This window comes from Balaenoptera physalus (assembly GCF_965194825.1).
Source record: "Balaenoptera physalus genome assembly, chromosome: X".
Lineage (NCBI taxonomy): Eukaryota > Metazoa > Chordata > Mammalia > Artiodactyla > Balaenopteridae > Balaenoptera > Balaenoptera physalus.
In genome coordinates this window covers 45,362,257-45,434,345 of record NC_138903.1, presented here as the reverse complement: position 1 = coordinate 45,434,345, position 72,089 = coordinate 45,362,257, and positions in this window count along the sequence as shown.

Below are 72,089 nucleotides of genomic sequence, written 5' to 3'. Positions count from 1 at the left end.
ACATCATAGTCAATCTTTTATAACTGAAGGCAAAAAAAATGCAAGCTGTGATACCAATATGGGACATTGATTACAAGGGAACACCAATTTTAGTGACAGCAAATTTCTCATCTGATTAATAGGGGCAAGTAGGAAGTGTCATGACATTTTTTACGTGTTCAAGAAAAGTACTGTCAACTATTAATTTTGTATCCAGTAACACTACACTTGAATTTAGGAGAAATCAAGACATTCTCAGGCAAAGAAAACTAAAGAGATTTTATCACTAGCAGATCTATGCTGAAAGAATAGTTAAAGTAGGTGCTTAAAACAAAAGAAAATGACAAAGGGAGGGCTTGCAGAGAATGAGAAAGGAATAAAGTGTGTAGAAAGAGCATATATATGGGACATAAAATAGTCTATCCTTTTCCTAATGAGTTGTAGAAATCATATTATATGATTAAAACAAAAATCATAAAAACATCAGATAATCTAGATGATTTTGTTTAAAAGTGGGAAAAGAGGGCTTCTCTGGTGGCACAGTGGTTAAGAATCCACTTGCCAATGCAGGGGACACGGGTTTGAGCACTCATCTGGAAGATCCCACATGCCACAGAGCAACTAAGCCCATGCACCACAGCTACTGAGCCCGTGTGCCACAACTACGGAAGCCCACGTGCCTAGAGCCCATGCTCCACAACAAAAGAAGCCACTGCAATGAGAAGCCTGCACACCACAATGAAGAGTAGTCCCGGCTCGCAACAACTAGAGAAAGCCCATGTGCAGCAACAAAGACCTAACACAGCCAAAAATATACAAAATAAAATAAATAAATTTTAAAAAATAAATAAATAAAAATGGGAAAGGAAAAGGGACCTAAATGGGAGTGAGGTTTCATTACTCAAAGTGGTGAAACTTGATACCAGTGAACTCTGGTAAGTCAGATATGTATACTGTAAATCCCAGAGAAATCAATGAGAAAATTTTACAAATTGAAACACTCAAAAACACTATAAAGAGAGGGCAGACAGCAGAAGCGAGAACTAGAATCCTGCAGCCTGTGGAACGAAAACCACATTCACAGAAAGATAGACAAGATGAAAAGGAAGAGGGCTAAGTACCAGGTGAAGGAACAAGATAAAACCCCAGAAAAACAACTAAATGAAGTGGAGATAAGCAACCTTCCAGAAAACCAATTCAGAATAATGATAGTGAAGATGATCCAGGACCTAGGAAAAAGAATGGAGGCAAAGATTGAGAAGATGCAGGAAATATTTAACAAAGACCTAGAAGAATTAAAGAACAAACAAACAGAGATGACCAATACAATAACTGAAATGAAAAATACACTAGAAGGAATCAATAGCAGAATAACTGAGGCAGAAGAACGGGTAAGTGACCTGGAAGACAGAATGGTGGAATTCACTGCTGCAGAACAGAATAAAGAAGAAAGAATGAAAAGAAATGAAGAGAGCCTAAGAGACCTCTGGGGCAACGTTAAACGTACCAACATTCACATTATAGGAGTCCCAGAAGGAGAAGAGAGAGAGAAAGAACCGGAGAAAATATTTGAAGAGATTATAGTCGAAAACTTCCCTAACATGGGAAAGGAAATACCCACCCAAGTACAGGAAGTGCACAGAGTCCCATACAGGATAAACCCAAGGAGAAACATGCCAAGACACATAGTAATCAAGTTGGCAAAAATTAAAGACAAAGAGAAATTATTGAAAGCAGCAAGGGAAAAATGACAAATAATATACAAGGAAACTCCCATAAGGTTAACAGCTGATTTCTCAGCAGAAACTGCACAAGCCAGAAGGGAGTGGCATGATATACTTAAAGTGATGAAAGGGAAGAACATACAACCAAGATTACTCTACCTGGCAAGGATGTCATTCAGATATTTTTTTTAAACATCTTTATTGAAGTATAATTGCTTTACAATGGTGTGTTAGTTTCTGCTTTATAACAAAGTGAATCAGTTATACATATACATATGTTCCCATATCTCTTCCCTCTTGCATCTCCCTCCCTCCCACCCTCCCTATCCCACCCCTCTAGGTGGTCACAAAGCACCGAGTTGATCTCCCTGTGCTATGCAGCTGCTTCCCACGAGCTATCTATTTTACATTTGGTAGTGTATATATGTCCATGACACTCTCTCACCCTGTCACATCTCACCCCTCCCCCTCCCCATATCCTCAAGTCCATTCTCTAGTAGGTCTGTGTCTTTATTCCCATCTTGCCATTAGGTCCTTCATGGCCTTTTTTTTTACTCCTTAGATTCCATATATATGTGTTAGCATACTGTATTTGTTTTTCTCTTTCTGACTTACTTCACTCTGTATGACACACTCTAACTCCATCCACCTCATTACAAATACCTCCATTTCATTTCTTTTTATGGCTGAGTAATATTCCATTGTATATATGTGCCACATCTTCTTTATCCATTCATCCGATGATGGACACGTAGGTTGCTTCCATGTCCTGGCTATTGTAAATAGAGCTGCAATGAACATTTTGGTACATGACTCTTTTTTTTTTAATTTATTTATTTATCTATTCATGGCTGTGTTGAGTCTTCGTTTCTGTGTGAGGGCCTTCTCTAGTTGTGGCAAGCAGGAGCCACTCCTCATCGCGGTGCGTGGGCCTCTCACTATCATGGCCTCTCTTGTTGCAGAGCGTAGGCTCCAGACACGCAGGCTCAGTAATTGTGGCTCACGGGCCTAGTCGCTCCACAGCATGTGGGATCCTCCCAGACCAGGGCTCGAACCCGTGTCCCCCGCATTGACAGGCGGACTCCCAACCACTACGCCACCAGGGAAGCCCCATGACTCTTTTTGAACTATGGTTTTCTCAGGGTATATGCCCAGTAGTCGGATTGCTGGGTCGTATGGTAGTTCTATTTGTAGTTTTTTAAGGAACCTCCATACTGTTCTCCATAGTGGCTGTATCAATTTACATTCCCACCAACAGTGCAAGAGTATTCCCTTTCCTCCACACCCTCTCCAGCATTTATTGTTTCTAGATTTTTTGATGATGGCCAATCTGACCAGTGTGAGATGATATCTCACTGTAGTTTTGATTTGCATTTCTCTAATGATTAATGATGTTGAGCATTCTTTCATGTGTCTGTTGGCAATCTGTATATCTTCTTTGGAGAAATGTCTATTTAGGTCTTCTGCCCATTTTTGGATTGGGTTGTTCGTTTTTTTGTTATTGAGCTGCATGAGCTGCTTGTAAATCTTGGAGATTAATCCTTTGTCAGTTGCTTCATTTGCAAATATTTTCTCCCATTCTGAGGGTTGTCTTTTGGTCTTGTTTATGGTTTCCTTTGCTGTGCAAAAGCTTTTAACTTTCATTAGGTCCCATTTGTTTATTTGTGTTTTTATTTCCATTTCTCTAGGAGCTGGGTCAAAAAGAATCTTGCTGTGATTTATGTCATACAGTGTTCTGCTTATGTTTTCCTCTAAGAGTTTGGTAGTATCTGGCCTTACACTTAGGTCTTTAATCCATTTTGAGTTTATTTTTGTGTATGGTGTCAGGGAGTGTTCTAATTTCATACTTTTACATGTATCTGTGCAATTTTCCCAGCAGCACTTATTGAAGAGGCTGTCTTTTCTCCACTGTATACGCTTGCCTCCTTTATCAAAGTTAAGGTGACCATATGTGCGTGGGTTTATCTCTGGGCTTTCTATCCTGTTCCATTGATCTATATTTCTGATTTTGTGCCAGTACCAAACTGTCTTGATTACTGTAGCTTTGTAGTATAGTCTGAAGTCAGGGAGCCTGATTCCTCCAGCTCCATTTTTTGTTCTCAAGATTGCTTTGGCTATTCGGGGTCTTTTGTGTCTCCATACAAATTGTGAAATTTTTTGTTCTAGTTCTGTAAAAAATGCCAGCGGTAGTTTGATAGGGATTGCATTGAATCTGTAGATTGCTTTGGGTAGTAGAGTCATTTTCACAATGTTGATTCTTCCAATCCAAGACCATGGTATATCTCTCCATCTATTTGTATCATCTTTAATATCTTTCATCAGTGTCTTATAATTTTCTGCATACAAGTCTTTTGTCTCCTTAGGTAGGTTTATTCCTAGATATTTTATTCTTTTTGTTGCAGTGGTAAATGGGACTGTTTTCTTAATTTCACTTTCAGATTATTCATCATTAGTGTATAGAAATGCAAGCGATTTCTGTGCATTAATTTTGTATCCTGCTACTTTACCAAATTCATTGATTAGCTCTAGTAGTTTTCTGGTAGCATCTTTAGGATTCTCTATGTATAGTATCATGTCATCTGCAAACAGTGACAGCTTTACTTCTTCTTTTCCAATTTGGATTCCTTTTATTTCTATTTCTTCTCTGGTTGCTGTGGCTAACACTTCCAAAACTATATTGAATAATAGTGGTGAGAGTGGGCAACCTTGTCTTGTTCCTGATCTTAGTGGAAATGGTTTCAGTTTTTCACCATTGAGGATGATGTTGGCTGTGGGTTTGTCATATATGGCCTTTATTATGTTGAGGAAAGTTCCCTCTATGCCTACTTTCTGCAGGGCTTTTATCATAAATGGGTGTTGAATTTTATCAAAAGTTTTCTCTGCATCTATTGAGATGATCATATGGTTTTTCTCCTTCAATTTGTTAATATGGTGTATCACGTTGATTGATTTGTGTATATTGAAGAATCCTTGCATTCCTGGAATAAACACCCTTGATCATGGTGTATGATCCTTTTAATGTGCTGTTGGATTCTGTTTGCTAGTATTTTGTTGAGGATTTTTGCATCTATGTTCATCAGTGATATTGGCCTGTAGTTTTCTTTCTTTGTGATATCTTTGTCTGGTTTTGGTATCAGGGTGATGATGACCTCGTAGAATAAGTTGGGGAGTATTCCTCCCTCTGCAATATTTTGGAAGAGTTTGAGAAGGATAGGTGTTAGCTCTTCTCTAAATGTTTGATAGAATTCACCTGTGAAGCCATCTGGTCCTGGGCTTTTGTTTGTTGGAAGATTTTTAATCACAGTTTCAATTTCAGTGCTTGTGACTGGTCTATTCATATTTTCTATTTCTTCCTGCTTCAGTCTCGGCACGTTGTGCATTTCTAAGAATCTGTCCATTTCATCCAGGTTGTCCATTTTATTGGCATAGAGTTGCTTGTAGTAATCTCTCATGATCGTTTGTATTTCTGCAGTGTCAGAGGTTACTTCTCCTTTTTCATTTCTAATTCTATTGATTTGAGTCTTCTCCCTTTTTCTCTTGATGAGTCTGGCTAATGGTTTATCAATTTTGTTTATCTTCTCGAAGAACCGGCTTTTGGTTTCATTGATTTTTGCTATTGTTTCCTTCATTTCTTTTTCATTTATTTCTGATCTGATCTTTATGATTTCTTTCCTTCTGCTAGCTTTGGGGTTTTTTTGTTCTTCTTTCTCTAATTGCTTTAGGTGCAAGGTTAGGTTGTTTATTTGAGATGTTTCCTGTTTCTTGAGGTAGGCTTGTATTGCTATAAACTTCCCTCTTAGAACTGCTTTTGCTGCATCCCATAGGTTTTGGGTCATCGTGTCTCCATTGTGATTTGTTTCTAGGTAGTTTTTGATTTCCCCTTTGATTTCTTCAGTGATCACTTCGTTATTAAGTAGTGTATTGTGTAGCCTCCATGTGTTTGTATTTTTTACAGATCTTTTCCTGTAATTGGTATCTAATCTCATAGTGTTGTGGTCAGAAAAGATAATTGATATGATTTCAATTTTCTTAAATTTACCAAGGCTTGATTTGTGACCCAAGATATGATCTATCCTGGAGAATGTTCCATGAGCACTTGAGAAAAGTGTGTATTCTGTTGATTTAGGGTGGAATGTCCTATAGATATCAATTAAGTCCATCTTGTTTAATGTATCATTTAAAGCTTGTGTTTCCTTATTTATTTTCATATTGGATGATCTGTCCATTGGTGAAAGTGGGGTGTTAACATCCCCTACTATGATTGTGTTACTGTCTATTTCCCCTTTTATGGCTGTTCGTATTCGCCTTATGTATTGAGGTGTTCCTATGTTGGGTGCATAAATATTTACAATTGTTATACCTTCCTCTTGGATCGATCCCTTGATCATTATATAGTGTCCTTCTTTGTCTCTTCTAATAGTCTTCATTTTAAAGTCTATTTTGTCTGATATGAGAATTGCTACTCCAGCTTTCTTTTGATTTCCATTTGCATGGAATATCTTTTTCCATCCCCTCACTTTCAGTCTGTATGTGTCTCTAGGTCTGAACTGGGTTTCTTGTAGACAGCATATATATGGGTCGTGTTTTTGTATCCATTCAGCCAGTCTGTGTCTTTTGGTGGGAGCATTTAATCCATTTACATTTAAGGTAATTATCGATATGTATGTTCCTATTCCCATTTTCTTAAATGTTTTGGGTTTGTTATTGTAGGTGTTTTCCTTCTCTTGTGTTTCTTGCCTAGAGAAGTTCCTTTAACATTTGTTGTAAAGGTGGTTTGGTGGTGCTGAAGTCTCTCAGCTTTTGCTTGTCTGTAAAGCTTTTAATTTCTCCATCACATCTGAATGAGATCCTTGCTGGGTAGATTAATCTTGGTTGTAGGTTTTTCTCCTTCATCACTTTAAGTATATCCTGTCACTCCCTTCTGGCTTGCAGAGTTTCTGCTGAAAGATCAGCTGTTAACCTTATGGGGATTCCCCTGTGTGTTATTTGTTGTTTTTCCCTTGCTGCTTTTAATATTTTTTTTTATATTTAATTTTTGACAGTTTGATTAATATGTGTCTTGGCATGTTTCTCCTTGGATTTATCCTGTATGGGACTCTCTGTGCTTCCAGGACTTGTTTAACTATTTCCTTTCCCATATTAGGGAAGTTTTCCACTATAATCTCTTCAAATATTTTCTCAGTCCCTTTCTTTTTCTCTTCTTCTTCTGGGACCCCTATAATTCGAATGTTGGTGCATTTAATGTTGTCCTAGAGGTCTCTGAGACTGTCCTCAGTTCTTTTCATTCTTTTTTCTTTATCCTGCTCTGCAGTAGTTATTTCCACCATTTTATCTTCCAGGTCACTTATCCGTTCTTCTGCCTCAGTTATTCTGCTATTGATCCCATCTAGAGTATTTTTAATTTCATTTATTGTGTTTTTCATCATTGCTTGGTTCCTCTTTAGTTATTCTATGTCCTTGTTAAATGTTTCTTGCATTTTGTCTATTCTATTTCCAAGATTTTGTATCATCCTTACTATCATTATTCTGAATTCTTTTTCAGGTAGACTACCTATTTCCTCTTCATTTGTTAGGTCTGGTGTGTTTTGACCCTGCTCCTTCATCTGCTGTGTGTTTTTCTGTCATCTCATTTTGCTTATCTTCCTGTGTTTGGGGTCTCCTTTTCACTGGCTGCAGGTTCGTAGTTCCCATTGTTTTTGGTATCTGTCCCCAGTGGCTATGGTTGGTTCAGTGGGTTGTGTAGGCTTCCTGGTGGAGGGGACTAGTGCCTGTGTTCTGGTGGATGAGGCTGGTTCTTGTCTTTCTGGTGGGCATGTCCACCTTTGGTGGTGTATTTTGGGGTGTCCGTGGCCTTATTATGATTTTAGGCAGCCTCTCTGCTAATGGATGGGGCTGTGTTCCTGTCTTGCTAGTTGTTTGGCATAGGGTGTACGGCACTGTAGCTTGCTGGTCGTTGAGTGAAGCTGGGTCTTGATGTTGAGATGGAGATCTCTGAGAGATTTTTGCCGTTTGGTATTACATGGAGCTGGTAGGTCTCTCGTGGACCAGTGTCCTGAAGTTGGCTCTCCCACCTCAGAGGCACAGCCCTGATGCCTGGCTGGAGCACCAAGAGCCTTTCATCCACACGGCTGGGCTTTGTTGCAAAAACTCCTTGTACCCTGCCTCCTCCCTGACCTCTTCAGAGCAGTCTCTCAGAGCTCTCTGAGATGCTGTGTCCTGGGCTTAAGTCCTCAGTTTTGTCTGCCGAATGAAACATAACTCTCAACTCTTAGGCAGTGCTTTTTTTTTTTTCAATCGACATGTTTAGACGTCAGCATGATGGCCATTCTTAAAGCAATTTTTTTATGGTCAAATGTACCCAGATTGCTGGGGCAGCTGGTGTCCTGTGCTGATCCCAGCGGAGAGCCCGTGGAATCTTGGCTGATGAAGAATCACCCAAGGTTTGCCTCACAAGCAGAGGGGGAGGAGAGGTGGGGCGGTGGGTGTTTCCTGTTCTCGCCAGCAGCTCATGGTCTCGCGAGTGTCTCACAGGGCCCCTAGCCCGCTTCAGGAACTCAGAGATGCATCGTAATCCATTTTGTAGGCGGTCCTCACTACCTGGATCTTTCCGGGTCTCGCCTCCTGGCTCATGGGCTGCCCAGTTCCTTTACCAAACTCCCAAAGCCTCCGCCATCCTTTCGCTGAAGCCAGGGTGAGCCGAAATTGTCAGGCCCCCAAAAGTGTCCTCCTGGTGTCACCCATGTCAATAAAACAAAATTGAGTTCAATTCTGAAGAGGTCCGACCTCACGTTCTAAAGTTCATACTCTTCCCAACGGATCCTGAATGGCGCAGCTGGGTGGCGTTCTCGTCAGCCAGGTGAGAAGAGGGCAGAGTCTCTGTCATTCAGATTTGATGGAGAAATCAAAAGCTTTACAGATAAGCAAAAGCTAAGAGAATTCAGCACCACCAAACCAGCTCTACAACAAACGTTAAAAGAACTTCTCTAAGTGGGAAACACAAGAGAAGAAAAGGACCTACAAAAACAAACCCAAAACAATTAAGAAAATGGTAATAGGAACACACATATTAATAACTACCTTAAATGTAAATGGATAAAATGCTCCAACCAACAAACATAGACTGGCTGAATGGATACAAAAACAAGACCCATATATATGCTGTCTACAAGAGACCCACTTCAGACCTAGGGACACATACAGACTGAAAGTGAGTGGATGGAAAAAGATATTCCATGCAAATGCAGATCAAAAGAAAGCTGGAGTAGCAATACTCATATCAGATAAAATAGACTTTAAAATAAAGAATGTTACAAGAGACAAGGAAGGACACTACATAATGATCAAGTGATCAACCCAAGAAGAAGATATAACAATTAAAAATATATATGCACCCAACATAGGAGCACCTCAATACATAAGGCAACTGCTAACAGCTATAAAAGAGGAAATCAACAGTAACACAATAATAGTGGGGGACTTTAACACCTCACTTACACCAATGGACAGATCATCCAAACAGAAAATTAATAAGGAAACACAAGCTTTAAATGACACAATAGACCAGGTAGATTTAATTGATATTTATAGGACGTTCCACCCTAAATCAACAGAATACACATTTTTCTCAAGTGCTCATGGAAAATTCTCCAGGATAGATCACATCATGGGTCACAAATCAAGCCTCAGTAAATTTAAGAAAATTGAAATCATATCAAGCACCTTTGGAAGGTAAACAATACGTTATTAAATAAACAAGAGATCACTGAAGATATCAAAGAGGAAATCAAAAAATACCTAGAGATGAATGAAAAGGAAAACACGACGATCCAAAACCTATGGGATGCAGCAAAAGCAGTTCTAAGAGGGAAGTTTATAGCAATACAATCCTACGTCAAGTAACAAGAAAAGTCTCAAATAAACAATCTAACCTTACACCTAAAGAAACTAGAGAAAGAAGAACAAACAAAACCCAAAGTTAGTAGAAGGAAAGAAATCATAAAGATCAGAGCAAAAATAAATGAAATAGAAACAAAGAAAACAATAGCAAAGATCAGTAAAACTAAAAGTTGGTTCTTTGAGAAGATAAATAAAATTGATAAACCATTAGCCAGACTAATCAAGAAAAAGAGGGAGAAGACTCAAATCAATAAAATTAGAAATGAAAAAGGAGAAGTTACAACAGACACAGCAGAAATACAAAGCATCCTAAGAGACTACTACAAGCAACCCTATGCCAATAAAATGGACAACCTGGAAGAAATGGACAAATTCTTAGAAAGGTATAGGCTTCCAAGACTGAACCAGAAAGAAATCGAAAATATGAACAGGCCAAACACAAGTAATAAAATTGAAACAGTGATTAAAAATATTCCAACAAACAGAAGTCCAGGACTAGATGGCTTCACAGGTGAATTCCATCAAACATTTAGAGAAGGGCTAACACCCACCCTTCTCAAACTCTTCCAAAAAATCGCACAGGAAGGAACACTCCCAAACTAATTTTACGAGGTCACCATCACCCTGATACCAAAACCAGACAAAGATACTACAAAAGAAAAACTTACAGACCTATATCACTGATGAATATAGATGCAAAAATCATCTACGAAATACTTGCAAACAGAATCCAACAACATATTACAAGGATCATACAGCATGATCAAGTGGGATTTATCCCAGGGATGCCAGGATTCTTCAATATATGCAAATCAATCAATGGGACACACCATGTTAACAAATTGAAGAAGAAAAACCATAAGATCATCTCAATAAATGCAGAAAAAGCTTTTGACAAAATTCACACCCATTTATGATAAAAACTCTCCAGAAGGTGGGCATAGAGGGAACCTACCTCAACATAATAAAGGCCATATATGACAAACCCAATGCAAACATCATTTTCAATGGTGAAAAACTGAAAGCTTTTACTCTAAGATCAGGAACAAGACAAGGATGTCCACTCTCACCACTGTTATTCAACATAGTTTTGGAAGTCCTAGATACGGCATTCAGAGAAGAAAAAGGAATCCAAATTGGAAAAGAAGAAGTAAAACTGTCACTGTTTGCAGATGACATGCTACTATACATAGAGAATCCTAAAGATGCCACCAGAAAACTACTAGAGCTAATCAATGAATTTGGTAAAGTAGCAGGATACAAAATTAATGCACAGAAATCTCTTGCATTCCTACTAATGATGAAAAATCTGAAAGAGAAATTAAGGAAACACTCCCATTTACCATTGCAACAAAAAGAATAAAAAACCTAGGAATAAACCTACCTAGGGAGACAAAAGATCTGTATGCAGAAAACTATAAGACACTAATGAAAGGAATTATAGATGATACAAACAGACGGAGAGGTATACCATATTCTTGGATTGGAAGAATCAATATTGTGAAAATGACTCTACTACCCAAAGTAATCTACAGATTCAATGGAATCCCTATCAAATTACCAACGGCATTTTTTACAGAACTAGAACAAAAAATCTTAAAATTTGTATGGAAACACAAAAGACCCCGAATAGCCAAAGTGGTCTTGAGGGGAGAAAACGGAGCTGGAGGAATCAGACTCCCTGACTTCAGACTATACTAAGAAGCTACCAAGAAGTAACCAAGACAATATTATACTGGCACAAAGACCGAAATATAGATCAATGGAACAGGATAGAAAGCCCAGAGATAAACCTACGCACCTATGGTCAACTAATCCATAACAAAGGAGGCAAGGATATACACTGGAGAAAAGATAGTCTCTTCAATAAGCGGTGCTGGGAAAACTGGACAGCTACATGTAAAAGAATGAAATTAGAACACTCCCTAACACCATACACAGAAATAAACTCAAAATGGATTCGAGACCTAAATGTAAGACTGGACACTATAAAACTCTTAGAGGAAAACATAGGAAGAACACTCTTTGACATAAATCACAGCAAGGACTTTTTTGATCCACCTCATAGAGTATTGGAAATAAAAACAAAAATAAACAAATGGGATCTAATGAAACTTAAAAGCTTTTGCACAGCAAAGGAAAGTACAAACAAGACGAAAAGACAACCCTCAGAATGGGAGAAAATATGTGCAAACGAATCAATGGACAAAGTATTAATCTCCAAAATATATAAACAGCTCATGCAGCTCAATATTAAAAAAACAAACAACCCAATCCAAAAATGGGCAGAAGACCTAACTAGACATTTCTCCAAAGAAGACATACAGATTGCCAAGAAGCACATGAAAAGATGCTCAACATCACTAATTATTAGAGAAATGCAAATCAAAACTCCAATGAGATATCACCTCACACCAGTTAGAATGGGCATCATCAGAAAATCTACAAACAACAAATGCTGGAGAGGGTCTGGAGAAAAGGGGACCCTCTTGCACCATTGGTGGGAATGTAAATTGATACAGCCACTATGGAGAACAGTATGGAATTTCCTTAAAGAACTAAAAATAGAATTACCATATGACCCAGCAATCCAACTACTGGGCATGTACCCAGAGAAAACCATAATTCAAAAAGACACATGCACCCCAATGTTCATTGCAGCACTATTTACAATAGCCAGCACATGGAAGCAACCTAAATGCCCATCTACAGACGAATGGATAAAGAAGATGTGGTATATATACACAATGGAATATTCCTCAGCATAAAAAGGAACGAAATTGGGTCATTTGTAGAGACGTGGAATGATCTAGAGACTGTCATACAGAGTGAAGTAAGTCAGAAAGAGAAAAACAAATATCGTATATTAACGCATATACGTGGAACCTAGAAAAATGTACAGATGAACCGGTTTGCAGAGCAGAAATTGAGACACAGATGTAGAGAACATACGTATGGCCACCAAGGGGGGAAAGTGGTGGTGGTGGGGGTGGAGTGATGAATTGGGAGATTGGATTGACATATATACACTAATATGTATAAAATGGATAACTTATCAGAACCTGCTGTGTAAAAAAATAAATAAAATAAAATTCATAAATTCAAAAGAAAAAAAATGATCAGGAGAGATATTGTGTCATTATGTGGATTTTGAATATTTGATAAAACTCTATAGGACTACTTACTTCAGTGAGGTGACTTTTGCAAAAGAACATTTATCACTGTTTTGATTTTTCATGATCTACTCATGTTTTCCACTTATGTCAATTTTGAATGTTCATTTTTTAATCAAGAATATTATCCATTTTATGTATATTTTCAAATTTACTGGCAGATGAAAAAGAAGTGCTCTTTTATTTCCCAGAACACATGGGATTTTTAAGCTATGTATTATCATTGATTTCAAATTTCATTGCAGTCTGATCCAATAACATAGCTTTTATATATAAGTTCTGTAAAATTGTTGAGAATTCTTTTGTGATCTCTACATGGTCATTTTTTTAATTTGTGTTTGATACAAGTACATTTTCTATTGAGGTATAAAATTCCACTTTTAAAATCATATTGTCCAAATGTTATTGTTGCTTATTTTTATATGCATGTCTAAAAAGTTCTGAAAGGACTGTATGATATCTCAAAAGTATAGGGTTTTTTTCTGTATCCTTTCAATTTTTACTTTACCTCAAGGATATAACATTGCTTTTATGTACCTGACACTTAAAATGACATCTCTTGTTGCATAATATGGGAGAGGGAGAAACCTAGTATCTGGCCATAAAAAGTGTTGGGTGGGAGGAAAAAAATGACAGCATCATCCCTGGTTCAGTATACGAGTGTTTATCATGTATTATTGAGTTTATAAAAGATGTAATAGAATTAGCCTACCTTCTGCAATAGTTAACATTCTGGGCTTAGAGGACAACAATAATCCTGAAATCAATTTCAAAATAAATATAAAGGCATTAAAAAAAGGTCAAGATGGAATAGTTTTCAAAGTAAGGCACAGAAAGGCAAGAAACGTGGAACAGTTGAATGAGATACAAGGGAAACAAAAAATAAAATAAAACAAAATAAATTGCCAGACATAAACACTAGCATACCAATAGTTACAATAAGGTAAATTGACTAAATGAATAAATTAAAAGGTAGATATTGGCAGTATCAGTAAGACACGCAACCTAACATTACAATGTTTATATGAAAATCATTTCAATTTCAATGATATAGGTAAATTAAACATAAAAAGGATAGAAAATGTCATCATGTAAACATTCATTATAAAACAAGTGTGTTTGTCAGGTCTGCCCACTGTAATGTTACCTTCCCCCCCTTTCCATACTGTACCCTTTGGGAAGAATGACTATGGGCAGTCCACACTTAAGGAGTGAAGAATTATGCTCTACCACCTTGAGGGCAGAGTATTTACATAAAATATTTGGAATTCTAATGCACAAGAGATTTGTCTCTCTCCATTTATTAATTTATTCAGGCATTACTTCTATCAGTATGGACTCATGGATTTTTTATACTATGAATTACAATAATCCAACACTATTTTTTTAAACATCTTTATTGGAGTATAATTGCTTTAAAATGGTATGTTAGTTTCTGCTTTATAACAAAGTGAATCAGCTATACATATACATATATCCCCATATCCCCTCCCTCTTGCATCTCCCTCCCACCCTCTTTCTCCCACCCCTCTAGGTGGTCACAAAGCACCGAAATGATCTCTCTGTGCTATGTGGCTGCTTCCCACTAACTATCTATTTTACATTTGGTAGTGTGTATATGTACATGCCACTCTCTCACTTTGTCCCAGCTTACCCTTCCCCCTCCCCGTGTCCTCATGTCCTTTGTCTGGTTGCTTAAATTTCTATTTGGGCCATAAAGACAAAACAAAACAAAAAGCAGGAGTGTCTATATTAATTACATAATGTAGACTTCATTGCAAAGAAAATTAGTAGAGATCAAAACAAAACATTATATAATAATAAAAGAATCAATCCTCCAAAAAGTCTTTCCTGATCCTATCCACTGCTCCTATTAGTGTGTGTGGGTCTTTCTCTGTGTTTCAGACCCACCTGACCTTAATCCTGTCAGAGCAAACATCATGCTATTTTGGTAATTATATATTTTTATAACTGACCCTAATAGATTGTAAGTGCTTTGGAAAGCCTTATCCATCTCCACATCATCAGACTCCAACATGGTACCTGGTGCCCAGCAGGTGCTCAGTAAATTATTACCTTACTGAGGTAGAAGATAGATAGGCCCCAGGCTGAGCAGCTGCAACTGGTTTCCTGCTGCCCTGAGACCAAAAATAGGCACAAATGAGATGACTGGCCAAAGACAACCCAGAAAACTACCCCCATATGAGCAACCTAAGCTGCCCCTATTACACACAACTCACTCCAAATTCACCTGTGTGCTCTTCCATAAGTACTTTGCTTCTAATAACTGTTGTCTCTATTTCACAATCTTGGTCTCTTTGCTGAATTCTTTCTTCAAAGAAGACAATGATTGGGGTCCTTCTTCCAGCCATCTCACCAGCGGAATCATTACCACTGAAATTCAAGCAGTAAAGGTTGTTTCTCTTTTTTTTTAATTGAAGTATAGTTGATTTACAATATTATGTTAGCTTCAGATGTAGAGCAAAGTGATTCATTTATACATATATATACATATTTTTTCAGATTCTTTTCCATTATAACTTATTACAAGATATTGATTGTAGTTCCCCATGCTATAAAATAAATACTTGTGTTTTTTTTTATCTATTTTATGTATAGTGGTGTGTATCTGTAAATCCTATACTCCTAATTTATTCTTCCCTTCCTTTCCCCTTTGGTGACCCTAAGTTTGTTTTCTATGTCTGTGTGTCTATTTCTGCTTTGTAAATAAATTCATTTGCATTATTTTTTTGATTCCACATATAAGTGATATCATATAATATTTGTCTTTCTCTCTCTGACTTACTTTACTCAGTATGATAATCTCTAGGTCCATTCAAGTTGATGAAAATGGCAATATTTCATTCTTTTTTATGGCTGAGTAATATTCCTGTGCAGGAGGAATCAGCACCAGACACTTCCTCATCCCAGCATCATGCTTCATCTTCCTCCTGGGTTCTGAGAGCATCACCAGGCACGGATCCCTCACACACAGAGTGCTGCACAGCTTCTGCAACAGGTGCAGGGTGCAGAGTTTCCACACATCAGTCTCTAACCCCAGAGTTTACGGCATCACCCTGCACTGCCTGGACACAGACACCGTGTGCAGCATGGTCGTCAAAGAGGTCACCATTAGCGATGTGGGGGAGGAGGCCATGAAGGAGCACAAAGCCGTCCAAAGTGGGTCCACCAAGTGAGCCCCTGCCTCTCTTCCTGAGGAGGGGCAGGCACTGGGCCCACAACACACCTGAATCAGAAGGGAACTACCTCAGTGCTTGTCAAAGACAGTGTGTGAAAGAGGTCTGTTTCTGGACTGGTGAACCCATGATGTTGCTCCAAGCTTCTACCCCTTCCCTGCCAGTATTTTTCAAGGGACTTGCTCATAATAATAATAATAATAACAAAAAACCTGAGCATGAATTTGTCTGGATACAACGATAATAATTTTCCAGTCCAATCAGCAAGTAGTGGCTCTACTTTTTCAAGTCGTCTTTTACATCACCCAGTTCTCACAAATCACTTGCAGATTGTTCATATGTATTGTACAGTTATGGCGCTATTGTGAACAGGATTCTCTTTAGCAGTTGCATCTGGTACATAGGACTACTACATCCAAATGGTTTCCTAAACATTTTTAGGACATTTTCTATTGCTTATCCCTGTGTGTGTTCTAGGTAGGCACTCACATTTTTGCTACTTAGACATAGGCTTTATTTTCAGCTATATTGTTTATTTAATGTATTTTATATAGTATGTTTAAGATTCATTAGTGTCACATACCTCATTGTACTTATTTTTCAAATGATGTTGTTATTTTGCTTGGTTTTGTTTTGGAATCTGTCTCTGGGTAGGGGGACAAGGAGACAGAAGGGTGAGAGAGATGTCTGTGTACTGTATGCCCTGTTTGATGTTCTGAAATTCCTACCTTGTACATGTGCTAAGTATTCAGAAATTAGTAAATACTTTTAAAATGAGATTAGGTATTTTGATTTATATACAACAGGGCTTGTCTATGGGAATGGTTGGTTGTTCAATGTATTTGGTCTCAGATTATTTGAGAAAATGGTGGTGTCCAGATCCTCTAAATTCTTGAAAAGGAGAAATAGCAGAATGTTTACAGATTCAAACTCTGGGGCAGACTACCTGTGTTTGAATCCAGGCGCTGCTACCTACTACTTAAATGACATGTCAAGTTGCTTAAACTCTGTACTCCTCAACTTTATCTTCTGTAAATAATGTTAACAACTAACAGTTTTGTCTTCAGGGTAGCATAGTACTTTGTACTTACTAAGTTGTTAATGATTGCTTGTTTTCTTTTTTCCACTGATTTAAAATCTCAAAACCTCCTCCTATCAAGTCATCCCACAATGTAGGAGCATCTCCATGATAGCTGAGATTTAGCCATAATATTTATACCATCTCATGCTGGGTTAATATTTAGAGCAGAAGGCACAATGATACTAGGTAAAAGTAATTAATGTGGCAATATTTTAAAATCCTAAACCCAGACAGAAATCAGGAGGAGGCAATTGTTTCCATAAAGATCATTTAGAGGGCAACAAGGAGGTACTCTCAGAAAAACTGAAAAGAAATAAGATTTTTCTCTACATGTGAAACACAAAAATCAGAGCAAAGATATTCAAATTTTCTTTAAGGAATTAGACATATTCACAGTGTGATTGCATGTATAAAAAGATTTTTGAAAACAAGCAATACTAAACTGTATTGTTTAGATGTATATATGGTTGGACAACTCTAATGAACTGCAAGGAAATAATTTAAACAAGGATCTGATTAGGGCTTAAGTCTATGGAGGAGGGATGGTTTTATGACTTGAGTGGGGAACATGTCATATGTTTCTGTTACTCCTGCTATATAGCAAACTACCCCAAACTTAGTCCACAAGAAAAAAAAAACATTTTATTATATGCTTGGAGTTTCAGAGTAAGTAATTCAGAAAAAGCATAGTGGATATGACTTGTATCATATGATGTCTGTAGCCTCGGTGGGAAAAAACCAAATGGCTGGGGGCTGGAACCATCTGAAGGCTCATTCATTTGCATGGCTGGCACCTGTATTGAGAACACTGGAAGACTAGGACTGACAAATAGAGTGCCTTCATATTACGTCTCAGTGTAATTTGGCTCCCTCACAGCATGACAGGCTTCACAGTAGTCAGGCTTCATATTTCATAATTCAGGCTCCAAACAAGACCGTTCCAGTAAATGAGGTAGATGTGGCATCACTTTGTATGATCAAGACTCAAAAGTCATGTCATATCACTTCTGTCATACTCTATGAATTACAAGTGAGTCACAAGCCCTTTCAGATTCAAGTAGAGGAATTAGACTTCATCTCTTAAGGCAGAGAGATGGTAACTTTTATAAGAGCATGAGAGGTGGAAGATATCATTGTGGCCATCTTTGGAATATTCAGTCATTCACAGTGGGTTTTTAGGTAGCTCTTTATGCTTTATTCAGCTGTTTTCTGTATAATTATTTAATGGTTCACATAGAGTTTAGGTACAATTAGTGTATGATTTAATTAACAATATAAAAAAGGGTGATTCTGACTCTAATCTCAGAGCAAGATCAAGACCAGGCTACATGTATTACTGGAGTTACAGAGAGAATATGACAGCCAGAAGGAGGCTGGTTGGTTAGGCCTAAAGGAAACCTTGGAAATGCCCATATAAGAACAGTCCAGGGTAGAAAAAGTCTTGTCCAGAGGATTATAAATATTCCTCATCTCACTGGAAAAGTTTAACCTATTACTACTTGGACCTATTGGACTACCTTGACATGATGTCACTGAATGACACTTACTCTGTCCTTTCTAAGTGTTCATTCACTCCAAAAATATTTACTGAGTGTTTATCATGTACTAAATAGAATGTTAGAAGGACTCAAGGCTATTGGAAAAAAGTGGAGATAGATAAAGATGCTCAAGTACCAATGTTTAGGGTAAATATTAAATGAGTGATGGGTTAGACAAACTTAGAAAGTCCATAATGACCACAAAGAAAAATATCTATAGAATACACACAAAAGGAAATGAGAAGGAAATGAAAGTATGTCACTACAAAAAAAAAAAAACTAAATATAAAGGAAGGCAATACAGCCAGAAATCAGAGACATTAAAAGCTGTAAGATGCACAGAAAACAAAATGGCAATTCTAAGTCCTTCCTTATCAGTAATTCTTAAAATGTTAATGGATTAAACTTGTCAATCAAAAGACATATTGGCAGAATGGATTTTAAAAGAAGATTCAACTATATGCTGTCTACAAGAGATTCACTTTAGCTCTAAGAATATCCACAGGTTGAAAGTAAAATGATTGAAGAAGATATTCCATGCAAGTAGTAAAGCAAAGAGAGCATGGGTGGCTATATTAATATCAGATAAAATATACTTTATGTCAAAAACTGTCACAAAAGACAAAGAGGTACATTATGTAATGATAAAAGGGTCAGTTCACCAAGAAGGTATAACAATTCTAAATATACATATATCAAAGACCAGATCTATTAATATATGAGGCAAATAATGACAGAATTGAAGGGATAAATAGGCAGCTTTTTAATAATAGTAGGATATTTAAGTACCCATCTTTCAATAATGGATAGTACAAACAGGCAAAAAATCAATGAGGAAACAGAGACCTTGAATAAAACTATAGACCAATTGGACCTAATAGTCATATACAGAACATTCCACCACCAACATCAGAAAACACATTTTTATGAAGTTTACATGGAACAGTTCTCCAGGATAGACTATATGTTAGTCCACAAAAAAAGTCTTAGTAAATTTTAAAAGATTATCTCATACAAATTATCTTTTCCAATCACAATGGAATGAAACTATAAGTCAATAGCAGAAGGAAAACATAAAAATTCACAAATATGTGGAAATTAAATACTACACACTTAAACAACAAATGGGTCAAAGAAGAACACAAGGAAATTTAGCAAATACCTTGAAACAAATGAAAACAAAAATACAGCATAGAAAAACACAGGTTGAGGTAAAGTAGTGCTAAGAGGGAAATTTATAGTTATAAATGCATCCATTAAAAAAGAGGAAAGATCTCAAATCAACAGCCTGACTTTACACTTTATGGAACTAGAAAAATAAGGACAAACTACATCCAAAACTAGCAGAATGAAGGAAATAACAAAGATTAGAGAAGAGAGAAATGGCTAGATAATCAACAGAACCAAGTGTTGGTTCTCTGGAAAGATCAACAAAGTTGACAAATTTTTAACTAGATTGACTATGAAAAAAAGAGCACTCAAATAATTAAAATCAGAAAAGAAAGAGGGCACATTTCAACCTATTTTGCAGAAATAAAAAGTACTATAAAAGAATACTATAGGGCTTCCCTGGTGGCGCAGTGGTTGAGAATCTGCCTGCCAATGCAGGGGACACGGGTTCAAGCCATGGTCTGGGAAGATCCCACATGCCGCGGAGCAACTAGGCCCGTGAGCCACAACTACTGAGCCTGCACGTCTGGAGCCTATGCTCCGCAACAAGAGAGGCCACGACAGTGAGAGGCCCGCACACCGCGATGAAGAGTGGCCCCCGCTCGCCGCAATTAGAGAAAGCCCTCGCACAGAAACGAAGACCCAACACAGCCAAAAATAAATAAATAAATAAATAAATTTATTTTAAAAAAAGAATACTATAAAGAATTGTACACCAACAAACTGGATAATCTCAATGCAACAGATAAATTCTTTAAAATACACAACCTATGAAGACTGAATCATGAAGAAATAGAAAATCTGAACAGATCAATAACTGGCAATGAGATTGAATCAGTGATAGAAAATCTCCCAACACAGAAAAGCCCAGGAACAATGGCTTCATTGGTGAATTCTACCAAACATTTAAAGAATTAACATGAATCCTCCTCAAACACTTGCCCAAAAAAATGGAAGAGAAGGGAACATTTCCAGCTTCATTATATGAGGCCCGCAATATCCTGACACCACAGCTAAAGACGTTACAAGAAAAGAAAATGACAGATCAATATCTCTCATGAATATCAATGTAAAAATCCAGAATAATATACAAGCAAATAGAGTTCAACAGCACATTAAAATGATTATACACCATGACCAAGTAGGATTGATTCCTGGAATGCAAGGATGTTTCAATACAGGAAAATAAATCAAAGTAATTCACCACATTGAGAGAATGAAGAAAAAATTACCACATAATAATATCAATTATACAGAAAAATCATTTGAGTAAACCAATACTTCATAATTAATGCACTCAACAAACCAGGAACAGAAGGAAACTACCTCAACATTTTAAAGGTCATATATGAAAAGCCCACAGCTACCATCATACTCAATGATGAAAGACTGAATGCTTGGCCCCCTAAGATCAGGAACAAGATCAAGAGGACTGCTTTAATCACTTATATTTAATATAGTACTGGAACTCCTAGCCAGAGCAACTTTGTAAGAAAAAAAAAAGGCATCCAAATTAGAAAAGAAGAAGTAAAATTATCTCTGTTTGTTGATAACATGATCTTATATGTACAAAACTCAAGATTCCACAAAAAATTATTAGAACTAACCAATAAATTTATCAAAATTGCAGGATACAAAATAACCCTCAAAAAACTGTTATGTTTCTAATACACTAACAATTAAAAAAATCTAAAAAGGAAATCAAGAAAACAATCCCATTTACAATATAGCATCAAAAATAACAAAATATTAAGAAAAAAATTACCAAGGAGCTGAAAAACTTGTTCACTGAAAACACAAAGCATTGCTGAAAGAAATTAAAGAAGCACACACAAAAAATGGAAAGACTTCCATATTCATGAATTGGAGGACAATATTATTAAGCTATCAATACTACCTAATGTGATCTAAAGATTTAACACAATTGCTATCAAACTCCTAATGGCAATTTTTTGCAGAAATAGAAAAATCCATGCTAAAATTCATGTGGAATCTCAGGGGACTCCTAATAGCCAAAACAATGTTTAAAAGAGACCAAATTTTGATGACTCACAATTCCTGATTTCAAAGTTTACTACAAAGTTACAATGGTCAAATCGGTGTGATATTGGCATAAAGACAGACATATTGACCAATGGAATAGAATGGAGACTCCAGAAATAAACCTGAGTCTATTTGGTCAAACCACTTTCAACAAGTGTGCCAAGACCACTCAATAGGGAAAGGGGAGTCTTTTAAACAAATGGTTCTTGGAAAATTCAATACTCCCATGCAAAAGAATGAAGAGGGTCTCTTAACTTACATAAAAATTAACTCAAAATGTATCAATGACCTAAGCATAAAAAAAAAACTATAAAACTCTAATATGAAAACATACGGGAAAATCTTCATAACACTAGATTTGGAAATGATTTTTTTAACATCTTTATTGGAGTATAATTGCTTTACATTGTTGGGTTAGATTCTGTTGTATAACAAAGTAAATCAGCTATATGCATATGTATATCCCCTTATCCCCTCCCTCTTCCGTCTCCCTCACACCCTCCTTATCCCACCCATCTAGGTGGTCACAAACCACCAAGCTGATCTCCCTGTGCCATGCAACTGCTTCCCACTAGCTATCTATTTTACATTTGGTAGTGTATATATATGTCAATGCTACTCTCTCATTCGTCCCAGCTTATTCTTCCTCCTCACCGTGTCCTCAGGTCCATTCTCTACATCTGTGTCTTTATTCCAGTCCTGTCCTTAGGTTCATCAGAACCTTTTTTTTTTATTCCATATATATGTGTTAGCATAAAATATTAGTTTTTCTCCTTCTGACTTACTTCACTCTCTATGACAGACTCCATGTCCATCCACCTCATTACAAATAACTCAACTTCGTTTCTTTTTATGGCTGAGTAATATTCCATTGTATATATGTGCCACATCTTCTTTATCCATTCATCTGTTGATGGACACTTAGGTTGCTTCCATGTCCTGGCTATTGTAAATAGAGCTGCAATGAACATTTTGGTGCATGACTCTTTTTGAATTATGGTTTTCTGAGGGTATATGCCCAGTAGTGGGATTGCTGGGTCGTATGGCAGTTCTATTTTTAGCTTTTTAAGGAACCTCCATACTGTTCTCCATAGCGGCTGTATCAATTTACATTCCCACCAACAGTGCAAGAGGGTTCCCTTCTCTCCACACTCTCTCCAGCATTTATTGTTTGTAGATGTTTTGATGATGGCCATTCTGACTGGTGTGAGGTGATACCTCATTGTAGTGTGGATTTGAATTTCTTTAATGATTAGTGATGTTGAGCATCTTTTCATGTGTTTGTTGGCAATCTGCATATCTTTTTTGGAGAAATGTCTATTTAGATCTTCCGCCCTTTTTTGGGCTGGGTTGTTTGTTTTTGTGATATTGAGCTGCATGAGCTGCTTGTATATTTTGGAGATTAATCCTTTGTCAGTTGCTTCATTTGCAAATATTTTCTCCCATTCTGAGGGCTTTCTCTTCATCTTGTTTGTGGTTTCCTTTGCTGTGCAAAAGCTTTTAAGTTTCATTAAGTCCCATGTGTTTATTTTTTTAATTTCCTTTTCTCTAGGAGGTGGGTCAAAAAGAATCTTGCTGTGATTTATGTCATAGAGCGTTCTGCCTATGTTTTCTGCTAAGAGTGTGATAGTGTCTGGCCTTACATTTAGGTCTTTAATCCATTCTGAGTTTACTTTTTTGTATGGTGTTAGGAGTGTTCTAATTTCATTCTTTTACGTGTAGCTGTCTAGTTTTCCCAGCACCACTTATTGAAGAGGCTGCCTTTTCTCCACTGTATATTCTTGCCTCCTTTATCAAAGATAAGTGACCATATGTGCGTGGGATTATCTCTGGGCTTTGTATCCTGTTCCATTGATCTATATTTCTGTTTTGTGCCAGTACCATACAGTTTTGATTACTGTAGCTTTGTAGTATAGTCTGAAGACAGGGAGCCTGATTCCTCCAGCTCCGTTTTTCTTTCAGAAGAATGCTTTGGCTATTTGGGGTCTTTTGTGTTTCCACACAAATTGTGAAATTTTTTGTTCTAGTTCTTTGAAAAATGCCATTGGTAGTTTGATAGGGATTGCATTGAATCTGTAGATTGCTTTGGGTACTATAGTCATTTTCACAATGTTGATTCTTCCAATCCAAGAACATAGTATATCTCTCCATGTGTTTGTATCATCTTTAATTTCTTTCATCAGTGTCTTACAGTTTTCTGCATATAGGTTTTTGTGTCCTTAGGTAGGTTTATTCCTAGATATTTTATTCTTTTTGTTGCAATGGTAAATGGGAGTGTTTCCTTAAATTCTCTTTCAGATTTTTCATCATTAATGTATAAGAATGCAAGAAATTTCTGGGCATTAGTTTTCTGTCTTGCTAGTCTACCAAATTCATTGATTAGCTCTCGTAGTTTTCTGGTAGCATCCTTAGGATTCTCTATGTATAGTATCATGTCATCTGCAAACAGTGAGAGTTTTATTTCTTCTTTTCAGATTTGGATTCCTTTCATTTCCTTTTCTTCTCTGATGGCTGTAGCTAAAACTTCCAAAACTCTGTTGAATAATAGTGGTGAGAGTGGCATCCTTGTCTTGTTCCTGATTTTAGGGGAAATGGTTTCAGTTTTTCAACATGGAGAATGATGTTGGCTGTGCGGTGTCATATATGACTTTTATTATATTGAGGTAGGTTCCCTCTATGCCTCCTTTCTGGAGTTTTTATCATAAATGGGTGTTGAATTTTGTCAAAAGCTTTTTCTGCATATATTGATATGATCATATGGTTTTTATCCTTCAATTTGTTAATATGGTGTATCACATTGTTTGATTTGCATGTATTGAAGAATCCTTGCATTCCTGGGATACATGCCAGTTGATCTTGGTGTACGATCCTTTTAATGTATTGTTGGATTTTGTTTGCTAGTATTTTGTTGAGGATTTTTGCATCTATGTTCATCAGAGATATTGGTCTGTAGTTTTCTTTTTTTTTGACATCTTTTTCTGGTTTTTGTATCAGGGTGATGGTGGTCTCGTAGAATGAGTTGGGGAGTGTTTCTCCCTCAGCTATATTTTGAAGAGTTTGAGAAGGATAGGTATTAGCACTTCTCTAAATATTTGAGAGAATTCTCTTGTGAAGCCATCTGGTCTTAAGGTTTTGTTTGTTGGAAGATTTTTAATCACAGTTTCAATTTCAGTGGTTCTGTTTGGGCTGTTTATGTTTTCTCTTTCTTCCTGGTTCAGTCTCGGAAGGTTGTGCTTTTTAGGATTTTGTCCATTTCTTCCAGGTTGCCAATTTTATTGGCATATAGTTGCTTGTAGTAATCTTTCATGATCCTCTGTATTTCTGCAGTGTCAGTTGTTACTTCTCCTTTTCAGTATCTAATTCTGTTGATCTGCGTGCTCTCCCTTTTTTTCTTGTTCACTCTGGCTAATGGTTTATCAATTTTCTTTATCTTTTCAAAAATCCAGCTTTTACTTTTATTGATATTTGTTATGGTTTCCTTCATTTCTTTTACATTTATTTCTGATCTGATCTTTATGATTTCTTTCCTTCTGCTAACTTTCAGGGTTTTTTTGTTCTTCTTTCTCTAATTGCTTCAGGTGTAAGGTTAGGTTGTTTATTTGAGATTTTTCTTGTTTCTTGACATAGGATTGTATTGCTATAAACTTCCCTCTTAGAACTGCTTTTGCTGCATCCCATAGGTTTTAGGTCATCGTGTTTCCATTGCCATTTGTTTTTAGGTATTTTTTGATTTCCTCTTTGATTTCTTCAGTCATCTCTTGGTTATTTAGTAGCGTATAGATTAGCCTCCATATGTTTGGGTTTTTTACACTTTTTTTCCTGTAATTGATATCTAGTCTCATAACATTGTGGTCGGAAAAGATATTTGATACAATTTCAATTTTCCTAAATTTACTGAGGCTTGATTTGTGACCCAAGATATGGTTTTTCCTGGAGAATGTTCCATGAGCACTTGAGAAGAAAGTGTGTTCTGTTGTTTTTGGATGGAATGTCCTATAAATATCCGTTAAGACCATCTTGTTTAATGTGTCATTTTAAGCTTGTGTTTCCTTATTTATTTTCATTTTGGATGATCTGTCCATTAGTGGAAGTGGGGTGTTAAAGTCCCCTACTATTATTGTGTTACTGTTGATTTCCCCTTTATGGCTGTTAGTATTTGGTTTATGTATTCAGGTGTTCCTATGTTGGGTGCATAAATATTTACAATTGTTATATCTTCTTCTTGGATTGACCCTTTATCATTATGTAGTGTCCTTTATGTCTCTTGTACTAGTCTTTATTTTAAAGCCTATTTTGTCTGATATGAGAATTGCTACTCCAGCTTTCTTTTGATTTCCATTTGCATGGAATATCTTTTTCCATCCCCTCACTTTCAGTCTGTATGTGTCCCTAGGTCTGAAGTGCGTCTCTTGTAGACAGCATATATACGGGTCTTGTTTTTGTATCCATTCATCCAATCTATGTCTTTTGATTGGCGTACTTAATACATTTACATTTAAGGTAATTATCGATATGTATGTTCCTATTACCATTTTCTTAATTGTTTTGGGTTTATTATTGTAGGTCTTTTCCTTCTCTTCTGTTTCCTGCCTAGAGAAGTTCCTTTAGCATTTGTTGTAAAGCTGGTTTGGTGGTGTTGAATTCCCTTCGCTTTTCCTTCTCTGTAAAGATTTTAATTTCTCCATCGAATTTGAATGAGATCCTTGCTGGGTAGAGTAATCTTGGTTGTAGGTTTTTCCCTTTCCTCACTTTAAATATGTCCTGCCACTCCCTTCTGGTTTGCAGAGTTTCTGCTGAAAGTTCAGCTGTTAACCTTATGGGGATTACCTTGTATGTTATTTGTTGTTTTTCCCTTGCTGCTTTTAATATGTTTTCTTTGTATTTAATTTTTTATAGTTTGATTAATATGTGTCTTGGCGTGTTTCTCTTTGGGTTTATCCTGTATGGTACTCTCTGTGCTTCCTGGACTTGATTGACTAATTCCTTTCCCATTTTAGGGATGTTTTGGAGTATAATCTCTTCAAATATTTTCTCAGCCCCTTTCTTTTTCTCTGCTTCTTCTGGGACCCCTATAATTCGAATGTTGTTGTGTTTAATGTTGTCCCAGAGGTCTCTGAGACTGTCCTCAATTCTTTTCATTCTTTTTTCTTTATTCTGCCCCCTGGCAGTTATTTCCACCATTTTATCTTATAGCTCACCTATCTGTTCTTCTGCCTCAGTTATTCTGTTATTGATTCCTTCTAGAGTATTTTTAATTTCAGTAATTGTGTTGTTCATCATTGTTTGTTTGCTGTTTAGTTCTTTTAGATCCTTGTTAAATGTTTCTTGTATTTTCTCCATTCTATTTCCGAGATTTTGGATCATCTTTACTATCATTACTCTGAATTCTTTTTCAGGTAGGTTGCTTATTTTGTCTTCATTTATTTGGTCTTGCAGGTTTTTACCTTGCTGCTTCGTCTGTAACATATTTTTTTCATTTCACTTTTTTATTGTTGGGTGGTGCTGTATTCCTGTCTTACTGGTTGTTTGGCTTGAGTCGTCCAGTACTGGAATTTGCAGGCAGTTGGACAAAGCTGGGTCTTGGTGCTGAGATGAGGACCTCCATGAGGCCTCACTCCGATTGATATTCCCTGGGGTCTGAGTTTCTCTGTTAGTCCAGCAGTTTGAACTCAGAGCTCCCACCACGGGAGCTTGGCCTGACTTCCAGCTTGGGAACCAAGATCCCACAAGCTTCGTGGCACGGTAAAAAAAAAAAAGTAAGAAAGAAAGGAAAAAGGAGCACTACAATATCAAAGAATAAAGAACAAAATACAATTAGAAAGATAAAAATTATTTTAGGAAAAATAAAACTATAATTGAAACAACTGCAACAAGGTAAAAGAAAACCACAACAGAAAAAAGAAAAAAACGGGGTAGGGGGACAAACCAAAAGGAGAGAACAATAACAAAGTATAAAGAATAAAATAAAATTAGAAAAATAAAAATATAAAAAAATCAACAACAATTAGTCAACAAGGTAAAACAGAACCCCAATCTAAACTAGGAAAAAAGAAAAGAAAATAAAATAGCCTTGGCTGTGGCGGCTTAATTTAGGTGCAGGTGGAACTTAGGTAGGGGCGGGGTTTAGGGTGGGGTGAGACCTAGGTGGGTGGGGGGGTGATGTTTGAGTGTGGGGCGGGGCCTAGGTGGGATGATGTTCAAGCATGGGGCGGGTCTCTGCTTAGGACCTGCGTGGAAGGGGAGAGGCAGCACATTGAAAGGTGGGCCTCCAGAGTATGGAGTTCCAGAGTTTGGAGGTAGGGCCCTGAGTGAGGGTGTGTGGATGGGGTTTAGGCCTAACTCATTCGAGGGGGTCTCCAAGTGTAGAGGGAGGGCCCTGGGTGGGGGTGTGGGGGGGGTGGTTCTGCACGGCAGGAGGGAGGTCCTGTGGGCAAAGGATTAGGCCCGGGAGTGAAACAGGCTTCCTGGTGCCTAAGTGGACAGGGAAAGCACTGGCCCTGTTCCCTTCCATTCCTTCACGCCCCTCCCCCACTGTCTCCCCTAGGCTCTCTCCCATCGCCACTGGACCCTTAACCCTGGGTGGATCCCACTGGGTGTAGGAACTCCTCCCCTCCCGCAGCCACCCCTCAGGGGTGCCAGTCCCAGAGGTCCAGTCTTTACTTTTGCTCCCCCTTTCCTCCCTTCCACTCCCTCAGGACCCACGTGGCTGGAGGGGGCATAGGTGGGCACAGGGTCAGGCCCAGGATCTCACCAGGTTCCTGGAGGCCCAAGTGGGCGGGGGAAACCTGGCCATGCTCCTTTTTGATCCTCTGCCCTACCAGTAGTCCCCCAATTTCCCCCCTTTGGGCGTGGGATCCCTTCCCCTCCCCCAGCCGCCCCTCAGGGGCACCAGTCCCGTCCCACCTCCACTTCTCCTCCCCCTTCACTCCCCCCATGCCCCACGTCCTATCCAGTCGCTGGGGGTTCCTCCCATCCCCTTAGGTGTCCGTGGTCCCCCTCTGGTGCCTGGTAGGTGCCCTAATTGTGAGGAGACGTGAATTCCAAGTCCTTCTAGTACACCATCTTTGGCTGACCGTCAGCAATGATTTCTTGAATATGACACCAAAAGCACAGGCAACAAAAATAAAAATAGATAAATTGGGTTACATCAAAACTGTAAACCTCTGTGCATCATAGGACACAATCAACAAGGTGAGAAGCCTACCTATGGAATGGAATAAAATATTTCTAAATCATGTATCTGATAAGGGTAATATCCAGAATATATAAAGAACTCCCAGACCTCCTACAATAACAGTAGCAACAAAAACCAAACAACCTGTACCTAAGGCTTTAAGAAACCTTGATCTAGCAGATGTCGGTTGTTTGAGAAAAGACCCAGAAGACGTGAATGCTTCTCCACCAAGCAGAAAACCAAAGGAAGTGTGCTAAGAGGCAGTGGTCTAGTGGAAGGTAGATGGGCAAACTGGCTGGAGAACCATAAAGAAGACAGAAGGAGAAAGGAAAACCAGATTGGAAGGACTCAATGATTCTTCTCCAAGGTATTTCTAAATGGGCTTAGGAGATTAACATGCTTAATTTCCAGAATGTTTCTGCAGTGATTTAGTTGTAAGGATGATCCTAATTGGAGACAAGATGGTGGAGTAGGACGTGAGCTCACCGATTCTTATGAAAACACCAAAATCACAACTAACTGCTGAACAATGATCCACAAAAAAATGCTGGAACCTACCAAAAAAGAGAACCTACTTCCAAAGACAAAGAAGAAGCCACAATGACATGGTAGCAGGGGTGCAATTGCAATAAAATCAAATCCCAGACCCACCAGTTGGGTGACCCACAAACTGGAAAATAATTATACCACAGAAATTCTCCCACAGGAATGAAAGTTCTGAGCCCCACGTCAGGCTCCCCAGCCTGGGGGTCTGGCAACAGGAAGAGGAGCCCCCAGAGAATCTGGCTTTGAAGGCCAGCAGGGTTTGATTGCAGGAATTCCACAGGACTGGGGGGAAAAGAAACTCCACCTTTGGGGGGCACACAGGTTCTCATGCACACCAGAACCCAGGGAAAAAAACAGTGACCTCATAAGAGAATGGGCCAGACCTACTTGCTAGTATTGGGGCGTCTCCTGTGGAGGCAGGGGTTGGCTGTGGCTCATTGTAGTGATAAAGACTGGCAACAGCAGTTCTGGAGAGTATTCATTGGCATGAGCCTTCCTGGAGGCCACCATTTTCTTAACAAGACCTGGCCTCACCTAACAGCCTGCAGGCCCCAGTGCTGGGATGCCTCTGGCCAAACAACCAACAGGGTGGGAACACAGCCCCACCCATAAGCAGACAGGCTGCTTAAAGTCTTCCTGAGCCCACAGCCCTCTAGGCATGCCCTATGGCACAGCCCTGCCTACCAGAGGGACTACACCCAGCTCCATCCACCTGTGGGCAGGTCCAGTCCTTCCCACCAGGAAGCCTGCACATGCTTCTTAGACAGCCTCATCCACCAGGGGAGCAGAGAGTGGAAGCAAGAAAAACTACAACCCTGCAGCCTGTGGAATAGAAACTGCAATCACAGAAAGTTAGACAAAATGAGACATCAGAGGAATATGTCCCAGATGAAGGAACAAAATAAAAGCCCTAGAAGAACAACTAAATGAAGTGGAGATAAGCAATCTACCTGAAAAAGAATTCATAGTAATGATAGTAAAGATGATCCAAGATTTCGGAAAAACAATGGGGGCACAGATCAAGCAGATACAAAAAATGTTTAACAAAGACCTCAAAGAACTAAAGAACAAACAAACCGAGATGAACAATACAATAACTGAAGTGAAAAATACACTAGAAGGAATCAATAGCAGAATAACTGAGGCAGAAGAACACATAAGTGAACTGAAAGAATGGTAGAAATCACTGCCACAGAACAGAATAAAGAGAAAAGAATGAAAAGAAATGAGGACAGTCTAAGAGACTTCTGGGACAACATTAAATGCACCAACATTCCCATTATAGGGGTCCCAGAAGGAGAAGAGAGAAAGGAAGGTCCTGATAAAATATCTGAAGAGATAATAGCTGAAAGCTTACCTAACATGGGAAAGGAAACAGTCACCAAAGTCCAGAAAGCACAGAGACTCCCAGGCAGGATAAACCCAAAGAAGAACATGCCAAAACACTTATTTAGTAAACAAATTGACAAAAATTAAAGACAAAGAAAAAATATTAAAAGCAACAAAGGAAAAATGACAACATACAAAGGAACTCCCATAAGATTATCAGCTGATTTCTCAGCAGAAACTCTGCAGGCCAGAAGGGAGTTGCATGATATAGTTAAAGTGATGAAAGAGAAGAATCTACAACCAAGAATACTCTACCCAGCAAGGCCCTCATTAAGATTTGATCGAGAAATCAAAAGCTTTACAGACAAGCAAAAGCTAAGAAAATTTAGCACCACCAGATAAGCTTTGTAACAAATGCTAAAGAAACTTCTCTAGATGGAAAAGAAAATGCCACAACTAGTAAAAAGAAAATTACGAATGGAAAAGCTCTCTAGTAAAGGGAAACAAATGTAAATGTTGGACATAATCCACACAAAAATATGATATCAAAACAAGCAATTGTGAAAAGAGGAGTGCACAAATGCAGGAAATGCAGGATATTGGAAATGCATTTGAAATTAAAAGACGAGCAACTTAAAACAATCTTCTGTATATATAGTCCACTTTATCAAAACCTCATGGTAACCACAAACCAAAAATCTGCAATAGATACACATACACAAAAAGAAAAAGGAATCCAAACACAACACTAAAGTTAGTTACCAATTCACAAGAGAAGAGAAAAAAAGAGGAAGAGAAGAAAAAAGACCTGCAAAAACAAAACCAAAACAATTAACAAAATGGCAATAAGAACATACATATTGATAATTACCTTAAACATAAATGGATTAAATCTTCCAACCAAAAGACATAGATTGGCTGAATGGATACAACAACAAGACCCATATACATGCTGTCTACAAGAGACCAACTTCAGATCTAGGGACACATACAGACTGAAATTGAGGGGATGGAAAAAGGTATTCCATGCAAATGAAAATCAAAAGAAAGCTGGAGTAGTAACACTCATATCAGAAAAAAAAACTTTAAAATAAAGACTGTTACAGGAGACAAAGAAGGACACTACATAATGATCAAAGGATCATTCCAAGAAGAATATATAACAATTGTAAATATATATGCACCCAACATAGGAGCACCTCAATATATAAGGCAAATACTAACAGCCATAAAGGGAGAAATCAAGAATGACAAATTAATAGTGGGGGAATTTAACACCCCAGTTTCATCAATGGACAGATCATCCAGACAGAAAATCAATAAGGAAATACAGACATTATATGACACATTAGACCAGATGGACTTAATTGATATTTATAGAGCATTCCATCAAAAAGCAATAGAATACACATTCTTCTCAACTGCACATGGAACATTCTCCAGGATTTATCACATCTTGGGCCACAAGGCGAGCCTCAGTAAATGTAAGAAAACTGAAATCAGATCAAGCATCTTTTCTGACACAACGCTATGAGATTAGAAATAAACTACAAGAAAAAAGTGTAAAAAACACAAACACATTGAGGCTAAAAAAATATGCTACTAAAAAACCAATGGATCACTGAAAAAATCAAAGAGGAAATCAAAAGACATCTAGAGACAAATAAAAATGAAAGCAGGCTGAGCCAAAACCTATGGGAGGCAGCACAAGCACTTCTAAGTGGGAAGTTTATAGCAAAAAAAACTTAACTCAGGAAACAAGAAAAATCTCAAACAAACAACCTAACCTGATACCTAAAGCAACTAGAGAAAGAAGAACAAACAAAACCCAAAGTTAGTAGAAGGAAAGAAATTAAAAAATCAGAGCAGAAATAAATGAAATAGAGATGAAGAAAACAATACAAAAAAATCAATGAAACTAAAAGCTGGTTCTTTGAGAAGATAAACAAAATTGATAAACATTTAACCAGACTCACCAAAAAAAAAAAAGGGAGAGGATTCAAATCAATAAAATTAGAAATGAAAAAGGAGAAGTTACAACAGACACTGCAGAAATACAAAGGATCATAAGAGACTACTACAAGAAACTATATGCCAATAAAATGGACAACCTAGAAGAAATGGACAAATTCTTAGAAAGCTAGAAGCTCCCAAGACTGAACCAGGAAGAAACACAAAATATGAACAAGCCAATCACAGGTACTGAAATTCAAACTGTGATTAAAAACTCTCAACAAACAAAGGACCAGATGGCTTCACAGGCAAATTTGATCAAACATTTAGAGAAGAGTTAACAGCTACCCTTCTGAAATTCTTCCAAAAAATTGCAGAGGAAGGAACACTCCCAAGCTCATCCTATGAGACCACCATCACATGATACCAAAAACAGAAAAAGATATCACAAAAAAGAAAATTATAGGCCAATATCACTGATGAACATAGATGCAAAAATCCTCAATAAAATGCTAGCAGTCTGAATCCAACAACACATTAAAAGGATCATACATCAGAATCAATGGGATTTATTCCAGGGACAACAAGTATTTTTCAATATCTGCAAATCAAACAGTGTGATGCACTTCATCAACAAATTGAAGAATAAAAACCATATGATCTTCTCAATAGATGCAGAAAAAGCTTTTTGACAAAATTCAACATCCATTTATGATAAAAACTCTCCAGAAAGTGGACATAGAGGGAACATACTTCAACATAATAAACGCCATACATGACAAACCCACAGCAAACATCATTCTCAATGGTGAAAAACTGAAAGCATTTCCTCTAAGATCAGGAACAAACAAGGATGTCCATTCTTGCCACTACCATTCAACATACTTTTGGAAGTCCTAGCCATGGCTATCAGAGAAGAAAAAGAAATAAAAATTATCCAAATTGCCAAAGAATATGTAAAACTGTCACTGATTGCAAATAACATGATACTACATATAGAAAACCCTAAAGATGCTACCAGAAGACTCTTAGAGCTCATCAATGAATTTGGTAAAGTTGCAGGATACAAAATTAATACACAGAAATCTCTTGCATTCCTATAACAAACAACAAAAGATCAGAAAGAGAAACTAAGGAAACAATCCCATTTACCATCACATCAAAAAGAATAAAATACCTAGGAATACACCTACCTAAGGAGGCAAAGACCTGTACTCAGAAAATTGTAAGATACTGGTGAAAGAAATCAAAGATGACACAAACAGCTGGAGAGACATACCACGTCCTTGGTTTGGAAGAATCAATATTGTGAAAATGACTGTACTACTCAAAGCAATTTACAGATTCAATGTAATCACTATCAAATTACCAATGGCATTTTTCACAGAATTAGAAGAAAAAATTTTTAAATTTGTGTGGAAACACAAAAGACCCCAAAAAGCTAATGCAATCTTGAGAAAGAAAAATGGAGCTAGAAGAATCAGACTCCCTGACTTCAGACTATACTACAAAGCTACAGTACTCAGAAGAGTATCGTACTGGCACAAAAATCGAAATATAGATCAGTGGAACAGGACAGAAAGTCCAGAGGTAAACCCACGCATATATGGTCACCTTGTCTTTGATAAAGGAGGCAAGAGTATACAATGGAGAAAAGGCAGCCTCTTCAATAGTGGTTCTGGGAAAACTGGACAGCTACATGTTAAAGAGTGACATTAGAACACTCCCTAACACCATACACAAAAATAAACTCAAAATGGATTAAAGACCTAAATGTAAAGCCAGACACTCTAAAACTCTTAGAGTAAAACATAGGCAGAACACTCTATGACCTAAATCAGAGCAAGATCCTTTTTGACCCACTTCCTAGAGAAATGGAAATAAAAGCAAAAATAAACAAGTGGGACCTAATGAAACTTAAAAGCTTTTGCACACCAAAGGAAACCATAAGCAAGATGAAAAGACAACACTCAGAATGGGAGAAAGTACTTGCAAATGAATCAAAGCACAAAGGATTAATCTCCAAAATATATAAACAGCTCATGCAGCTCAGTATCAAAAAAAAAAAAAACCCAATCAAAAAATGGGCAGAAGACCTAAATAGACATTCTCCAAAGAAAACATACAGATGGCCATGAGCCACATGAATAGATTCTCAACATCACTAATTATTAGAGAAATAAAAATCAAAACTACAATCAGGTGTCACCTTAGGTCAGTTAGAATGGGCATCATCAACAAATCTACAAACAACAAATGCTGGAGAGGGTGTGGAGAAAAGGGAACCCTCTTGCACTGGTGGTGGGAATGTAAATTGATACAGCCACTATGGAGAACCGTATGGAGGTTCCTAAAAAAACTAAAAATAGAATTACCATATGACCCAGCAATCCCACTCCTGGGCATATGCCCAGAGAAAACCATAATTCAAAAAGACACATGCACCCCAATGTTCATTGCAGCACTATTTACAAAAGCCAGGTCATGGAAGCAACCTAAATGTCCACTGACAGACAAATACATAAAGAAGATGTGGGGGGTGCGGAGGGCAAAGCGGAGAGATTCCCGCACAGAGGATTAGTTCCGAGCAGCACTCACCAGCCCGAGAGGCTTGTCTGCTCACGCGCCAGGGCGGGCGGGGGCTGGGAGCTGAGGCTCGGGTTTCGGTCGGATCTCAGGGAGAGGACTGGGGTTGGCTGCGTGAACACAGCCTGAAGGGGTTAGCGCACCACAGCTAGCCGGGAGGGAGTCTGGGAAAAAGTCTGCAGCAGCCGAAGAGGCAAGAGACTTTTTCTTGCCTATTTGTTTCGTGGTGCGCAAGGAGAGGGGATTCAGAGCACCACCTAAATGAGCTCCAGAGACAGGTGTGAGCCGCGGCTATCAGCGCAGACCCCAGAGACGGGCATGAGACCCTAAGGCTGCTGCTGCTGCCACCAAGAAGCCTGTGTGCGAGCAAAGGTCACTATCCACACCGCCCCTCCCGGTAGCCTGTGCAGCCTGCCACTGCCAGGCTCCTGTGATCCAGGGACAACTTCCCCGGTAGAACGCATGGCGCGCCTTAGGCTGCTGCAACGTCATGCCGGCCACTACCGCCACAGGCTCGCCCCACATCCATACCCCTCCCTCCCCGCGGCCTGAGTGAGCCAGAGCCCCAAAGCAGCTGCTCCTTTAACCCCGTCCTGTGTCAGCGAAGAACAGATGCCCTCAGGCGACCTACATGCAGAGGCAGGTCCAAATCCAAAGCTGAACCCCGGGAGCTGTACGAACAAAGAAGAGAAAGGGAAATTTCTCCCAGCAGCCTCAGAAGCAGCGGATTAAAGCTCCACAAACAACTTGATGTGCCTGCATCTGTAGAATACCTGAATAGACAACGAATCATCCCAAATTCAGGAGGTGGACTTTGGGAGCAGGATATATTAATTTTTCCCCTTTTCCTTTTTTTCTGAGTGTATATGTGTATGCTTCTGGGTGAGATTTTGTCTGTATAGCTTCACTTTCACTATTTGTCCTAGGGTTCAGTCCGTCCGTATTTTTTTTTACTTAAAAAATTTTTACCTTAATAAATTTTTTCTTAATAATTTTTTCTTACTTTTTATTATAATAGCTTTACTTTACTTTATTTTATTTTACCCTCTTTCTTTCTCTCTTTCTATTTTTTCTCCCTTTTATTCTGAGCCGTGTGGATGACAGGCTCCTGTTGCTCCAGCCAGGCATCAGGGCTGTGCCTCTGAGGTGGGAGAGCCAACTTCAGGACACTGGTCCACAAGACACCTACCAGCTCCATCTAATACCAAGCAGCAAAAATCTCCCACAGATCTCCATCTCTGGAGAGACCCAGTTCCACTCAATGACCAGCAAATTACAGTGTTGGACACCCTATGCCAAACAACTAGCAAGACAGGAACACAGCCCCATCCATTAGCAGAGAGGCTGCCTAAAATCATAATAAGGCCACAGACACCCCAAAACACACCACCAGACGTGGATGTGCCCACCAGAAAGACAAGATCCAGCCTCATCCACCAGAACTCAGGCACTAGTTCCCTCCACCAGGAAGACTACACAGCCCACTGAAACAACCTTAGCCACTGGGGACAGATACCAAAAACAATGGGAATTACGAACCTGCAGCCTGTGAAAAGGAGACCCCAAACACAGTAAGATAAGCAAAATGAGAAGACAGAAAAACACACAGCAGATGAAGGAGCAGGGTCAAAACACACCAGACCTAACAAATGAAGAGGAAATAGGCAGTCTACCTGTAAAAAAAATTCAGAATAATGATAGTAAAGATGATCCAAAATCTTGGAAATAGAATAGACAAAATGCAAGAAACATTTAACAAGGACGTAGAAAAACTAAAGAGGAACCAAGCAATGATGAAAAGCACAATAAATGAAATTAAAAATACTCTAGAAGGGATCAATAGCAGAATAACTGAGGCAGAAGAACGGGTAAGTGACCTGGAAGATAAAATAGTGGAAATAACTAATGCAGAGCAGAATAAAGAAAATAGAATGAAAAGAACTGAGGACAGTCTCAGAGACCTCTGGGACAACATTAAACGCACCAACATTCGAATTATAGGGGTCCCAGAAGAAGAAGAGAAAAAGAAAGGGACTGAGAAAATATTTGAAGAGATTATAGTGGAAAACTTCCCTAATATGGGAAAGGAAATAGTTAATCAAGTCCTGGAAGCACAGAAAGCCACATACAGGATAAATCCAAGGAGAAACATGCCAAGGCACATATTAATCAAACTATCAAAAATTAAATATAAAGAAAACATATTAAAAGCAGCAAGGGAAAAACAAGAAATAACACACAAGGGAATCCCCATAAAGTTAACAGCTGATCTGTCAGCAGAAACTCTGCAAGCCAGAAGGGAGTGGCAGGATATACTTAAAGTGATGAAGGAGAAAAACCTACAACCAAGATTAATCTACCCAGCAAGGATCTCATTCAGATTCGATGGAGAAATTAAAACCTTTAAAGACAAGCAAAAGCTGAGAGAGTTCAGCACCACCAAACCAGCTTTACAACAAATGCTAAAGGAACTTCTCTAGGCAAGAAACACAAGAGAAGGAAAACACCTACAATAACGAACCCAAAACATTTAAGAAAATGGGAATAGGAACATACATATCGATAATTACCTTAAATGTAAATGGATTAAATGCTCCCACCAAAAGAAACAGACTGGCTGAATGGATACAAAAACACGACCCATATATATGCTGTCTACAAGAGACCCAGTTCAGACCTAGGGACACATACAGACTGAAAGTGAGGGGATGGAAAAAGATATTCCATGCAAATGGAAATCAAAAGAAAGCTGGAGTAGCAATTCTCATATCAGACAAAATAGACTTTAAAATAAAGACTATTACAAGAGACAAAGAAGGACACAATATAATGATCAAGGGATCGATCCAAGAAGAAGGTATAACAATTGTAAATATTTATGCACCCAACATAGGAGCACCTCAATACATAAGGCAAATACTAACAGCCATAAAAGGGGAAATCAACACTAACACAATCATAGTAGGGGACTTTAACACCCCACTTTTACCAATGGACAGATCACCCAAAATGAAAATAAATAAGGAAACACAAACTTTAAATGATACATTAAACAAGATGGACTTAATTAATATTTATAGGACATTCAACCCCAAAACAACAGAATACACATTTTTCTCAAGTGCTCATGGAACATTCTCCAGGATAGATCATACCTTGGGTCACAAATCAAGCCTTGGCAAATTTAAGAAAATTGAAATCGTGTCAAGTATCTTTTCCAACCACAATGCTATGAGACTAGATACCAATTACAGGAAAAGATCTGTAAAAAATACAAACACATGGAGGCTACACAATACACTACTTAATAATGAAGTAATCACTGATGAAATCAAAGGGGAAATCAAAAAATACCTAGAAACAAATGACAATGGAGACACGACGACCCAAAACCTATGGGATGCAGCAAAAGCAGTTCTAAGAGGGAACTTTATAGCAATACAAGCCTATATCAAGAAATAGGAAACATCTCGAATAAACAACCTAACCTTGCACCTAAAGCAATTAGAGAAAGAAGACCAAAAAACCCCAAAGTTGGCAGAAGGAAAGAAATCATAAAGATCAGATCAGAAATAAATGAAAAAGAAATGAAGGAGACAATGGCAAAGATCAATAAAACTAAAAGCTGGTTCTTTGAGAAGATAAACAAAATTGATAAACCATTAGCCAGACTCATCAAGAGAAAAAGGGAGAAGACTCAAATCAATAGAATTAGAAATGAAAAAGGAGAAGTAACCACAGACACTGCAGAAACACAAACGATCCTGAGAGATTACTACAAGCAACTCTATGCCAATAAAATGGACAACCTGGAAGAAGTGGACAAATTCTTAGAAATGCCCAACCTGCTGAGACTGAAGCAGGAAGAAATAGAAAATATGAATAGACCAATCACAAGCACAGAAATTGAAACTGTGATTAAAAATCTTCCAACAAACAAAAGCCCAGGACCAGATGGCTTCACAGGCGAATTCTATCAAACATTTAGAGAACAGCTAACACCTATCCTTCTCAAACTCTTCCAAAATATTGCAGAGGGAGGAACACTCCCAAACTCATTCTACGAGGTCACCATCATCCTGATACCAAAACCAGACAAAAATATCACAAAGAAAGAAAACTGCAGGCTAATATCACTGATGAACATAGATGCAAAAATCCTCAGCAAAATACTAGCAAACATAATCCAACAACCCATTAAAAGGATCATACACCATGATCAAGTGGGGTTTATTCCAGGAATGCAAGGATTCTTCAATATACACAAATTAATCAACGTGAAACACCATATTAACAAATTGAAGGAGAAAAACCATATGATCATCTCAACAGATGCAGAGAAAGCTTTTGACAAAATTCAACACCTATTTATGCTAACAGCCCTGCAGAAAGTAGGCATAGAGGGAACTTTCCTGAACATAATAAAGGCCATATATGACAAACCCACAGCCAACATTGTCCTCAATGGTGAAAAACTGAAACCATATCCACTAAGATCAGGAACAAGACAAGGTTGTCCACTCTCACCACTATTATTCACCATACTTTTGGAAGTGTTATCCACAGCAATCAGAGAAGAAAAAGAAATAAAAGGAATCCAAATCGGCAAAGAAGAAGTAAAGCTGTCAGTGTTTGCAGATGACATGACACTATACATAGAGAATCCTAAAGATGGTACCAGAAAACTACTAGAACTAATGAATGAATTTGGTAAAGTAGCAGGATACAAAATTAATGCACAGAAATTTCTTGCATTCCTATACACTAATGATGAAAAATTTGAAAGTGAAATTAATAAAACACTCCCGTTTACCATTGCAACAAAAAGAATAAAATATCTAGGAATAAACCTACCTAAGGAGACAAAAGACCTGTATGCAGAAAATTATAAGACACTGATGAAAGAAATTAAAGATGATACAAATAGATGGAGAGATATACCATGTTCTTGGATTGGAAGAATCAACATTGTGAAAATGACTCTACTACCCAAAGCAATCTACAGATTCAATGCAATCCCTATCAAAGTACCACTGGCATTTTTCACAGAACTAGAACAAAAAATTTCACAATTTGTATGGAAACACAAAAGACCCCGAATAGCCAAAGCAATCTTGAGAACGAAAAATGGAGCTGGAGGAATCAGGCTCCCACACTTCAGACTATATTACAAAGCTACAATAATCAAGAGAGTTTGGTACTGGCACAAAAACAGAAACATAGTTCAACGGAACAGGATAGAAAGCCCAGATATAAACCCACACACATATGGTCACCTTATCTTTGATAAAGGAGGCAAGCATATACAGTGGAGAAAAGACAGCCTCTTTAATAAGTGGTGTTGGGAAAACTGGACAGGTACATGTAAAAGTATGAAATTAGAACACTCCATAACACCATACACAAAAATAAACTCAAAATGGATTAAAGACCTAAATGTAATGCCAGACACTATCAATCTCTTAGAGGAAAATATAGGCAGAACACTCTATGACATAAATCACAGCAGGATCCTTTTTGACCCAGCTCCTAGAGAAATGGAAATAAAAACACAAATAAACAAATGGGACCTAATGAAACTTAAAAGCTTTTGCACAGCAAAGGAAACCATAAACAAGACGAAAAGACAACCATCAGAATGGGAGAAAATATTTGCAAATGAAGCAACTGACAAAGGATTAATCTCCAAGATTTACAAGCAGCTCATGCAGCTCAATAACAAAAAAACGAACAACCCAATCTAAAAATGGGCAGAAGACCTAAATAGACATTTCTCCAAAGAAGATATACAGATTGCCACAGACACATGAAAGAATGCTCAACATCATTAATCATTAGAGAAATGCAAATCAAAACTACAATGAGGTATCATCTCACACTTGTCAGATTGGCCATAATCAAAAAATCTAGAAACAATAAATGCTGGAGAGGGTGTGGAGGAAAGGGAACACTCTTGCACTGTTGGTGGGAATGTAAATTGATACAGCCACTGTGGAGAACAGTATGGAGGTTCCTTAAAAAACTGCAAATAGAACTACCATACGACCCAGCAATCCCACTACTGGGCATATACCCTGAGAAAACCATAAGTCAAAAAGAGTCATGTACCAAAATGTTGATTGCAGCTCTATTTACAATAGCCAGGACATGGAAGCAACCTAAGTGTCCATCATCGGATGAATGGATAAAGAAGATGTGGCAAATATATACAATGGAATATTACTCAGCCATAAAAAGAAACGAAATGGAGGTATTTGTAGTTAGGTGGATGGAGTTAGAGTCTGTCATACAGAGTGAAGTAAGTCAAAACGAGAAAAACAAATACAGTATGCTAACACATATATATGGAATCTAAGGGAAAAAAAAGTCATGAAGAACCTAATGGCAAGAGGGGAATAAAGACACAGACCTACTAGAGAATGGACTTGAGGATATGGGGAGGGGGAGGGGTAAGATGTGACAGGGTGAGAGAGTGGCATGGACATATATACACTACCAAATGTAAAATAGATAGCTAGTGGGAAGCAGCCGCATAGCACAGGGAGATCAGCTCGGTGCTTTGTGACCACCTAGAGGGGTGGGATAGGGAGGGTGGGAGGGAGGGAGATGCAAGAGGGAAGAGATATGGGAACATATGTATATGTATAACTGATTCACTTTGTTATAAAGCAGAAACTAACACACCATTGTAAATCAATTATACTCCAATAAAGATGTTAAAAAAATAAATAAATAAAGAAGAAGTGGTACATATATACAATGGAGTATTACTCAGCCATAAAAAGTAACGAAATAATGCCATTTGCAGCAATATAGCTGGACCTAGAGATTGTCATTCTGAGTGAAGTAAGTCATAGAGAGAAAGACAAATATCATATCATATCACCTACATGTGGCATCTAAGAAAAGGGTACAAATGAACTTATCTACAAAACAGAAGTAGAGTTATGGATGTAGAAAACAAACTTATGGTTATTAGGGTGTAATGGCAGGGGGAGGGATAAGTTGAAAGACTGGGATTGACATATACACAGTACTATATATAAAATAGATAACTAGGGCTTCCCTGGTGGCGCAGTGGTTGAGAGTCTGCCTGCCAATGCAGGGGACACTGGTTCGAGCCCTGGTCTGGGAAGATCCCACATGCCGCGGAGCAACTGGGCCCATGAGCCACAATTACTGAGCCTGCGCGTCTGGAGCCTGTGCTCCCAACAAGAGAGGCTGCGATAGTGAGAGGCCCGCGCACCGCGATGAAGAGTGGCTCCCGCTTGCCACAACTGGAGAAAGCGCTCACACAGAAACGAAGACCCAACACAGCAAAAAATAAATAAATAAATAAATAAATAAATAAATAAATAAATAAATAAATAAATAAATAAAAATAGATAACTAATAAGGACCTGCTGTATAGCACAGGGAACTCTAATCAATTCTCTGTAATGGCCTATTGGGAAAAGAATCTAAAAAGAGTGTATATATGTATATGTATAACTGATTCACTTTGCTCTACACCTGTAACTAACACAACATTGTAAATCAACTATACTCCAATAAAAATTTTTTAAAAAAGAATATTAAGAGGATTGAGTAACCATAGAGGTGAGAGAAACTAGGTGAGCTCCATGAGCAATATACATGTTAGGAGAGTGAAAAGGTTTACAGCCTGATGCTAAAGAAGCTGTATTACAGATTCAAATAGATCACTGCAGAAGACAAGGGGATTTTTTTTTCTTTTAACCGTTGGTGCTAGGATGTAGGGCTGCTGACTGGATTTCAATGTCACCTTTGCTAACAGTGTTGAATTGGGTCATTAGAGGAGCATGTTCACGGCCTGTTTGTCGAGGCTCTTGGGGTCTGGCTAGTGAGATCAGATTGAAAGATGTAATAGACTTCACAGGGTGATTTAGTGTTTATTGCCTCTCTTTTTTCTGTTCTCAATATACACATATAAACATCGTTTGGATTGTTTTCTTGGAGAAGAGTACCTTTTGAGATGCATCTGATGATTAACTTTATCTGTCATCATAACGGGAAAGGCAAGATGCCCTTTCTATCCACTTACAAGTTCTTTGCCATTTGAAGAGAAAGTGAGGTCTCTCATCTTACATGTTCAGTGGTGCTACTTACCGCCTGAGCCACTGGAGCAAAAGTATGCAGCAAGTGAAAACATTTCCTCAGATCACGGCAGCCAGGTCAAGAGCATTACAGGGTAATTAACTCAGATCTGTTACTGTATCTAGTGTGTGGATTCTTTTAGCTTATTACTAAGTGTGACATTGTGTAAAAATGGGGAAGGGAAAGTCCAAAATCCAACCTGGCAAAAAATATTAAAAATGAAATAGAAACATATGCAAGCAAGTGAGAAGGGATTTATAGTTGATAAAAATGTGGACTAACTTTCAGAGATACATTGTATTCTTTCTACTTCTAGATATTTGTAACTTGGAGGCTGTGACTCATCACTCAAGGACCTGAGAAAAAGAAAAATAGGAGAATTATAAAGCATAATTTTACTGGCATTTTAGATTAACATTTCATGCTTTGTTCATATTATAAATAATATTCATATTCACTCTAATGCATTTTCTATATGAAGTGCTGAGCAAATAACTTCATTTTCCAAGTATTTATAAATACATGATTATGTTCCATAAAGTTAGATCATTTTTAAAAATAAATGACACATTTCATTACAGGATATTTTATTAACTGAGCTTCCTTTACGATTTCATTTGTCAGGCAAGATGAATTTGAATTGCTATGGTATAAATTTTATATCAGAAACTTACTGTTTAACTTACATTGTTCATGGGGGGTCTGTATTTTGTTTACTTGATCACAAAAAGACATTATCTTTAAAAAGAAAACTTACAAATTCAGGTGAATAATAATTAAATGTAATGGTTGAGAAGTTGAAAACTCTCTGTGAATCAAATGCAATTTCCAGCAACTGAAAAAGGATTAATCCCAAAAATATACAAGCAGCTCGTGCAGCTCAATATCAAAAAAACAACAACCCAATCCAAAAATGGGCAGAAGACCTAAATAGGCATTTCTCCAAAGAAGATATACAGATTGCCAACAAACACATGAAAGGATGCTCAACATCACTAATCATTATAGGAAGGCAAATCAAAACCACAATGAGGTATCACCTCACACCAGTCAGAACGGCCATCATCAAAAAATCTACAAACAATAAATGCTGGGGAGGGTGTGAAGAAAAGGGAACATTCTTGCACTGTTGGTGGGAATGTAAATTGATACAGCCACAATGGAGAACAGTATGGAGGTTCCTTAAAAAACTAAAAATAGAACTACCATATGACCCAGCAATCCCACTACTGGGCATATACCCTGAGAAAACCATAATTCAAAAAGAGTCATGTACCACAATGTTCATTGCAGCTCTATTTACAATAGCCAGGACATCGAAGCAACCTAAGTGTCCATCGACAGATGAGTGGATAAAGAAGATGTGGCACATATATATAATGGACTATTACTCAGCCATAAAAAGAAACGAAACTGAGTTATATGTAGTGAGGTGGATGGACCTAGAGTCTGTCATACAGAGTGAAGTAAGTCAGAAAAAGAAAAACAAATACCGTATGCTAACACATATATATGGAATCTAAAAAAAAAAAGGTTCTGATGAACCTAGGGGTAGGACAGGAGTAAAGATGCAGATGTAGAGAGTGGACTTGAGGACACAGGGAGGGGGAAAGGTAAGCTGGGATGAAGTGAGAGAGTAGCACTGACATATATACACTACCAAATGTAAAATAGATAACTAGTGGGAAGCAGCTACATAGCACAGGGTGGTCAGCTCGGTGCTTTGTGACCACTTAGAAGGGTGGGATCGGGAGGGTGGGAGGGAGATGAAAGAGGGAGGGGATATGAGGATATATGTATACACATAGCTGATTCACTTTGTTATACAGCAGAAATTAACACAACATTGTAAGGCAACTATACTCCAGGAAAGATGTTAAAAAAATAAAAATAAAAACAAATGCAATTTCCATTTGTTGGAGAGAAAAGATTTATACTGGTGACATGTTTACACAAAAATACATTATATTTTAAATTACTAATGGATGCATTACAGAAAATGCTGTAGAAGAAGATGGATTTCACACCTTTTATACATATTAGAATTACATTAAAATTAGTTATTTTAACTTAAAAAAATGGGAGAGAGCTCAAATCAGTAAAATTAGAAATGAAAAGGAGAAGTTAAAACAGACACCACAGAACTACAAAGGATCATAAGAGACTACTACAGGCAACTATATGCCAATAAAATGGACAACCTAGAGGAAATGGACAAATTCTTAGAAAGGTACAAGCTCCCAAGACTGAACAAGGAAGAAATAGAGAGTATGAACAGACCAATCACAAGTACTGAAATTGAAACCGTGATTTAAAAACTCCCAACAAACAAAAGTCCAGGACAAGATGGATTCACAGGTGAATTCAATCACACATTTAGAGAAGAGTCAACATCTATCCTTCTGAAACTGTTCCAAAAAATTTCATAGGAAAGAACACTCTCAAGCTCATTCTATGAAGCTATCACCCTGATATCAAAACCAGACAAAGATACCACACAAAAAGGAAAATTAAAGGCCAATATCACTGACGAACACAGATGCAAAAATCCTCCACAAAATACTAGCAATCCGAATCTAACAACACATTAAAAGGATCATAAACCATGATCAAGTGAGATTTATCCCAGGGATGCAAGGATTCTTCAATATCCATAAATCAATCTGTGTGATACACCACATCAACAAACTGAAGAATAAAAACCATATGATCATCTCGTTACATGCAGAAAAAGCTTTTGACAAAATTCAACATCCATTTATGATAAAAAACTCTCCAGAAAGTGGGCATAGAGGGAACATACGTCAACATAATAAAGGCCATATATCACAAACCCACAGGTAACATCATACTCAACAGGGAAAAGCTGAAAGCATTTCCTCGAAGATGAGGAACAAGACAAGGATGTCCACTCTCACCACTGTTATTCAACATAGTTTTGGAAGTCCTAGCCATGGCTATCAGAGAAGAAAAAGAAATAAAAGGAATAGAAATTGGAAAAGAAGAAGCAAAACTGTCACCGTTTGCAGATAAGATGATACTATACATAGAGAATCCTAAAGATGCTACCAGAAAACTACTAGAGCTCATCAATGAATTCGGTAAAGTTGCAGGATACAAAATTAATATACAGAAATCTGTTGCATTTCTATACATTACAAATGAAAGATCAGAAACAGAAATTAAAGAAACAATCCCATTTACCATTACATCAAAAAGAATAAAATACCTAGGAATAAACCTCCCTAAGGAGGCTTTGTAGTAAGTTTTGAAACCAGGAAGTATGAGGCTTCCAAATTTGATCTTATTTTTCACCTTTGAATATGATGTTAGCTGCGAATTTGTCATATATGGCATGTATTATGTTGAAGTATGTTCCCTCTATGCCCACTTTTGGGAGAGTTTTTATCATAAATGGGTGTTGAATTTTGTCAAAAGCTTTTTCTGCATCAATCGAGATGATCATATGGTTTTTATTCTTCAGTTTGTTGATGTGGTGTATCACACAGGTTGATTTGTGGGTACTGAAGAATCCTTGCATCCCTGCTCTAAATCCCACTTGATCATGGTGTATGATCCTTTTAATGTATTGTTGGAGTCGGTTTGCTAGTATTTTGTTGAGGATTTTTGCATCTATGTTCATCAGTGATATTGGCCTGTAGTTTTCTTTTGATGTGATATCTTTGGCTGGTTTTGGTATCATATATGACTTTTATACTTATGCTTCTATTTCTATGGAACAGATATCCATGAGTTAGATTACTGAGTCAAGGGGTGTGTGTGTGTTTTGGGTTTTATTTATTTATTTATTTATTTATTTATTTATTTATTTATTGGCTGCTCTGGGTCTTAGTTGCAGCATGTGGGATCTAGTTCCCTGAACAGGGATCGAACCTGGACCCCCTGCATTGGGAACATGGAGTCTTAACTGCTGCACTACCAGGGAAGTCCCCATGTATAGTTTTGGGGGTTTTTTTAGTACATCTTTATTGGAGTATAATTGCTTCACAAGACCATGTTAGTTTCTGTTGCACAACAAAGCGAATCAGCCATACGCATACAAATGTCCCCATATCCCCTCCCTCTTGAGCCTCCCTTCAGTCCTCCCTATCCCACCCCTCTAGGTCATCGCAAAGCACCGAGCCAATCTCCCTGTGCTATGCTGCTGCTACCACCAGCCAGCTATTTTACATTAGGCAGTGTATATACGTCAACGTTACTCTCACTTTGCCCCAGCTTCGCTCGCCCACCCCATGTCCTCAAGTCCATTCTGTATGTCTACCTTTTTATTCCTGCCCTGCAACTATGTTCATCAGCACCATTTTTTTTTAGATTCCATATAAATGTGTTAACATATGGTATTTGTTTTTCTCTTTCTGACTTACTTCACTCTGTATGACAGACTCTAGGTCCATCCACCTCACTACAAATAACTCAGTTTCATTTGTTTTTATGGCTGAGTAATATTCCATGGTATATATGTGCCACATCTTCTTTATCCATTCATCTGTCGATGGACACTTAGGTTGCTTCGATGCCCTGGCTACTGTAAATAGAGCTGCAATGAACATTGGAGTACATGACTCTTTTGGAATTATGGTTTTCTCAGGGTATATGCCCAGTAGTGGGATTGCTGGGTCATATGGTAGTTTTTTTTTTAGTTTTTTAAGGAAGCTTCATACTGTTTTCCATAGTGGTTATATCAATTTACATTCCCACCAACAGTGTAGGAGAGTTCCCTTTTGATCACACCCTTTCCAGTATTTATTGTTTCTAGCTTTTTTGATAATGGCCATTCTGACCAGTGTGAGGTGATACCTCATTGTAGTTTTGATTTGCATTTCTCTAATAATTAGTGATGTTGAGCATCTTTTCATGTGCCTCTTGTCCATATGTATGTCTTCCTTGATGAAATGTCTATTTAGGTCTTCCGACCATTTTTTTTTTAATATTTATTTATTTATTTATTTATGGCTGGGTTGGGCCTTCGTTTCTGTGCGAGGGCTTTCTCTAGTTGTGGCAAGTGGGGGCCACTCTTCATCGCGGTGCGCGGGACTCTCACTCTCGCGGCCTCTCTTGTTGCGGAGCACAGGCTCCAGACGCGCAGGCTCAGTAGTTGTGGCTCACGGGCCCAGCTGCTCTGCGGCATGTGGGATCTTCCCAGACCAGGGCTCTAACCCGTGTCCCCTGCATTAGCAGGCAGATTCTCAACCACTGCGCCACCAGGGAAGCCCCCGACCATTTTTTAACTGGATTGTTTGTTTTTTTGATATTGAGCTCCTTGAGCTGTTTGTATATTTTGGAGATTAATCCTTTGTCTGTGTTTCATTTGAAAATATTTTCTCCCATTCTGAGGGTTGTCTTTTTGTCTTGTTTATGGTTTCCTTTGCTGTGCAAAAGCTTGTAAGTTATACTAAGTCCCATTTGTTTATTTTTGTTATTATTTCTGTTACTCTAGGAGGTGGGTCAAAAAAGATCTTGCTGTGGTTTATGTCAGAGTGTTTCTCCTATGTTTACCTCTAAAAGTTTTATAGTGTCTGTTCTTACATTTACATCTTTAATTCATTTTGAGTTTATTTTTGTGTATGGTATTAGGTAGTGTTCTAATTTCATTCTTTTATATGAGCTGTCCAGTTTTCCCAGTATCACTTATTGAAGAGGCTGTCTTTTCTCCGTTGTATGTTCTTGCCTCCTTTGTCATAAATTAGGTGCCCATATGTACGTGGGTATATCTCTGAGCATTCTATCCTGTTCCATTGACCTATATTTCTGTTTTTGTGCCAGTACCATACTGTCTTGTTTGCTGTAGCTTTGTGGTATAGTTTGAAGTCAGGGAGCCTGATTCCTCCAACTCCGTTTTTCTTTCTCAAGATTGTTTTGGCTATTCGGGGTCTTTTGTGTTTCCATATGAATTGTAAGGTTTTTTGTTCTAATTCTGTGAAGAATGTTATTAGTAGTTTGATAGGGATTGCATTGAATCTGTAGATTGCTTTGGGAAGTATAGTCATTTTCACATACTGATTCTTCCAATCCAAGAACATGGTATATTTCTGCACCTGTCTATGTCATCTTTGATTTCTTTCTTCAGTGTTTTATAGTTTTCTGAGCACAAGTCTTTCGCCTCCTTAAGCAGGGTTATTCCTAGCTATTTTATTCTTTTTGCTGCAATGGTAAATGGGAGTGTTTCCTTAATTTCTCTTTCTGATTTTTCATTGTTGGTGTATAGGAATGCCAGAGATTTCTGTGCATTAATTGTGTATCCTGCAACCTTACCAAATTCATTGATTAGTTCTAGTAGTTTTCTGGTAGCATCTTTAGGATTCCTATGTATGGTATCATGTCATTGGCAAATAGTGACAGCTTTACTTCTTCTTTTCCAATTTGTAATCCTTTTATTTCTTTTTCTTCTCTGACTGCCATGGCTAGGACTTCCAAAACTATGTTGAATAATAGTGGCGGGATTGGACATCCTTGTCTTGTCCTGATTCTAGTGGAAATGCTTTCAGTTTTTCACCACTGAGTATGATGCTCGCTGTGGATTTGTCATATATGGCCTTTATTATGTGGAGGTAGGTTCCCTCTATGCCCATATTCTGGAGAGTTTTTATCATAAATTGGTGCTGAATTTTGTCAAAAGCTTTTTCAGCATCTATTGAGATGATCATATGGTTTTATTCCTTAATTTGTTAATATGGTGTATCACATTGATTGATTTGCGTATATTGAAGAATCCTTGTGTCCCTAGGATAAATCCCAGTTGATCATGGTGTATGATACTTTTAATGTGCTCTTGGATCCTGTTTGCTAGTACTTTGTTCAGGATTTTGCATCTATGTTCGTCAGTGTTATTAGTCTATAATTTTCTTTTTTGTGTGTGATATCTTTTTCTGGTTTTGGTATCAGGGTGATGGTGGCTTCGTAGAATGAATTTAGGAGTGTTTCTCCCTCTGCAATTTTTTGAAAGAGTTTGAGAAGGATCGGTGTTAGCGCTTCTCTAAATATTTGATACAATTCACCTGTGAAGCCATCTGGTCCTGGACTTTTGTTTGTTGGACAATTTTTAATTATGGTTTCAATTTCATTACTTGTGATAGGTCTGTTTATATTTTCTAATTCTTCCTGGTTCGGTCTTGGAAAATTGTACCTTTCCACGAATTTGTCTATTTCTTCGTGGTTGTCCATTTTTATTGGCATATAGTTGTTTGTTGTAGGCACTTATAATCCTTTGTATTTCTGCAGTGTCGGTTGTTATTTCTCCTTTTTCATTTCGAATTTTATTGATTTGTTTCCTCTCCCTTTTTTTCTTGATGAGTCTGGCTAAGGGTTTATCAATTTTGTTTATCTTCTCAGAGAACCAGCTTTTAGTTTTATTGATCTTTGCTACCTATTGTTTTCTTCGTTTCTATTTCATTTGTTTCTGATCTGATCTTTATTATTTCTTTCCTTCTACTGACTTTGGGTTTTCTTTGTTCTTCTTTCTCTAGTTGTTTTATGTGTAGGGTTAGATTGTTTATTTGAGATTTTTCTTGTTTCTTGAGGTGAGATTGAATTGCTATAAACTTCCCTCTTAGAATGTTTTTGCTGTGTTCCATAGTATATCCTGCCACTCCCTTCTGGCCTGCAGTGTTTCCACCGAAAAATAAGCTGATAACCTTATGGGGATTCCTTTGTATGTTATGTTTTGTTTTTCCCTTGCTGCTTTTAATATTTTTTCTTTGAATTTAATTTTTGTTAGTTTGATTAATATGTGTCTTGGTATGTTTTTCCTAGGGTTTATTCTGTATGGGACTCTCTGTTCTTCCTGGACTTGGGTGACTATTTCCTTTCCCATGTTAGGGAAGTTTTCCACTATAATCTCTTCAAATATTTTCTCAGACCCTTTCTTTTTCTCTTCTTCTTCTGGGACCCCTATAATTCGAATGTTGGTGCATTTAGTGTTGTCCCAGAGGTCTCTGAGATTGTCTTCAATTCTTTTCATTCTTTTCTCTTTATTCTGCTCCTCGGCAGTTATTTCCAACATTTTGTCTTACAGCTCATTTATTCGTTCTTCTGCCTCTGTTATTCTGTTATTGATTCCTTCTAGTGTGTTTTTCGTTTTAGTTATTGTGTTGTTCATCTCTGTTTGTTTGTTCTTTAGTTCTTCTAGATCTTTGTTAAACATTTTTTGTATTTTCTCAATCCGTGCTTCCATTCTATTTCCGAGATTCTGGATCATCTTTACTATCATTACTCTGAATTCTTTTCAGGTAGATTGCCTGTTTCCTCTTCCTTTATTTTGTCTTATAGGTTTTTACCTTGCTCTTCATCTGTGACATATTTTTTTGCCATCTCTCTTTTTTTAGTTGGATTCTGTTCTTGTTTTACTGGTTGTTTGGCCTGAGGCTTCCAACACTGGAGCTTGTAGGCTATTGGGTAGAGCTGGGTCTTGATGCTGAGATGAGGGACTCTGTGAGACCTCGCTCCAATGAATATTCCCTGGGGTCTGAGGTTCTCTGTTAGTCCAGTGTTTCAGACTTGGAGCTTCCACTGCAGGAGCTTCTGCCAGACCCTGGGTGGTTCACTCTGGGGTTCCTCTTGTCTCCTTTGGGGTCAGAGTTACCCACCAGCGGCCGGCATGCACCCTAGTTGTGGGAAGACACTAACTCCACATCTTCCTACACCGCCATCTTGATTCTAAACCCGTGTGTAGTTTTAATACATGATTTCACCAGTTTTGCCTTCTTAAATCCAAAAGTCTTAACACTTCGTAATATTACCACTAATATATATGAATAAAGTCTTCCTCATATCCTTGCCAATAATTGAAATTATAACTCTTAGTGTTTGCCAATCTCATGTATGTAAAGTAGTAGTCTCATTATTTTTTAATTTGCATTTATCTGACTACTATAGAATTTTGGCTTCCCCCCTCCCAATATTTATTGATTTATTGGTCATTTAGATCTGCGACTTTGTGAATTCCTGATTCTTAACCTCCTCCCATTTAAAAAAAATTAGGTTGCTTGCCCTTTTTCTAGTCAATTTGTAAGAGTACTTTCTGTATAGTTTGGATATTAACCCTTTGTCATCTGTATTAAATTATATTTCCTGATTTTTTTAAAAAAATATTTATTTATTTATTTGGTTGCGTCAGGTCTTTTTTGTGGCAGGTAGCCTTAGTTGTGGCTCCAGGGCTCCTTAGTTGTGGCTCACTGGTTCCTGGGCTCCTTAGTTGCAGCACGTGGGCTCCTTAGTTGTGGCACATGAACTGTTAGTTGTGGCATGCATGTGGGATCCAGTTCCCCAACCAGGGATCGAACCTGGGCCCCCTGCATTGGGAGCATGGAGTCTTATCCACTGTGCCACCAGGGAAGTCCCCCTAATTTTTTTTTGTTTGTATATTAATGATATTATTTGTCATTCAAAGGTTTAAAATTGCATAGAGTCAAATGTGTCAGTTTTTATTCATTTTTTTTAACTTTCAGAGTTTCCAGTGTAGATTTCTCTGGCTCCTATATTATTCATATAAAGCTTCCTAGATTTTCTTGCAACATTCATTTTGTTTATTTAAAACTTTTGTTGATTTAAAACTTTTCTATATTTAAACTTTAGTTCATCTCGATCCTGTGATGTATGGTATTGTACATGTTGTAAGATTACAATTCAATTTTATTAATAGTTATACCATGAATTCAAGTACCACCTTTATTTTATGTTATTACATATATATAATGATATTAGCATTATAATATAATGATATCCACTAAGGAAAGTCCTCTCACTATTCTTTTTCATAATGTCCCTGCCTATTCTTGTTAATATATTTTTACAAATAAAATTCTGATGATTTTATAAAATTCCAACATAGTAAATCTCTTGTATTATAGTTACTATCGAATGTTACATTTTAATTTTGGGGGACTTGATTCTTTGTGATATTAATTAAATCTTCTCATCAAAGAACATGGTTTATCTTTTTAATACCTCAGATTTTGTTTTCTGTCTTTCAATCAGATTTTATAGTTTTCTTCCTCTCATTCTGATTTTCTTGTTAAATTGATGTCTGAATATTTTATATTGTTTCACTATAATAAATGGAATGTTTTTTTCCCCTTCCTACTTCCTTTCTCCTTAACTTAACTGTTTGTATTTAAGCCTTGCTCTGAGACTCTTGTTTTAAATGTTGTCAGAGTTTCACAGAAGCAGATTATTGATCACTTTTGAAGGTGGTTAAAAAGCTAGAATCACAGGGTCATATAGTCCAATCCCTACCTGGACAAAACTAGGTAAACTTCTGCCAACTACCTAAACATGCTCTGCTGTTATGTCTTTATTCCCCATGCTTTTGCACCCTGCTCTGTGCCCCAGGAGGGGACTTTGCCCTCTGGATTCTTTTTTTGGTAATTTTTAAATTGAAGTATAGTTGATTTACAATGTTGTGTTTCAGGTTTACAGCAAAGTGATTCATATATATATATTTTTTCTTTTTCATATTCTTTTCCATTATATGTTATTACCAAATATTGACTACAGTTCCCTGTGCCATACAGTAGGTCTTTGTTGTTTACCTATTTTATGTATATAGTAGTGTGTATCTGTTAATCCGTAACTCCTAATTTATCCCTCACTGCCCCTTTCCCCTTTGGTAACCATAAGTTTGTTTTCTATATCTGTGAGTCTATTTCTGGTTTGTAGATAAGTTCATTTGTATCATTTTTTTAGATTCCACATATAAATGATATTTGTCTTTGTCTGGCTTACTTCACTCAGTATGATAATCAGACTGGTGCTCTGTAAGAATGAGGCTCTATAACCAAGCCTACTCTTCATGCTTTCCCTAGGAAAGAATACGTGGAGATCCAAACAGACCTGCTGCAGTTCAGCAGAACCTTTAATGCTGTCCTTTGTATAAGCCATCACCAATATGGAGAAGTAGCAAGTCAAAACCCCTTGGGAGAGGAAGCAAGATTGCCATTTTTATCATTTTCTTTTTGTCCTCTCATCCAAGGCACAAATATGCTTTCTTTCTTAGGTGGTCTCTGCTAGGAAAGCTTATAAAAATAAGCTATAAATTATTCAGGTTAGCCCTAACAGTTCTTTTTGTAGTACCTAGTAACAGCGGTGACTTTGCGCCCTCTGGTGGATTTTGTAGGAACAGACATAGCTCTGTGCAGTTACGGATCTTTGGTAGACATCAAAATGCACAGAAGAGAATTCTGGGAGCATCATCAGAAGTCAGCAGGCAGCTGATTCTTGTTTTCATATGGTACAGGAAGAAGGTCCTTAGCATCTGGTTAATACTTCAGTTATATTAGTTTCATCTATAGTAACAGTTTCAGGCATCACATCCAGGCAAAGCAGAGTCCAACAGAAAAAAGAGGATCATTTTCCCCTTGGGTATAGTTCTTGAAGAATGAGAAAATGTGTTCTATATCATTTGCCCCCAAATTCAGATTCTGCTTACCTTTCCCTAATTCTGATTGTGATCTTGATTCATTCAGGATAATAAATCTTATCCTCCATCATTTTCCATACCAGGAAATCCTTTCACTATACCTTTACATCCATGTTTGAACTAGACCTAGGTGAATGGGAAAAGGATGTTGGCGAATTTCTCCTATATTGCCCTAGTACTCCCATCATAACTACCTGATCTCACCTCTTGGATCTCTGGACCTCGCACTTCTGTGCAGTGGATATTTGGGACTTCATGGTTGAGAAAGGCAGACATGGACCTTACTTTTAGGGAATTCACAGTCAGCTGGGAAGGCAGACAATAAATAAATAAATAAATAATCTTCAACTGTGATGAGTGTACCGTGTAATGGGCAGAATTCTTCCCTCTGGAAGGAGAATGGCACTGGCAGCATATGGCAGGGGACTATAAACCTTGTTTAGGATGTGTCATCTCCCTGAGTGACCAGTAAATTCAGATATAAAGGATGAGTAGGAGTTAGTCCAAGGAGAAGTGGGTAGAGTTGTCAAAGCAAAGGAACAGCATGTATGTGGTCCCAGGGGCCAGAAATAGCATGGCGTATTCAAGGAACAGACTTCATCCCTGACCCCAGTAGCAGATAGTAGAAAATATTGGTTTACCGGGCTCTTAAAAACTATGAAGTTCCCGTCGAATTAATGTGAATAAGTTAAAGAGCGTGAGCACAGGGCCAGACCACCTGGGTTCAAATCCCCTCCCCACCCCTTACTAGCAGTGTAACCTTCAGCATATAACCTGAGATGTCTCAGCAAGTGCTTCTTCTTCCTCTACTGTGGAATTAGGAAAACTGTATCACCTAGCTCATGTCAGAGAATAATTCATAATGCTGCTGTGAGGATTAAATTAGTCAATTTAAGCACTTAAAACAGTGCCTAGTACACTGTAAGGACTCAAAATAGTGGTGTTATTAGTAATATTTATGTGTAACTAGGTTGGGAGCTAATTGATTTGAAAGCTGTATTCAAAAGCTTCAGACATCATTGTTTATTTGACATACACCTCCAAGGTGGAACAGATAGTTCCAACATTAACAGTATGTAAAACTCTTTTTCTAGAGTGTGTGTGTATGGGGGTGGGTGTAAACATATGCTCCCATTTAGGCAGCCTGTGATGTAGGATTAGGAGTACATCTGATTTTTGGAACGTTTTTATGTTAGTTAATTTCAAACTTATACATATGTTGCAAGAATAGTAAAAGGAATTCCCCAGTTGTTAATATTTTACCACCTTCGGTTTATCATTCTCTCTTTCTCCCTCTCTCTCTCTCTGTCAATAGTTACACACATACGTAACTATATTTTTTTCTGAATCATTTGAGAATAAGTTGCAGACTTCATGCCCTTTTATGCCTATATATTTATCATGGTTCCTAAGGACAGGTATAATTATCAAAATAAGGAAATGTGCATAAATGAAAATAATATTAATAAATAATGAAATAATGAAATAAAATATTTCATTATTGTACTTAGTCTACAGATTTTATACAAACTTCACCAATTTTCCCAATAATACCTTTTATAGAATTTTTTCCTGATCAATGATCCATTTCACGGTCATGCATTGTATTTAACTGACATGTCACTTTAGACTCCTTCACTCTGGAACAGTTTCTCAGGCTTTCTTCGTCTTCCACACCTTGACAATTTTCAAAACTTTGGGCTAATTATTTTGTACAGTGTCCATCATTTGGGGATTATCTGATTGCTTTCTCATGATTCAACTAAGGTTAGGCAAATTTGACAGGAACATCACAAAAATGATAGCATGTCTTTCTCATTATATCATAAAGGCAGGTTTGTCCCAATATTGATTCTGCTCACTTTGTTAAAGTGGTGTCCAATAGGTTACTCAAATGTAAATTTACTACTTTCCTTTGTAGCTGTTAAGTTTTCTTTGGGGAGCTAATTTGAAAATATGTACATATTCCTTTGATCATAAAACTTCCATGTAGCAATTTTAGTGTTCAATGATGATTCTTGTCTTTGACAATTATTACATAATAGGTACAAAATGGTGCTTTTCAAACTCCAACATTTCTTCTATATTTATTAGATAGCACTCTTCTGTAAGGAAGAGCTTTTCTTTTATTTATGTATTTATTTATTTATACTACAGATTCACAGATTCTTATTATATTCAATTAGATATAAAACATCATTATTAGTATTTATTCTCATTTTGGTTTTTTATTTCCTCCTTATTTTATTTTATTTTTTCCAGTTTAATTCAGATATAATTGACATACAACACTGTATAACTTTAAGGTGTACAATGTGATAATTTGCCACATATGTATATATTTATTTAACATCTTTATTGGACTATAATTGCTTTACAATGGTGTTAGTTTCTGCTTTATAACAAAGTGAATCAGCTATACATATACATATATCCCCATATCTCCTCCCTCTAGCGTTTCCCTCCCACGCTCCCTATCCCACCCATCTAGGTGGTCACAAAGCTCCGAGCTGATCTCCCTGTGCTATGTGGCTGATTCCCACTAGCTATCTATTTTACATTTGGTAGTGTATATATGTCCATGCCACTCTCTCACTTCGTCCCAGCTTACCCTTCCCCCTCCCCGTGTCCTCAAGTCCATTCTCTACGTCTGCATCTTTATTCCTGTCCTACCCCTAGGTTCTTCAGAATCCTTTTTTTTTTTAAGATTCCATATATATGTGTTAGCATACGGTATTTGTTTTTCTCTTTCTGACTTACTTCACTCTGTATGACAGACTCTAGGTCCATCCACCTCACTACAAATAACTCAATTTCATTTCTTTTTATGGCTGAGCAATATTCCATTGTATATATGTGCCACATCTTCTTTATGCATTCATCTGTCAGTGGACACTTAGATTGCATCCATGTCCTGGCTATTGTAAATACAGCTGCAATGAACATTGGGGTACATGACTCTTTTTGCATTATGGTTTTCTCAGGGTATATGCCCAGTAATGGGATTGCTGGGTCGTACTGTAGTTCTATTTTTAATTTTTTAAGGAACTTCCATACTGTTCTCTAGAGTGGCTGTATCAATTTACATTCCCACAAACAGTGCAAGAGGGTTCCCTTTTCTCCACATCCTCTCCAGCATTTATTGTTTCTAGATTTCTTCATGATGGCCATTCTGACTCGTATGAGGTGATACCTCAATGTAGTTTTGGTTTGCATTTCTCTACTGATTAGTGATTGAGCATCCTTTCATGTGTTTGTTGGCAATCTGTATATCTTCTTTGGAGAAATGTCTATTTAGGTCTTCTGCCCATTTTTGGATTGGGTTTTTTGGTTTTTTGATATTGAGCTTCATGTGCTGCTTGTAAATCTTGGAGATTAATCCTTTGTCAGTTGCTTCATTTGCAAATATTTTCTCCCATTCTGAGGGTTGCCTTTTGGTCTTGTTTATGGTTTCCTTTGCTGTGCAAAAGCTTACAAGTTTCATTAGGTCCCATTTGTTTATTTGTTTTCATTTCTATTTCTCTAGGAGGTGGGTCAAAAAAGATCTTGCTGTGATTATGTCACAGAGTGTTCCGCGTATGTCTTCTTTTATTGTGTCTGGCCTTACATTTAGGACATTAAACAATTTTGAGTTTATTTTTGTGTATGGTGTTAGGGAGTGTTCTAATTTCATTCCTTTACATGTATCTGTCCAGTTTTCCCAGCACCACTTATTGAAGAGGCTGTCTTTTCTCCATTGTATATTCTTGCCTCCTTTATCAGAGGTAAGGTGACCATATGCATGTGGCTTTATCTCTGGGATTTCTACCCTGTTCCATTGATCTATATTTCTGTTCTTGTGCCAGTACAATACTGTCTTAATTACTGTAGCTTTGTAGTATAGTCTGAAGTCCAGGATCCTGATTCCTCCAGTTCCATTTTTCTTTCTCAAGATTGCTTTGGCTATTCGGGGTCTTTTGTGTTTCCATACAAATTGTGAAATTTTTTGCGCTAGTTTTGCGAAAAATGACATTGGTAGTTTGATAGGGATTGCATTGAATTTGTAGATTCCTTTGGGTAGTATAGTCATTTTCACAATGTTGATTCTTCCAATCCAAGAACATGGTATATCTCTCCATCTGTTTGTATCATCTTTAATTTCTTTCATCAGTGCCTTACAGTTTTCTGCATACAGGTCTTTTGTCTCCTTAGGTAGGTTTATTCCTAGATATTTTATTCTTTTTGTTGCAATGGTAAATGGGAGTGTTTCCTTAATTTCTCTTTCATATTTTTCATCATTAGTGCATAGGAATGTGAGAGATTTCTGTGCATTAATTTTGTATCCTGCTACTTTACCAAATTCATTGATTAGCTCTAGTAGTTTTCTGGTAGAGTCTTTAGGATTCTCTATGTATAGTATCATGTCATCTGCAAACAGTGACAGCTTTACTTCTTCTTTTCCGATTTGGATTCATTTTATTTCTTTTTCTTCTCTGATGGTGGCTGTGGTTAAAACTTCCAAAACTATGTTGAGTAATAGTGGTGAGAGTGGGCAACCTTGTCTTGTTACTGATCTTAGTGGAAATGGTTTCAGTTTTTCACCATTGAGGACTATGTTGGCTGTGGGTTTGTCATACATGGCCTTTATTATGTTGAGGTAAGTTCCCTCTACGCCTACTTTCTGGAGAGTTTTTATCATAAATGGGTCTGGAATTTTGTCACAAGTTTTTCTGCATCTATTGAGATGATCATATGGTTTTTCTCCTTCAATTTGTTAATATGGTGTATCACATTGTTTGATTTGCCTATATTGAAGAATTCTGCATTCCTGAGATAAACCCCACTTGATCATCGTGTACGATCCTTTTAATGTGCTGCTGGATTCTGTTTGCTAGTATTTTGTTGAGGATTTTTGCATCTATGTTCGTCATTGATATTAGCCTGTAGTTTTCTTTCTTTGTGACATCTTTTTCTGGCTTTCGTATCAGGGTGATGGTGCCCTCGTAGAATGAGTTTGGGAGTGTTCCTCCCTCTGCTATATTTTGGAAGAGTTTGAGGATAGGTGTTAGCTCTTCTCAAAATGTTTGATAGAATTCGCCTGTGAAGCCATCTAGTCCTTGGCTTTTGTTTGCTAGATTTTTAATCACAGTCTCAATTTCAGTGCTTGTGAATGATCTGTCTATATTTTTTATTTCTTCCTGGTTCAGTCTCGGAAGGTTGTGCTTTTCTAAGAATTTGTCCATTTCTTCCAGGTTGTCCATTTTATTGACATATAGTTGCTTGGAATAATCTCTCATGATCCTTTGTATTTCTCCCATGTCAGTTGTTACTTCTCCTTTTTCATTTCTAATTCTATTGATTTGAGTCTTCTCCCTTTTTTTCTTGATGAGTCTGGCTAATGGTTTATTAATTTTGTTTATCTTCTCAAAGAACCAGCTTTTAGTTTTATTGATTTTTGCTATTGTTTCCTTCATTTCTTTTTCATTTTTTTCTGATCTAATCTTATGATTTCTTTCCTTCTGCTAACTTTGGGGTTTTTGGTTCTTCTCTCTCTAATTGTGTCAGGTGTAAGGTTACATTATGTATTTGAGATGTTTCTTGTTTCTTGAGGTTGGATTGTATTGCTATAAACTTCCCTCTTAGAACTCCTTTTGCTGCATCCCATAGGTTTTGTGTCATCGTGTTTTCATTGTCATTTGTTTTTAGGTATTTTTAAATTTCCTCTTTGATTTCTTCAGTGATCTCTTGGTTATTTAGTACCGTATTGTTTAGCCTCCATGTGTTTGTATTTTTTACACATTTTTCCCTATAATTGATAGCATTGTGGTCGGAAAAGACACTTGATACGATTTCAATTTTCTTAAATTTACCAAGGCTCGATTTGTGACCCAAGATGCGATCTATCCTGGAGAATGTGCCATGAGCGCTTGAGAAGAAAGTATATTCTGTTTTTTTTTGGATGGAATGTCCTATAAATATCAAATAAGTCCATCTTGTTTGATGTATCATTTAAAGCTTGTGTTTCCTTATTTAGTTTCACTTTCGATGATCTGTTCATTGGTGAAAGTGGGTACTAGGATTGTACTACTGTCGATTTCCCCTTTTCTTGCTGTTAGCATTTGCCTTATGTATTGAGGTGCTCGTATGTTGGGTGCATAAATACTTACAATTGTTATATCTTCTTCTTGGATTGGCCCCTTGATCATTATGTAGTGTCCTTCTTTGTCTCTTGTAATAGTCTTTATTTAAAAGTCTATTTTGTCTGATATGAGACTTGCTACACCAGCTTTCTTTTGATTTCCATTTGCATGGGATATCTTTTTCCATCCCCTCACTTTCAGTCTGTATGTGTCCCTGGGTCTGAAGTGGGTCTCTAGTAGACAACATATATATGGGTCTTGTTTTTGTATCCATTCAGCCATTCTGTGTCTTTTGGTTGGAGCATTTAATCTGTTTACATTTCAGGTAGTTATTGATATGTGTGTTCCTGTTACCATTTTCTTAATCGTTTTGGGTTTGTTATTGTAGGTCTTTTCCTCCTCTTGTGTTTCCTGCCTAGAGAAGTTCCTTTAGCATTTGTTGTAAAGCTGGTTTGGTGGTGCTGAATTCTCTTAGCTTTTGCTTGTCTATAAAGGTTTTAATTTCTCTGTCGAATTTGAATGAGATCCTTGCTGGGTAGAGTCATCTTCTTTGTAGGTTTTCCTCTTTCACCACTTTAAGTATGTCCTGCCACTCCCTTCTGGCTTGCAGAGTTTCTGCTGAAAGTTCAGCTGTTAACCTTATGGGGATTCCCTCATATGTTATTTGTTGTTTTTCCCTTTCTGCTTTTAATATTTTTTCTTTGTATTCAATTTTTGATAGTTTGATTAATATGTGTCTTGGTGTGTTTCTCCTTGGATTTATCCCATATGGGACTCTCTGTGCTTCCTGGACTTCATTGACTATTTCCTTTCCCATATTAGGGAAGTTTTCAACTATCATCTCTTCAAATATTTTCTCAGTCCCTTCTTTTTCTCTTCTTCTTCTGGGACCCCTATAATTCGAATCTTTGTGCCTTTAATTATTGTCCCAGAGGTCTCTGAGACTGTCTTCAATTCTTTTCATTCTATTTTCTTTATTCTGCTCTGCAGTAGTTATTTCCACTATTTTATCATACAGGTCATTTATCCGTTCTTCTGCCTCAGTTATTCTGCTATTGATTCCTTCTAGAGAATTTTTAATTTCATTTATTGTGTGGTTCATCATTGTTTGTTTGCTCTTTAGTTCTTCTAGGTCTTTGTTAAACGTTTCTTGTATTTTCTCCATTTTATTTCCAGGATTTTGGATCATCTTTACTATCAATACTCTGAATTCTTATTCAGGTAGACTGCCTATTTCCTCTTCATTTGTTTGGTGTGGTGGGTTTTTGCCTTGCTCCTTCATCTGCCGCATATTTCTCTGTCTTCCCATTTTGCTTTAGTTATTGTGTTTGGTGTCTCCTTTTCGCAGGTTGCATGTTCGTAGTTCCCGTTGTTTTTGTTGTCTGCCCCCAGTGGGTAAGGTTGGTTCAGTGGGTTGTGTAGGCTTCCTGGTGGAGGGGACTAGTGCCTGTGTTCTGGTGGATGAGGCTGGATGTTGTCTTTCTCGTAGGCAGGATTGCATTTGGTGTTGTGTTTTGGGATGTCTGTGACCTTATTATGATTTTAGGCAGCCTCTCTGCTGATGGGTCGGGTTGTGTTCCTGTCTTCATAGTTGTTTGGCAAAGGGTGTCCAGCACTGTAACCTGCTGGTTGTTGAGTGGAGCTGGGTCTTAGCATTGAGATGGAGATCTCTGGGAGAAGTTTTGCTGATTTGTATTATGTGGAGCCGGGAGGTCTGTGGTGGATCAATGTCCTGAACTCAGCTCTCCCACCTCAGTGGCACAGGTCTGACACCAGGCCCCAGCACCAAGACCCTGTCAGCCACATGACTCAGAAGAAAAGGGAGAAAAAAAGAAAGAAAGAAAGAAAGAAAGAAAGAAAATAAAATAAAGTTATTAAAATACAAAATAAAAATTATTAAAAACTAAAAAATTAAAAATTAATATAAAAAGAAAAAAACAAAAGAAAGAAAGAAGAGAGCAACCAAACCAAAAAACAAATCCACCAATGATAACAAGCGCTAAAAACTATACAAAAAAAGACAGACAGAAACCTAGGAGAAATGGTAAAACAAAGCTATACAGACAAAATCACACACAGAAGCATACACGTACACACTCACAAAAAGAGAAAAAGGAGAAATATATATATATCTATATATTTTTTAAAAAGGGAGAGAGTAACCAAATCAATAAACAAATCTACCAATGATAATAAACTCTAAATACTAAAGTAAGATAAACATAAAACCAGAAACAAATTATATGCAGAAAGCAAACCCCAATTATGCAGTTGCTCCCAAAGTCCACCGCCTCAATTTTGGGATGATTTATTGTCTATTCAGGTATTCCAGAGATGCAGGGTACATCAAGTTGATTGTGGAGATTTAATCTGCTGCTCCTGAGGCTGCTGGTAGTGATTTCCCTTTCTCTTCTTTGTTCCCACAGCTCCCAGGGTTCAGCTTTGGATTTGGCCCAGCCTCTGCGTGTAGGTCACCTGAGAGCGTCTGTTCTTCGCTCAGACAAGTCGGGGTTAAAGTAGCAGCTGATTAGGGGGCTCTGGCTCACTCAGGTCAGGCGGAGGGAGGGGTAAGGATTGCGGGGTGAGCCTGCAGCGGCAGAGGCCGGCGTGACATTGCACCAGCCTGAGGCGCGCCGTGCGTTCTCCCAGGGAAGTTGTCCCTGGATCATGGGACCCTGGCAGTGGCGGGCTGCACAGGCTCCCGGGAGGGGAGGTGTGGATACTGACTGTGCTTGCACACAGGCTTCTTGGTGGCTGCAGCAGCCTTAGCGTCTCATGCTCGTCTCTGGGGCCCGGGCTGATAGCCGCGGCTCGTGCCCTTCTCTGGAGCTTGTTTAGGCAGTGCTCTGAATCCCCTCTCCTCACCCACCCCAAAACAATGGTCTCTTGCCTCTTAGACAGGTCCAGACTTTTTCCCGGACTCCCTCCTGGCTAGCTGTGGCACACTAGCCCCCTTCAGGCTGTGTTCACACAGCCAACCCCAGTTCTCTCCCTGGGATCTGACCTCCAAAGCCAGAGCCTCAGCTCCCAGCCCCCACCTGCTCTGGCAGGTGAGCAGATAAGCCTCTCAGGCTGGTGAGTGTTGGTTGGCAGTGATCCTCTGTGCAGGAATCTCTCCGCTTTGCTCTCTGCACCCCTATTGCTATGATCTCCTCCTTGGATCTGAAGCTTCCCCCCTGCCATCCCCCATCTCAGCCAGTGAAGGGGCTTCTTAGTGTGTGGGAACTTTTCCTCCTTCACAGCTCCCTCCCAGTGGTGCAGGTCCCGTCCCTAATTTTTTGTCTTTTTTTTTCTTTTTCCTTTTGCCTTACCCAGGTATGTGGGGAGTTTCTTGCCTTTTGGGAAGTCTGAGGTCTTCTGCCAGCGTTCAGTAGGTGTTCTGTAGGAGTTGTTCCACATGTAGATGTATTTCTGATGTATTGGTGGGGAGGAAGGTGATCTCTACGTCTTACTCCTCCACCATCTTGAAGGTCTCTCCCACACATGTATATTTTAAAATGATTACAAGATAAGGTTAATTAACACATCTATCACCTCACACAATTACATTTTGTGTGTGTGGTGAGAACATTTCAGATCTAGTCTCTTAGCAACTTTCAAATATTTAGTACAATATTGTTAACTATAGTCACCATCATTAATATTAGATCCACAGACTTATTCATCTTATAATTGGAAGTTTGTAACCTTTGACCAACATCTACCCATTTCCCCCATCCCCTAACCCCTGGCAACCTCCATTATATACTGCGTTTCTGAGTTTGGCTTTTTGTAGGATTCCACATATGAATGAGATCATAAGTATTTGGCTTTCTCTGTATGGCTTATTTCACTTAGCGTAATGTCCTCAAAGTCTTTCTATGTTGATGCAGATGACAGGAATTCCTTATTTTTTATGGCTGAGTAATATTCCATTGTGTGTGTGGGCATGTGACACATTTTCTTTATCCATTCATCTGAGGATGGACACTTAGGTTGTTTCCAAATCTTGGCTATTGTGCCTAATGCTGAAATGAACAGGTGGGGGCAGATCTCTTGGAGACCTTGATTTCATTTCTTTTAATATATACCCAGAAGTGGGATTGCTGGATCATATGGTAGCTCTCTTTTTAATTTCTTGAGGAACCTCCATTCTGTTTTGCATAGTGGTTGTACAAATTTACATTCCCAACAACAGTGCACTTGTGTTCCCTTTTCCCCACACCCTTGACAATGTTTCTTATCTATTGCCTTTTTTTATAATAGCCATTCTAACAGATGTGAAGTGATATCTCATTGTGGTTTTGATTTGCATTTCCTTTATGATTAGTGATATCAAGCAGCTTTTTATGTACCTGTTTGCCATTTGTTTGTCTTTGAAAAATTGCCTACTCAGTTCCTCTACCCATTATAAATTTGATTACTTGTTGGGTTTTTTGTTGGTTTTTTTTCTTTTTTTTAATGTTTACTTATTTATTTATTTATTATTAGTCATCCATTTTATACACATCAGTGTATACTTGTCAATCCCAATCTCCCAATTCATCACACCACGACCCCCACCCACTGCCACTTTCCCCCCTTGGTGGCCATACGTTTTTTCTCTACTTCTATGTCTCAATTTCTCCTCTGCAAACCAGTTCATCTGTACCATTTTCTAGGTTCCACATATATGCGTTAATATACGATATTTGTTTTTCTCTTTGACTTACTTCACTCTGTATGACAGTCTCTAGATGCATCCACATCTCTAAAAATGACCCAATTTCATTCCTTTTTATGGCTGAGTAATATTCCATTGTATATATGTACCACAACTTCTTTATCCATTCGTCTGTCAATGGGCATTTAGGTTGCTTCCATAACCTGGCTATTGTAAAAAGTGCTGCAATGAACATTGGGGTGCATGTGTCTTTTTGAAATGTGGTTTTCTCTGGGTATATGCCCAGGAGTGAGATTGCTGGGTCATATGATAATTCTATTTTTAGTTCTTTAAGGAACTTCCATACTGTTCTCCATAGTGGCTGTATCAATTTACATTCCCACCAACAGTGCAAGAGGGTTCCCTTTTCTCCACACCCTCTCCAGCATTTGTTGTTTGTAGATTTTCTGATGATGCCCATTCTAACTGGTGTGAGGTGATACCTCATTGTAGTTTTGATTTGCATTTCTCTAATAATTAGTGATGTTGAGCAGCTTTTCATGTGCTTTTTGGCCATCTGTATGTCTTCTTTGGAGAAATGTCTATTTAGGTTTTCTGCCCTTTTTTGGATTGGGTTGTTTGTTTTTTTAATATTGAGCTGCATGAGCTGTTTATATATTTTGGAGATTAATCCTTTGTCTGATGATTCATTTGCAAATATTTTCTCCCATTCTGAGGGTTGTCTTTTTGTCTTGTTTATGGTTTCCTTTGCTGTGCAAAAGCTCTTAAGTTTCACTAGGTCCCATTTGTTTATTTTTGTTTTTATTTCCATTAATCTAGGAAGTGGATATAAAAATATCTTGCTGTGATTTATGTCAAAGAGTGTTCTTCCTATGTTTTCCTCTAAGAGTTTTATAGTGCCTGGACTTATATTTAGGTCTCTAATCCATTTTGAGTTTATTTTTTTGTAGCTGTTAGGGAGTGTTCTAATTTCATTCTTTTATATGTAGCTGTCCAGTTTTCCCAGCACCACTTATTGAAGAGACTGTCTTTTCTCCACTGTATATCCTTGCATCCTTTGTCATAGATTAGTTGACCATAGGTGTGTGGGTTTATCTCTGGGTTTTCTATCCTGCTCCATTGATCTATATTTCTGTTTTTGTGCCAGTACCATATTGTCTTGATTACTGTAGCTTTGTAGTATAGGCTGAAGCCAGGGAGTCTGACTCCTCCAGTTCCGTTTTTTTCCCTCAAGACCACTTTGGCTATTCGGGGTCTTTTGTGTCTCCATACAAATTTTAAGATTTTTTTGTTCTAGTTCTGTAAAAAAATGCCATTGGTAATTTGATAGGGCTTGCTTTGAATCTGTAGATTGCTTTGGGTAGTATAGTTTTTCACAATATTGATTTTTTCACAATATTGATTCTTCCAATCCAAGAACATGGTATATCTCTCCATCTGTTTGTATCATCTTTATTTTCTTTCACCAGTGTCTTATAGTTTTCTGCATACAGGTCTTTTGTCTCCTTAGATAGGTTTATTCCTAGGTATTTTATTCTTTTTGTTGCAATGGTAAATGGGAGTGTTTCCTTAATTTCTCTTTCATATTTTTCATCATTAGTAGGAAGGCAAGAGATTTCTGTGCATTAATTTTGTATCCTGCAACTTTACCAATTCATTGATTAGCTCTAGTAGTTTTCTGGTGGCATCTTTAGGATTCTCTATGTATAGTAGCATGTCATCTGCAAATAGTGGCTGTTTTACTTCTTCTTTTCCAATTTAGATTCCTTTTTTTTTTCTTCTATGATTGCTGTGGCTAGGACTTCCAAAACTATGTTGAATAATAGTGGTGAGAGTGGACATCCTTGTCTTGTTCCTGATCTTAGAGGAAATGCTTTCAGTTTTTCACCATTGAGAATGATGTTGGCTGTGAGTTTGTCATATATGGCCTTTATTGTGTTCAGGTAGGTTCCCTCTATGCCCACTTTCTGGAGAGTTTTTATCATAAATGGGTGTTGAATTCTGACAAAAGCTTTTTCTGCATCCATTGAGATGGTCATATGGTTTTTCTTCTTCAATTTGTTAATATGGTGTATCACATGGATTGATTGCGCATATTGAAGAATCCTTGCATCTCTGGGATAAATCCCACTTGATCATGGTGTATGATCCTTTTAATGTGTTGTTGGATTCTGTTTGCTAGTATTTTGTTGAGGATTTTTGCATCAATGTTCATCAGTGATATTGGTGTGTTATTTTCTTTCTTTGTGACATCTTTTTCTAGTTTTGGTATCAGGGTGAGATGTCCGCATAGAATGAGTTTGGGAGTGTTCCTTCCTCTGCAATTTTTTGGAAGAGTTTAAGAAGGATGGGTTTTAGCTCTTCTCTAAATGTTTGATAGAATTCACCTGTGAAGCCATCTGGTCCTGGACTTTTGTTTTTTGGAAGATTTTTAATCAGAGTTTCAATTTCATTACTTGTGATTTGTCTGTGCATATTTTCTATTTCTTCCCGGTTTAGCCTTGGAAGGTTACACCTTTCTAACAATTTGTCCATTTCTTACAGGTTGTCCTTTTTATTGGCATAGAGTTGCTTGTAATATTCTCTTAGGATGCTTTGTATATCTGCCGTGTCTGTTGTAACTTCTCCCTTTTCATTTCTAATTTTATTGATTTGAGTCCTCTCCCTCTTTTTCTTGATGAGTCTGGCTAATTGTTTATCTTTTTGTTTAACTTCTCAAGGAACCAGCTTTTACTTTTATTGATCTATTGTTTACTTTGTTTCTATTTCATTTATTTCTGCTCTGATCTTTATGATTTCTTTCTTTCTGCTAACTTTGGGTTTTGTTAGTTCTTCTTTCTCTAGTTCCTTTAGGTGTAACATTAGATTGCTCACTTGAGATTTTTCTTGTTTCCTGAGATAGGCTTGAATAGCTATAAACTTCCCTCCTAGAACTGCTTTTGCTGCATCCCATAGGTTTTGGATCATCGTGTTTTCATTGTCATTTGTCTCTAGGTATTTTTTGATTTCCTCTTTGATTTCTTCAGTGATCTCTTGGTTATTTAGTAACGTATTGTTTAGCCTCCATGTGTTTGTGTTTTTTACGTTTTTTTCCCTGTAATTGATTTCTAATTTCATAGTGTTGTGGGCAGAAAAGATGCTTGATATGATTTCAATCTTAAATTTACTGAGGCTTGATTTGTGACCCAAGCTGTGATCTATCCTGGAGAATGTTCTGTGCGCACTTGAGAAGAAAGTGTAATCTGCTGTTTTTGGATGGAATGTCCTATAAATATCAATTTAATCTATCTGGTCTATTGTGTCATTTAAAGCTTCTGTTTCCTTATTAATTTTCTGTTTGGATGATCTGTCCATTGGTGTAAGTGAGGTGTTAAAGTCCCCCACTATTTTTGTGTCTGTCAATTTCCTCTTTTAGAGATGTGAGCAGTTGCCTTAAGTAGGTGCTCCTATGTTGGGTGCATATATATTTATAATTGTTATTATCTTCTTCTTGGGTTGATCCCCTGATCATTATATAGTGTCCTTTCTTGTCTCTTATAACATTCTTTATTTTAAAGTCTATTTTGTCTGATATGAGTATTGTTACTCCAGCTTTCGTTTGATTTCCATTTGCATGGAATATCTTTCTCCGTCCCCTCACTTTCATTCTGTATGTGTCCCTACGTCTGAAGTGGGTCTCTTGTAGACAGCATATATTTGGGTCTTCTTTTTGTATCCATTCAGCAAGACTGTGTCTTTTGGTTGGAGCATTTAATCCATTCACGTTTAATGTAATTATCGATATGTATGTTCCTATGACCATTCTCTTAATTGGGTTTGCTTTTGTAGGTCCTTTTCTTCTCTTGTGTTTCCCACTTAGAGAACTTCCTTTAGCATTTGTTGTAGAGCTGGTTTGGTGGTGCTGAATTCTCTTAGCTTTTGCTTTTCTGTAAAGCTTTTGATTTCTCCATTGAATCTGAATGAGATCCTTGCTGGGTAGAGTAATCTTGGTTGTAGATTCTTCCCTTTCATCACTTTAAGTATATCATGCCACTCCCTTCTGGCTTGTAGAGTTTCTACTGAGAAATCAGCTGTTAACCTTGCGGGAGTTCCCTTGTATGTTATGTTATTTGTCGTTTTTCCCTTGCTGCTTTCAATAATTTTTCTTTGTCTTTAATTTTTGCCAATTTGATTACTATGCGTCTTGGTGTGTTTCTCCTTGGGATTATCCTGTATGGGACTCCCTGCACTTCCTGGACTTGGGTGGCTATTTCCTTTCCCATGTTAGGGAAGTTTTTGACTATAATCTCTTCAAATATTTTCTCTGGTCCTTTCTCTCTCTCTTCTCCTTCTGGGACCCCTATAATGCGAATGTTGTTGTGTTTAATGTTGTCCCAGAGGTCTCTTAGGCTGTCTTCATTTCTTTTCATTCTTTTTTCTTTATTCTGTTCTGCAGCAGTGAATTCCACTATTCTGTCTTCCAGGTCACTTATCCATTCTTCTGCCTCAGTTATTCTGCTATTGATTCCTTCTAGTGTATTTTCATTTCATTTATTGTATTGTTCATCTCTGTTTGTTCTTTAATTCTTCTAGATCTTTGTTAAACATTTCTTGCATCGTCTCGATCTTTGCCTCCATTCTTTTTCCGAGGTCCTGGATCATCTTCACTATCATTATTCTGAATTCTTTTTCTGGAAGGTTGCCTATCTCCACTTCATTTAGTTGTTTTTCTGGGGTTTTATCTTGTTCCTTCATCTGGTACATAGCCCTCTGCCTTTTCATCTTGTCTATCTTTCTGTGAATGTGTTTTTTGTTTCGCAGGCTGCAGGACTGTAGTTATTCTTGCTTCTGCTGTCTGCCCTCTGGTGGATGAGGGTATCTAAGAGGCTTGTGGAAGTTTCTTGATGGCAGGGACTGGTGGTGGGTCGAGCTGGCTGTTGCTCTGGTGGGCAGAGTTCAGTAAAACTTTAATCTGCTTGTCTGCTGATGGGTGGGGCTGGGTTCCCTCCTTGTTGGTTGTTTGGCCTGAGGCAACCCAACACTGGAGCCTACCCGGTGTCTTTGTTGGGGCTAATGACGGACTCTGGGAGGGCTCATGCCAAGGAGTACTTCCCAGAACTTCTGCTGCCAGTGTCCTTGGCCCTTGGTTAGCCACAGCTGCCCCCTGCCTCTGTAGGAGACCCTCCAACACTAGCAGGTAGGTCTGGTTCAGTCTCCTATGAGGTCACTGCTCCTTCTCCTGGGTCCCGATGTGCACACTACTTTGTGTGTGCTCTCCAAGACTGGAGTCTCTGTTTCTTCCAGTCCTGCTGAAGTCCTGCAATCAAATCCCACTAGCCTTCAAAGTCTGATTCTCTAGGAATTCCTCCTCTGGTAGCCAGACTCCCAGGTTGGGAAGCCTGACGGGGTGCTCAGAACCTTCACTCCAGTGGGTGGACTTCTGTGGTATAAGTGTTCTCCAGTTTGTGAGTCACCCACCCAGCAGTTATGGGATTTGATTTTATTGCGATAGTGCCCCTCCTACCATCTCATTGCGGCTTCTCCTTTGTCTTTGCATGTGGGATATCTTTTTTGGTGAGTTCCAGTGTCTTCCTGTCGATGATTGTTCAGCAGTTAGTTGTGATTCCGGTGTTCTCAAAAGAGAGAGTGAGAGCATGTCCTTCTACGCCATCTTGAACCAAATCCGGGTTTTTTGTTGTTGTTTTGTTTTGTTTGTTTGTTTTGCTATTGACTTATATGAGTTCCTTATATATTTTGGGTATAAACCCCTTATCTGATATATGGTTTCCAAAAATTTCATCCCATTCTGTAGTTTGACTTTTCATTGTGTTGATTTTTTCTTTTGCTGTGCAAATGCTTTTTAGTTTGATGTAGTTCCAAATTTTAATTTTTGCTTTTGTTGCTTGTGCTTTTGGTGCCGTTTCCAAAATCTTATTGACAAGACCAATGTAAAAGAGCTTTTTCCCTGTTTTCTTCCAGGAGATTTATGGTTTGGGGTCTTACATTTAAGTCTTTAATCCATTCTGAGTTAATTTTTGTGAGTGGTATAAGATACGGGTGCAATTTCATTCTTTTGTATGTGAATATCCATTTTCCCTACACCACTTATTGACTGCCTTTTCCCCATTGTATATTTCTATATTCCATGTTAAATATTAGTTGAACATATATGCATGTGTTTATTTCTGGGGTCTAAATTGTATTCCATTGGTCTATATGTATGTTTTTTTGCCAGTACTGTACTGTTTTGATTATTAGAGCTTTTTAGTATATTTTGAAATTAGGAAGTGTGATGCCTCCAGTTTTGCTCTTCTTTCTCAAGATTGCTTTGGTTACTCAGGATCATTTATGGTCCTATGCAAATTTAGGATTGATTTTTGTATGTCTGTGAAAGATGTCACTGGAATTTTA